General features: G+C 42.4%; 4 protein-coding genes across 6 annotated transcripts in view; 2 read left to right on the forward strand and 2 right to left on the reverse strand.

Moving 5' to 3' along the window:
• Positions 1-668: 668 nt before the first annotated feature.
• Positions 669-25,235, reverse strand: MCM3AP (minichromosome maintenance complex component 3 associated protein). Its single transcript, XM_075283853.1, has 29 exons — positions 25,099-25,235; positions 24,392-24,447; positions 20,970-23,481; positions 20,399-20,601; positions 19,610-19,688; positions 18,202-18,316; positions 17,320-17,510; positions 17,050-17,189; positions 16,652-16,849; positions 15,405-15,673; positions 13,885-14,047; positions 13,613-13,773; positions 13,093-13,325; positions 12,174-12,328; positions 11,989-12,089; positions 10,415-10,549; positions 10,178-10,291; positions 9,237-9,389; positions 8,961-9,152; positions 8,805-8,873; positions 7,485-7,613; positions 7,250-7,397; positions 6,823-7,060; positions 6,639-6,736; positions 5,193-5,583; positions 4,589-4,822; positions 2,430-2,550; positions 2,130-2,303; positions 669-1,373 (listed from the first exon to the last, which is right to left on the reverse strand). Exons 3-29 carry the CDS (start codon positions 23,458-23,460, stop codon positions 1,034-1,036), a joined length of 7,035 nt encoding a protein of 2,344 aa, XP_075139954.1. The 5' UTR covers positions 23,461-23,481; positions 24,392-24,447; positions 25,099-25,235; the 3' UTR covers positions 669-1,033.
• A 115-nt stretch (positions 25,236-25,350) lies between these two features.
• On the forward strand, positions 25,351-35,344 carry YBEY (ybeY metalloendoribonuclease). 2 transcript variants are annotated; one of them, XM_075283841.1, is made up of 5 exons: positions 25,351-25,426; positions 30,468-30,681; positions 30,797-30,928; positions 32,623-32,691; positions 34,534-35,344. In XM_075283841.1, the coding sequence occupies exons 2-5, from the start codon at positions 30,472-30,474 to the stop codon at positions 34,627-34,629; spliced, it is 507 nt and encodes a 168-aa protein (XP_075139942.1). In that variant the 5' UTR covers positions 25,351-25,426; positions 30,468-30,471; the 3' UTR covers positions 34,630-35,344. The 2 variants fall into 2 exon arrangements, with proteins under 2 accessions (XP_075139942.1, XP_075139943.1); XM_075283842.1 differs by lacking the exon at positions 25,351-25,426 and adding an exon at positions 26,931-26,978.
• A 3,353-nt stretch (positions 35,345-38,697) lies between these two features.
• On the forward strand, positions 38,698-54,412 carry LSS (lanosterol synthase). 2 transcript variants are annotated; one of them, XM_075283838.1, is made up of 22 exons: positions 38,698-38,713; positions 39,037-39,196; positions 40,172-40,310; positions 40,388-40,496; positions 42,370-42,491; positions 42,630-42,726; positions 43,238-43,373; positions 43,456-43,564; positions 43,818-43,936; positions 44,024-44,121; positions 45,327-45,354; positions 46,436-46,492; positions 46,623-46,694; positions 46,940-46,990; positions 48,129-48,278; positions 48,356-48,452; positions 48,532-48,637; positions 50,177-50,242; positions 50,338-50,418; positions 50,915-51,079; positions 52,228-52,306; positions 53,886-54,412. In XM_075283838.1, the coding sequence occupies exons 1-22, from the start codon at positions 38,700-38,702 to the stop codon at positions 54,030-54,032; spliced, it is 2,202 nt and encodes a 733-aa protein (XP_075139939.1). In that variant the 5' UTR covers positions 38,698-38,699; the 3' UTR covers positions 54,033-54,412. The 2 variants fall into 2 exon arrangements, with proteins under 2 accessions (XP_075139939.1, XP_075139940.1); XM_075283839.1 differs by lacking the exon at positions 38,698-38,713 and having other exon boundaries at positions 39,122-39,196; positions 40,153-40,310.
• Positions 54,413-60,788: 6,376 nt separating this feature from the next.
• C8H21orf58 (chromosome 8 C21orf58 homolog) overlaps positions 60,789-71,070 on the reverse strand; it is a 14,402-nt gene continuing 4,120 nt past the window's right edge. Inside the window, exons 2-10 of the mRNA XM_075283868.1 lie at positions 69,778-69,847; positions 68,817-68,877; positions 68,478-68,551; positions 68,188-68,379; positions 66,313-66,427; positions 66,045-66,181; positions 65,123-65,364; positions 64,904-64,962; positions 60,789-60,872 (exon numbers count right to left, since the gene is read on the reverse strand). Of these exons, the coding sequence (XP_075139969.1) occupies positions 64,914-64,962; positions 65,123-65,364; positions 66,045-66,181; positions 66,313-66,427; positions 68,188-68,379; positions 68,478-68,551; positions 68,817-68,877; positions 69,778-69,837 (930 nt within the window). The 5' untranslated portion in view covers positions 69,838-69,847 and the 3' untranslated portion in view covers positions 60,789-60,872; positions 64,904-64,913. The remainder of the gene's footprint in view (positions 60,873-64,903; positions 64,963-65,122; positions 65,365-66,044; positions 66,182-66,312; positions 66,428-68,187; positions 68,380-68,477; positions 68,552-68,816; positions 68,878-69,777; positions 69,848-71,070) is intronic.

The following is a 71,070-nucleotide window of genomic DNA, read 5'->3' on the forward strand; positions in this document are numbered from 1 at the left end:
CCGTCAGCAATGAGGGATTTGTTGTAAATAAATTAGCACAGTATCACTGGAAGATGCACAACATGAAGCTTATGTAGCAGAGCTGGATTTGATAGATGATGAGAATCCCAAATTTACATGCTACAGAGCCAAGAGTCAGCTTGCAATAAATTCAGCTTTAGGTCTGTGTTACATACAGAGGAAACAGACTCCCTATCTCAGCCCTTATCAACAAAATTCAATTAGCAGACTAATAACTGGGAGATAAACAGCTCAGAAATACAAGCTGCTCCTGAGTACCGAGCACTCAGCCCCCCTCCCCTCCTGAGAGCAGGGAACTACGTCACTTGTCCTGGGTGGGAAGATAAGATCATCCCCAGGTCCGTGGTTATGGAAATGCAGTGTAAACAATGAAGTGAATATTCTCAGATAATAGCCAAACAAAGCAGTTTTGCTGAAGCAATGTATTTAGGAAAAGTCTTAAATCCACATAAGCTATCAGTATAGATAGGATCCTTGTTATGAGACAACCCCTTTAACAGGAAGTTCTGCCTTGTATATGTGACTCCCACCGTCAAAGTGGGAACATGGAGATTATTTTCAGATATTGTAACCTCAATAAGCATTGTACAGCCGCATTAACATGAGAAAGTTTAATAAAATATAAATCATTTAACAACACATTCACACTCCATGTACTGAAAACCCAGGACATTTTGCATTTTCCATGTACATGTGGCTGATTTTTTACAAGTCGGTTTAAATATTTCACCTTCTTCCATTTTGCATTTCCCACTCCACAAGACGGTATAAGATATATCAACCACTCTGCAGTTCTCTTCAAGAAATGAGAATATTTGTCTCTTATGAAAAATCCAAACAAGTATATACAACTTATGTGTCTGAAAATAAACACATGTAATGAAACCAAACATATCAACGTTACAAGGTTTAATAATATAGTGCTGTATTATAGCTGTAGATCAATGTCCTCTGACTTCTAGATATTGATCTATAAATTCCAGTATGGTTAGACTCTGTTGTGAGCCGGCACTTATTCCTGTGGAGATCTGCTCCCGCCATCAAGTCTGGCCACATCAAGCAAGGTGTTAAGGTGCAAGCTAAAAGCTATGTCTTCCTGAAGATTCCTTCTTAAGCTCATGGTCAAGTCCTTCATTCTGTCTTTCACGGATGGCCTTAGTGAGAAAGAGGGCACAGAATAGTCTGGCTTGGTTGGATAATACATAGAACTGTATGTAGATGGCTTCTGAGTTGGTACGATAACACTACTTTCCAGAGAATCTGACAAGGAAGCGATGGGCAGGTATAAGGGCAGGCACAGAGAAGCATTAAGAGGCTCTTCCCCAACTAGCTTCTGCAGTTTTTCATTGAATCTGGAATGATAAATTCACATATTAATACAAGTGATAGTTGTAATCGAGAAATACATGTGACTAATACATTGAAGAGATTTTCCACCAGGATGAATAATTGATGACCTATTCTTAGGGTAGATCATGGGGTGGGGTGATGCATTGGCAAGCAGTGAGCTTATGAAAGCACACAAACCCCATAGACTAGAATGTGTGCTTTCCGCGCGGTGTCCACAAGGAACATGATGACAGAAAAGTACTTCACAATCTACTTTCCTGTCTGCATGACTCGTGTGGAGACCACACGGAAAGCACACGGACCCCATTCTAGTCTATGGGCTCTGTATGCTCACCACTTGACAATGCGTTCGGTAGTCCCCATGCGGACTCCCTAAATGGATTACCAAAAGCAGATGTGAACCAAGCCTTAGCCTTAAAAGGTGTCTCTTACAAAAACCTTGAGAATTCTTCTCCTAAATTCAGAATGATGCTGTATTCCTGTTACCAGAAAGCAGTGCATTGTGGGTGTTCAGATCAGTTTCATATAAGTGAAGCTCTGGTAACATGAATCTTGAGGCGTCTAGATAAAATGTATCCAGATTCCATAATGAAACTGCAGCAATATTTACTTTGATTTTGATAGTAAACAAAGGAAGATCATGGGTGTAAATGGATTAAAAAAAAAAAAAAAGACGTGGGTTGGAAATGGAAATTTGTACAAGATAAGACGGTGAAGCACTTGTCTTATTTGATAGTATTCGGAATATAACCCATTACCTCTCATTCTCCTCTTTCTCTGCTAAGAGAGAGCGGTTTAGTCTTGATGAAAGAGACTTCAGGTCAGAAAGCTCAGGACTTCTCAAAACTTTTTGTGTATCATTTTGTGTTGGTACAAAGACAGACTGTAGAGTCGGGGAGGTCTGTGAGGAGCGTTTCCGTTCCCTTTGAGGGCTGCAATGTGAGGAGAAAACACAGTAGCTAAGTTATAGCAGAAGACGACTGGACTATACAACACTTCTACTGGGACAAGATGGTCTAGCTCTAAGCAGAACACACATATCAAAGACATTCATTCACCTGTTCGAAATTGCTTGAACATTCTTCTGTGTGGAGAGGCGAGCACTTTCCCAAGTGTCTGGGTATGTAAAATTTTGTAAATCCTCCTCAAAGAAATAGACATAAAGGTCTTCATGGGCAGCTGTGGAAATAAGTAGCAGAAATGGTCTAAAAGGGGTTGTTCAGTGGGTTTAATATAAATGAATAAAAATACATACTGTATATACTTGAGTATAAGCTGAATTTTTCAGCCCAGTTTTTGTGCTGAAAAAGCCCCCCTCGGCTTATACTCGAGTCAGCAAAAAAAAAAAAAAAAAAATTATTATTTTTTTTAGGAGGGAAGGGAAGGGGGGGGGCTATGACAGCCACAATATCAATGTATAGAATCTCCCATAAAACAGTGCAAAGAAAAAAGAGATTTAAAAAAAATAAAAGTTGTAAATCCCTCCTTTCCCTAGAATACATACAAAAGCAGAAAATTCCTGTGAAACACATACACATTAGGTATCCCTGTGTCTGAAAGTGCCCGGTCTACTGAATATAGCGTATCTGCAGTGCTCCTGTTCCATCAGGAGGGGTTAACAGGAGCACTGCAGATACCCTATATTCAGCCAGACTGAATTCCAAGTGGGGGGGGGGGAAACCCAGTCCTCAAGCTCAGGGAAGGGGCAGACAGACAACCAAAACACCCCTTCTCCTTTCTCAGCACCCAGCAACTACTGCACCCAAAAATTCCAACCATTTTAATTTTTGAAATTTTTCAGTAGCTGCTGCATTTCCCCCCCTCGGATTATACTCGAGTCAATAAGTTTTCCCAGTTTTTTTGTGGTAAAATTAGGGGCCTCGGCTTATATTCGGGTCGGCTTATACTCGAGTATATACGGTAATTAATAAGAAAAACTTTAAGAATCAATACTCGCCCCACTGTTCTCTACTCCTTTGTTCCTCTCAAAATCATCATCCACCTCAAGTGGTGAGGCTAACAAGAGACAAACTGGTAACCAGGGCAGCATTACAACGGGCGCTTGCATTCTTTTCTAGGTTTTGTCACATTTTTAAACATTAAGGTAATTTTTAAAGGGGTCCTCCCATCTCAGTGTTTCAGTCAGGCTGCCTGCAGTGTCTGCTTCTCACTTCCTGAATATCTCCTCCCTCCCTCCTTCTGAACAGGACAAACACTTCTGCAGGTCAGATAACTTTATTCTTGTACAGAATGGACTCAGTGTTATCTTTGTGTTTACATAGAGAGATAACAGACTTGGCTTTATCAGCAAAGTGCAATTAGCTGAGCGATTGCCCTGCCAGCACTGAGCAAGTGACATCACTTGCCCCATCTCATGGTTATAGCAATGCAGTGTAAACAAAGGAAAGAATAAGTTCACATAGCAGGCAAACAAAGCATAATTTCTAAAGCAATATATTTAGAAAGAGGATTTAATTTACATAAGCTACCCGTATAGATAGGATCCTTTAGATGGGACAAACCCTTTAAAACAGAATACTTTTTTTCCTCCCAACAACACATTTTGGGCAACAAGCAGGAGGCCCCTAAACACATTAGATTATTGGTACACTTGGCCAACTTCAGTGGAAAACAGACACTAAAAAGACAGTTTATGTACTTTAAATCTGATCTAGGGAAAAGCAGGTGATTTGAACGTTTGTGGGGGTTTTTTGTTTGTTTTTTATACTTTTAAAAACTTTTTTTTCCCCCTTCTTTTACTTTTATGATCAGGCCCCTTGGGACTTTGAAACCTATGGGTCTGATCGCTTATACTATTCACTGCAATACTAATGTATTGCAGTGAATAGCAAAATGTCATCAGTTCTATTAAACGCTGCCTCTGTCAGTGTACAATAGAGCTAATGCAATGACAAGTGAGGGGGCCTTCAATGGCGGCACGCGTAGTGCCTGTGCAATATATATGTCAAGGTCCCATTTGACTATGGCATCTAAAGGGTTAACAGCCGCGATCAGTGCGGGCACCGATCGCTGCTGTTAGCGGCGGGTGCTGGCTGTATTATACGTCTGGCATCTGCCCTGTAGGGAGAGAGAGCTCAGCTCTCTATACATCCCCATGCGATCCTAGACGTACTATTATGCCCTGGGTTGCTAAGGGGCTAAGACCAATGAAGATTTTTTTGTAATACCAGCAATATGCATATGCAGAAAGTTTTACCTTTGGAAATAGAAGTAAGTGGGGGGTCCCAGGCTCTTAGTTTGTGGTTGAAGCAAAGAGCAATAATCTCATCCCAAGGAATATCTTGTACAGATGGTGTAAATCCTTTAATGGCTTCCTTTGTGCGACTCAGGAGATGCTGAACTTCAGAGAACAACAGAGGAAGATCTGTCGGTGACCGTGTGATCTGTGACATGTAGTCTGTAATCATGGAGCAGACGGGACCCCAGGGAGCTGCCAGAAAGACAACATAAGAAGATTTCAGAGAATAAACTGTGCAAAATATTTCAGAAGTGAGAGAGACAAGAAATGTGGTTACTTTAAATCCTACCTTAATGGAATCCATTAAATGGAAAGTGTCACTATGAAAATTCAGCATGTTATAGAGCAGGAGCAGCTGAGTGGTTTTATATAGTTTTTTTCTATGCTTAGGAACAGTAATTGAGCCAGGGGATGTCCAATCGCTGACTGACAACTATCTGTGTATGCCCAGGCATAGAGGAGAGGTTGTCGATCACTGATAGGTCTTCCCCTGAATCAATTACAGTTTCTTGGCATAGAAAGATCAGAGATAGATAAATTCGTATAATATGTACTTGCTCACCTTCTTCTGGAGGCTTGTCCATTTGTGGAAGCTGAAAACCAAGTACAGCTTTCTTTAACCAGGCAAGATGGCCAGGGCTGTTCCAGTCAGTAGGTGGCATTAAAGAGCTGCCATCGGAAGATGAGTACTCTGTTACAGGCCAGGACAGTTCAGTCAGTTGCTCTGAAGAAACAGCCTCAGCCAAGAACGCAACAGTATGGTTGTACAAGTCAATGATGGCGGCAGGATCCTGCGAGGGAAGTCCAGATTTCTTCCGTTCCATCATATCGAGATAAAAGGCATTACTGAATCCGCTACATACGCCGTCCTCTATGTATTGTCGGAAAGGGAGGCTGCGCAGTTTCAAAGGATGTGGGCAATGGGACAGAAGAAACTGTACAGCAGAGGAGACCTTAGGAAAAGAAAATACAAAAACAGCCAACATCAGGATATAATCTAGTAATAAAGTATAATAAACTGGAAATTCTCTTTAAAAAATACATTGAAGTCTACAATATCCAATCTCTAAGGCTTTAGACAAAAATATGTAAAAAGGGGGAGGCAACACTAACCACTTGTTTCTTCTTTCACAGATGGAAACACTCTACTGTACTGCTCCACGTATACACAGCAATATGAATTTTTAGCACTTCACCAGTTCAGAACTTAACTCCTCGAGTCACTTTTACACTAGAACTTCTTACAGAGGGGACGCTTGAAGCTTGGGATCTCCTGTCACTTCATCCTAGGCTGATATATACTCGTGGTCCTTTTCAGACACATGGACACTCACAAGATTTCTGCTATTGTCACTGCACTCTGTTCTGGTGCCCTTTCTATTCTGCTCCAGGGTCCCAGATGCATCAGTAGACCCACAACAAGCAATGCTTAGTATGTTGTCAGCAAATTGCAATACTGTACAGTGGACGATACAGACACTACTGGGGTGCCCTGATCACTTTTTTCGGTTCCACAATGAATACCCCCAGCAAGACATGTGATCAATAGACTGACAAACTGATTCACATAATAGTAGGCCGTGTCTGGATCCTATACAGGTCCATGAGAGTATTACATCCATGCTCTCAGACTGGTGTGTGAATTTGCAGGTCAGTCTAGTGATCACATAACTTTTGTGGATGTCTTCAGGAACTGAAAGAAGTGAATGATGCACCTGGTGAGCGGCTACATTGTTCAACATACATTAGTATACCCTGTACTACAGGACTAGAGGTTATCATATCATGATGGAGTTGGCTTTTAAGACCCATTTGGCCTAGTTATTAAGGGAGTAGATTGGAAACCTATTGCATTGAACTCTATGGGACTGATGAGGAAGACTGATCAGCTATTTACATAAATGCTTCTGGCAAAAATGGAGAGAGCTGTGTGTAGTATAATGGGTGGTACAAGATCCATATTCTGATACCTTTTCCGTAAATGTTTGGAACATACTATAAATCTTACCATATCTGTTCCTTTCAGGTCATTCACTCCATCAGGTATAGAGAACACATTATAATTTGATATTAGTCCACATGACACTAGATCTGAAATATTAAGTTCTGAAATAAAAACAAACATGAAATTATTAACCAATGAATAAACGGCTACTTTATAGTTATCAATATCATGCATGATCTATACTCACCTCTTTCTACAACAGTTTCTACATCTGTGTAAGATGAAGGAGCTAGGACAGCGAGGGTCGGGGGTGGCTTAAAAGGTTTTGCTTGGAGGAGCTGCTTCAGCTGCAGTAAGGCCGCAATCTGACTCTCATCTGTATCTGACTGTGCTGGTAAAAGCAAGACAATCCCACTTGTTCCTAATACCGCTTTTTGAAGCTCTGCTTGCTCCAGTTCATCTTCTGTCAAGGGGCCATGCACAACCTTATAGAAAGAAGAAAAGCAAGAGATGCCCAGAATTCAAAGTGAAGCCATTAAAAAAAATTCTGCAATGAATTTACAATTTTTCATTGAAATTCCATTCACTAACCTAACCTGCATCAGAAGATTTTTTATTCTTTTGACACAGGACTAGATTAGGAAACTATAAGTGACCCCATATAATAGCCTCACCTTTACACACACATTTACTCGGCATGGGCATCCGTCCTGAGACTCTAAAGAGCTGTATTGTGCCAATGTTTGAACCTTCTCCATAGGATCACTCTCTGGCCTGACACCTGCCCAAGAGAACTTGGCCTTTAACCATTCGGCCATAACACTACAATACAGATTAAAATGCACCACATTAGAATATTGTTAAGTCATCTTAAGTATACAATACTCCAAATCCGAAGTCTTCCATTACCTTGTGGGATCATCTAGATCATTAATTTCAGGCAAAGCAAGGACTACTTTCCAAAAGATGCATTGCTTCCACGTGGGAAGGTGCTTCACAATCAGAGATGGCAGCTCCAGAGGTGTCCATGCCGCATCACTGTATTGTAAAAACAGATGCATTTGTGAATTAAAACTTGCACTACATGTCAATAATATTTTAAAAGGGACTTCTGAGCGCCATGAAATATTTTACAGCTAAAGTGATAGAAAATAAAAGGGGTAATAACTGCCTTTCCTGTCCACCAACAATGATGTGGGACATCGACAGCTGCAGCCAATAACTAGAAACATGTGGACACCACTGAGGTCCCTGGGAACAAGTGGCAGATAAAAATAGATACCTGCCTCAGGTGTCTCCTCACAGCGATGATTTGGGGGCATGGACAGGGATTTAATACAATCTGCACGATCATAACGTTTTACTACAATGAAGCTGAGATGGGCAGTGGAGAGTACAGGACTTTCATGTAGAAAAACCTGCACAGAAAAGGTCACATGACCAGAGATCCTCTCCAATCAGTAGAAATCTCCACGTCTTCGTCAAGCACTGGCTTCAAACTTCTAGGCATGCGCAGTCAGCTCTGCCGTCGGGCCTCAGGCAGAGCCGACAGCGCATGCCCGCGGCCACTTTCTAGTGGCCGCTTACCCCAGCTTACTGTGTAAGAGGCCACAAAAAAATGGCTGCGGGCATACACAGCCAGCTCTAACCACAGAGCCAACTGCGCATGCGTAGAAGATTGAACCCAGTGCCGGAAGAAAATGCGGAGAGAGGCTGTTCCAGACGAAGATGGAGGCAGCGCTGGAGATTTCTCTCGCAGCATTGGGGACGCCTCCAGTGCTGTTTGAGCGCTGGGGTCCGCCCCAAGTGCTGCGAGAGAACCCATTTGCATACCAAAGAAAACCAAGATTTCTACCGAACAGCGGCGTGGAGAAAACATCAAAAGGTAGGAGAAGAATAGCCTTTCTTAAGGCTATTCCTACGTGTTATTGAGAAAAAAATGTTGTTTTATTGATAGGATCCCTTTAAGTCCTATTGTGCCTGTCTCTTCTCTTTCGCTCAGTACCTCCTCATCACTTCTCCATTGACTTCTATATAATTTGAAACATCTATGAGTTCAGGCAGATTTAGGAGAGATTTCAAAGTGAAGGAAGAAAAAGAGCCAGTGAAATGGAGAAAGAAGCATTTTTCTCTCACAAAATATTTTAAAATGTTTCTAATATTTGCTTGTACTATTCATTCCTGCTAAATGTTTTGACAAGTTAGTAGGCAAATAAGTTAAAAACAAACCATAGCAGCTCGTGAAAATAGTGCTGTACTTTCATCTGATGAAATATCTGTTCCCTGACCTGTTGACACCTGGAAGGAAAAGTAAATTCAATAGTTATATAAAAGGTGGAAACACCGTGTAATTCTTGTTTTGCACTGAAAAACCAATGAGCCCACCTGGTAAATGTAACACTTAATTTTCCAGCGTGACCCAAGTTAACAATTCCTTTAGACAAATTCTTTACGTCATGGACAGCGCTGGGAATCAAAGCTTTCAGTTTACCATCACGGCCTACAGAGCCAGGTGCTGCTGGGAATGCGCGCATTTGACGCCTTAATTTCTTACGTGCAGCTAAAACTTCCCGCCACCTGAAATAATGCCCGATATTAGTAATGAAAGATTACAAGATATGTTTACAATATAACTTTACAAATGAAAAAGTCCCAACAAACCTCTGGATGTATTTGCTGCAACACTGCATTTCATATAGTGTTTCTTTGGCTATTAAGAATATTTCCTCATCCACAAACTGACCAACATGCTGGTCAGAGACACCCTGGGAGCACCGTAAAATGCGGTTATTATGATCAAGTTGTACTGCTTTCCTGCAACATACAGAAATTGTATAAGATTTATAAGATGTAGAAGACTCTGCATTGTGCCATTCCTCTGTTCGGGCGGGTTCACACTTGCGCCCGGTCTCCACTTTGTAGGTTTCCGTCTTCTGCCCGAGAAACTGGACAGGAGACGGAAAACCTGGAAGTCAGCGTCTGCCTGTGAGCGTCTCCTGGTCTCCACAGCAAAACCATTTTTTTTTTTAACCGGACACAATGTCCTGCATGTCCGACATTGTGTCCAGTTAAAAAAAAAAAAAAAAAAAAAAAAAAAACTTTCGCCGTGGAGAGGCAGAAGACGCTCAAGGGGGGACACTTTGCAAACCCATTCAAATGAATGGGTTTGAAAACTGACTGCCGGTTTCCATCTCCTGTCCGGTTTCTTGGGCAGAAGACGGAAACCTACAAAGTGGAGACCGGGCGCTAGTGTGAACCTACCGTAATCCCCACTATACATTTTTGCATTAATAACTGGGATATTTCCATTTCCTACCACTGGGATCCCAACTTTGTATAAGAACAGAGGCTCTTACTTGAGCAAAGTGATGGTCACATATGTGTATGGTCTCTCCATTCACAGGGGTTGATGAAGATATCTAAGCACTGTACTGTGCGATTTCTGTCAGTCCCAAAAATATGGAACAGAGCTGCCAAATACATGCACAACCATGACTTCATGCAAACAGAAACACCAAACCCCGAGATCTTATGATCAGCCAGGTCCCAGAAAAATTTTGCACATGTTCAAAGCCTTTAAAACTATTTATGAAGGCACTTACTGAAGCTCGTCCTTGGATATCTTGCGGATATTCTCTGTAATAACTTCATTTATCAGATCATCACATTGGGATCGGCTCTCCAGAGAAAGAAGTCGCTCTCTCTCTTGAATCCTCCTATAGCATAAATTCAAAGTCAGATAGGCAAATTTGTTTACAAACTTGAACACTGTCCCGATGTAAAGAAAGTGAAAAAATTAAGTCAGAGAGGTTCTCATTGGGCACCAAGTTCTACATTACCTGGCTTCTTCTGCCTTTCTTCGTTTTTCTTCCATCACTCTTTCAGTTTCTGCCTTTATTTCTTCCTCTGCGATTCTCCTACAAAGTTTCAGTATGAGTTCTTCAAGCAGCTGATCGGCGACTACAGAAGACGCTCTGAAGCAACATGGAAACAAAAAATTATTTAGGTGAGAACGATAATCTCTGAATCATTTAAAGGAAAATAGAAATGCGCTTAAAAAAGAATGACAAAAAATTTCAAGACTGTCAAGAATTGCTTTTCATGTAGAATCCATTATTAGGACACACTCTTTTACAATGAAAGCATCTACACAGACCAGTCATATTAATGTGGCCACCACCTACTTTTGTCGTCGGCGATAAATAACCAATTGCAGAAGGCACGTGTCATCAGCCATCTAGGTGCACTCATCATTGTGGAAGGCACGATGGATCTACACAAGTATGCATCTATCCTTGCGGACCATGTTCACCCCTAGATGCGAATTGTTTTTCCTCAGGATGATGGCATCTACCAGCAGGACAATGCGACGTGTCATAAAGCTCGCAGTGTACGTGCGTGGTTGGAAGAGCACCAGGATGAGTTTATCGTACTCCCTTGGCCAGCAAATTCCCCGGACTTGAACCCAATCGAGAATCTGTGGGACCACCTCGATTGAATTTTTAGCACTATGGATGCTGAACCGTGTAACCTAGTGCAGCTGGCAACGGCACTGGAGTTAGCATGGCTCAACATCCCAGTGATCATCATCACAACATCCCCTCTCTTTTGATAGGTGGTCACATTAATGTGACTGGACAGTGTACATTATACTACTGGCCATGCTGAGTCAATATAGATGCTTTGACACCTACCATATGTTTCTGACTACCTCTGTAATTTAAAGAGTTATTCGTATCTTGGCAAATCACTGCTGAGTTGGGAATAATGGCTCTCAAGTCCTGACCCCTTATGGTGGACTTGCCATAATGCCTGAGCATGGCTGCCCTCTTGGTGTTTCTGTAACTTTCATAGAGAAGAAGGGACGTTATAAAAACAGTATAGCACATCTAAAGCTACGGAATCAGGATAGCTAAGCTGTGCTATGGTGTTTCAGTTGCTCCTATTCTACTCTATGGGAGTTACAGAACCACAGAGAAGAATTCCTGCTTTGGCCGTCAGGACAGGTAGCAGCTACTCCCATCTCTGCAGCAATTTGTCAAGATGGGAATAACCTTTCATCTTACCACCTTGCAATGTTATTGAATGGATCAGTGATTCCCAACGGGGGTGGGGTCTCGCGACACCCCTGTATGTCCCCTTTTAACTACATCAGCATCCTTAGGATGTCAATGCAATTGAACAGTACGGTGCAGCTTTAGCTTCCTGCTCTAGCACTCAGGCATCTGCTAGTGATGCCTGTGGAAGACCTGCTGCATTGATCTGCAGAGAAGAAGCAGGAGAACCTCAGAGTTTTGTGGGAACAAGGATGGGTAAAGTGTTATTTGTTTCTTATTTATATAGATAGACCAACAATAGTGTGATTTTTTTTTAGGTACTGTTTAAAGAAAAGACATAAGAAAGCATGTTATACCCAAGTGCAGATGTGATGTATTCTGCCACACTTTGGATGACAGGCGCGCTTAATTGTTTCACAGCATCGTCCAAAATCTCTTCCAGAACATAAGCCACGTCCTGCATAAAAGATCCCAAAAAGTTAATGGTAGGAGAGTGAAAGTATTTTGCACCAATATAAGACAACATCGATCTTGTAATTACCTCATCACTGAATTTTGGTTTGGGAGGAGATGGTGGTGGTTCAGGAGGCATGATTGGTTGAAACATTGCCTGAGTGGGCACAGAACTGGGTTCCTTAATATCAGGCAGAAGTACAATAGAGCGCTTTACGGATCCTTCTTCAGGTTCAGGTTTTTCTGTTGACATACAAAGAAAGAAAACTATAGTTACAATCCAGACGTCAGGCAGTGTTGACTATTCCATTTAGTGTGGTGGCACAGTACCCAGTTTCTCCAAAAATAAGCCCTAGCTCGATTTCGTCAGGTTTTTGGAGCATACTTGAAATATAAGCCCTACTCCAAAAATTAGCCCTAGTTACAGTCAGTGCCTCCGACGCTAGGTTGTTACAGGACATCACAGACGGAGAATAGTCTCACAGTAGCTCCCAACTGTCCTGGACAAGTGGCCACTACCTCACGCAATGGCAATGCAAAATCAGCTCACCCGTGCCCAATCCCGGCCCCAGAGTCCTGTTTCCTGTCTCTTGTGTCCGCCTCCTGAATCCACCTCCTGGTCGCTACTATGCTGTGGACTTCGCTACCTACGTGACCAGATGTCAGGTGCCATGCCTGCTCGCTCAAACAAACGCAGCCACTCTACTACAACAACCTCCCCCTTGGCGTAAAGGAGAGGAGGGAGTGCCAGCAAATCCGTTTAAGACCCACTGACCATGCATCATCAATTGTCAAAAATAAAAGTCCCTGCAAAATAAGACCTACCCCATAATTAAGCCCAAGCCCTTTTTCGGAGAAAAAAATAATATAAGACCCAGTCTTGTTTTCGGGGAAACATGGGTAGCAGTCCTCTCAATACAAGTGGCAGAACTATTAATATACAACTACAGTACTGACTTGGAACTATGTCACAGCTCAATATTCTTGATGGTTCTTTCATCACTGACCTGTTGTCTCCGGTAAAGATCTGGATTCTGGTTCATAAGTGCTGCTGTTTCCAGTATATTTATTCTGGGCATCAAAGCTGCAAACTGGCATATGCATAGAGAACTGTGGCAGACGAGCTCCATTCACAACTTCCCCTACAGACCCTTGGCGCTTAAGAGTGATATACGAGGACCTCTTTGGCTGTAATGGAGCCTCTGGTTCTGCAAAGGCAGTACGATTCATCTCTACAAAACTTAAAGAATAAAAAAAAAAAAAAAAAAAAAAAAAAAAATCACAAGTAAAAAAATTCTGAAATTAAAAAAAAAAAAAAAAAAAAAAGTTGAGGCCACTGTGGCAACTGAAGAGCTGCTTTTTTTGTTACAGCTTTTTTTTTTTTGAGCCAAAGACAGGAGTGTAAGTAGTAGAAGAGAAGAGTATAAAGGATTTACTCTGTCTTTTCTACTCCTTTACAAGCTTTGGCTCAAAAAAACACTCAACAAAATCTGCAACGTGTGGTCTCAATGCCTAATGCACACTTACCCGTCACTCACGTTCAAGCCATAAGCAGTAAGGAAGTCGGTCGCTTGTTCTGCATCTTGGAAAAACAAGAGACTAACAATGTTTTCTAAGGGGAATAAGGTAGGTCTCTGATAACTGATGGTGTAGGCCACATTCATGACACGTAAGGCATCTCTTCGTATCTGAGATAAACAAAAGGACAGGGCATGAAGTGGAGCCCAGAAACAAAGTAAAAAAAAATTAAAAAAAAAAACCTTCAAAAGCCTTGACTAAATCCAGAATAAATCTATTACCTGGGGAAAGTAACAGTGTAATATGCAGCTGTTAAGGTACGACGCCGAGCGAACGAGTCTGAAGAATCGGACATAGTTTGTGCTATTTAATGCAGCAAAGACTTTGACAGCAAATTTCACTTCTGCAGAGTTGCGAACGGAGTCGGGAAACTGCTGCACTTCTCTGAAAAGAAAAGTTTGGACATTTTCATAATATTAATGAATGAGAAATGTAGCTAATAAAAGGCCTCAAACTATTCGCTAGGTAAATATTTGGAGCAATCCCAATTCTGCAATTTGCTATTGGAAACATTTGGTAAGCATGCTGACAGGCACAACCCAAGAAACTAACCCTTCTGAATAAAAGCAAGCAAGCTCTGTAGTAACCCTGATCCAGTAGGAGAGCGTAGCTCTGGTGCCTGCAGAAAGTAAATGCAGCTCCAGCATAGAATACAGACTGTGATCAGTATAAGCAAGCTCTAACAGTCACATTAAAATTGCAAAATCCCTCCTGTAATTGTCACTTTTTTATTGCAGATTTTGATTTATGGCTGAAATAAAAGATCACTGACATTTAGCCTTAAACTGGTAACATTTTATCCTTCTCTGTATCCCAGCTTTCGAAGCGTTTCACATTTTACTTCAAGGTACATAAGATTTTTGATCCATTTGACATTGAAATTATGCCAAGTCCTATTCCAGCTACCTACACTGTTTAAAGGGATCCTATCATTTGGATACCCTTTTTTTCTCCCTAATACATAGGAATAGCCTTAAGAAAGGCTATTCTTCTCCTACCTTCAGATGTCTTCTCCGCACCACCATTCCATAGAAATCTGGGTTCTCTTCAATATGCAAATGAGTTCTCTCGCAGCACTGGGGGCGGTCCTCAGCGCTCAAACTTGCACTGGGAGAGTCCCCAATGCTGCGAGAGAACTCTCCAGCGACGCCTCAATCTTCTTCAACACCCTCTCCCTGTGTCGTCTTCCGTCCTGGGTTTCAATCTTCTAGCCCTCGGGCAGAGCTAACTGCGCATGCCCGGGCCACAAGAAAATGGCCTTTTTCTTGTGGCCGCTTACACAGTAAGCTGGCCTAGAAGATTGAAACCCAGGACGGAAAACGACATAGGGAGAGGGTGTTCCAGAAGAAGATGGAGGCGTCACTGGAGATTTCTTTCTCAGCATTGGGGATGCCCCCAGTGCTGTTTGAGCGCTGGGGACTGCCCCCAGTGCTGTGAGAGAACTAATTTGCATACTGAAGAAAACCCGGATTTCCACCCAACAGCGTCACGGAGAAGACATCTAAAGGTAGGAGAAGAATAGTCTTTCTTAAGGCTATTCCTACATGTTAGGGAGAAAAAAAAAAGGGTATCCAATGATAGGATCCCTTTAATGTCTTCCTCCAGTTGCCCCCTGCTTAATGTTTCCCCTCCAAATTGCCTCCAGTTTAAAACACTCTGGTTTGGGGCTAGGCATAGTTCTATGACATCCTTTCTTTTCACTGTAAAGTAAAATATAGCAAAACAGAGAGGAAGATTTTACCTGAGAATATCTCCCTTGTTGAGGTTGAGTAATACACTATAGCCCCTAAACTCCGGTTCACAAGGACAGGTCTCTCCTCGGTTTCTTAAGTCCTGGTACATCTCCTTTAGGCTCTGCAAACACTTTGTCAAATTCTCGTTGTTGATTTTTGGATCAAATGAGGACATTGGCTCCTCACAAAGCTGGTAGGCACAGTGGATGTGAAAGCGCATACACTTTTCTATTAAAGACACAGTGAGAGGATCGCACAAGTGCTGCTGTGTAATATCCTAGAAAAGGAAATAATGGTTAACTAATTCCACTAGTCCGGGCCATTTCACCACAAATCAGTTCAGTGTAATTATTTATATGTTTTTATGCAATTAACTCCGAAAGGACTCCATACACATGGGTTGGCCTCCTGGTTCCCCTTGACAGATGACGCCAGTGGAAAGATTGTTTAAGTCCAATTATTTATTTATTTAAAATCACGCCTGATCCTTTGTTCCAAGAGTGCCTGACAGCAGTTATTCTCTTCTCCAAATAAAGAGTCAGGGGGAATCGCTGTTAGTCAATTTTTGAAGGTGTATGGGCACCTTAAACTATTTAATATGTACTTACATAGTGTCTGCAGCCACCACCCTCTCCTACTTCTCTGCTGCTCATAGCCACCAGCTACTGCCTCCTGTCTGTTAGCATGGTGCTTTAAGGGCACCCGCATTCTTGACCTCTTTAAGGGCCAGCAGTTGCATACATTTAATCTTCCCTGGCCTATATCCTGCAGTTCCAGGATATATTGAAAACCTTCCACCTATGAGGGGTGTCTGAGCAAAGGTTCCAGCTTATTAGTGTCCACAAAGGTGCTTGAACTGTTACCATATAGATTACCTGTGTTCCTGACCAGTTTCCCATTACAGATTATGTGCTGTCTGTGCTGACCCAGACTCTGAAGCCATACTGTCTGCCTTGACCTTCTGCTTAAAAACCATGCTGAACTAACTCCACCTGTCCTGACCTCAGCTTCTCTACTAATCATGTCTCTTGCCTGTACCACACAGGTGTCTCCTGAACTGTCTGAGTCATCTGTCACTGTAATGGAGACTAATCCTGTGGTGGTGAAGACCAACTCCCTGTATAGGGATCAAAGGGTGAGAACTAGGAGACTACTTAGGTCAACTCCTCAAGCCATTCCCCAAGTGTAATACGTTCAGTGACACAGTGGGTCAACACATCTCCGTTCAGTGGACTACATCTCAAACAGCTCTCACCTTCCGAATTCCCCGTGTTCGGTTCCAGACAAAGTCATACCAATCTCGATAATTTTCCTCTCCTTGATCCATGATATGGGTCACCAGGTAATCCATAGTCATGCACAGCACGGGTACAGGGCGCAACTCATAAGGCAGGGGCTCCTCTTGATCTGCTGAAGATCGACTATATTCTTTAATTGCAGCAGCATGGTCCAGCTTTGGAGGCAGAAATTGTGCAAGAAACATGTTAAAAAGATTTTTATATCATAGATGCTTGACAAAAAAAAAAAAATAATGCAAAAATAAATAAATGTGCATTTGGGGACAAAAGAACCCATGAGCAAATATTCTGACAATCCATTTAAAAGAATATACATGACAGGCACAAAACATTTTTAATAAAGAAGGAAAGTTACCTTGTCGGTTCCTGGAAGGAACTCATAGATGCTAAGTTGGTTGCGAGTGTCCCTCATGTATCTCTCTTTTTCAGGGCACATGTCAGGGCAAGTTCCTACAAAAACTTTGGCCTGATCCAATCCTGTTCGTTTAACTCGAGCTACGAATAAAAATGGAAAGTGAAAAGAAAATGCAGATGTATGAGCCTGTACATTTACGTTTCTGGGTTTAAAGAAGACTATGTTTCAAGCTGCCAAATATTTCAAAGCTTCGGCAGATCCTCTAAATACCTTGTCTTAATATTTTGTCCCTCTGATCCAGTAGACGATATTTCTCTTCTGAAGTTTCAGCCACTGTTCCCACGAGATGAGAAAGTGAAGGGGGCAAAGACATTGTGGTGTCAGAGGAAGGAGCTGAGGTATCTGTACTGTCAACAACAAACTGAAGGGTCTTGGCAAATGTAGGCTTCTTAAGAGGAGATCTAAACAATAAACCCAAAGCAAAGAAAGTATTAAAAGGGGTCTCCCAGCCTTTCAGCCAGGCTGCATGCAGTGTCTGCTTCTCACTTCCTGTATTTCTCCTTCCTGCTGAACGGGACAAACAACATTCTGCAGGTCAGATAATATGCAGATGCTTGTACAGAATGGACTCCATGTTATCTGTGTGTTTACTTAGAGCGATAACAGACTCGGCTTTATCAGCAAAGTGCAATTACCTGAACAGATTGTCCTGCTGACAGTGAGTAAGTGATGTCACTTGCCCCATCTCCCAGGTCTGTGGCTATATCATCGCAGTGTAAACAATGGGGGGAATAAATTCACATAGCAGGCAAACAAAGCAGAATTTCTAAAGCAATATATTTAGAAAAAGGCTTCAATTTACATAAGCTACCAGTATAGATAGGACCCTTCAGATGACAACCCCTTAAAGAATAAGCTAGGTTTTCACATGACATTAGAGTTGTAATACTGTACCACTTTGCTGAGAACCATGCAACAAAGCTAAATTAAAGTGTGAATCGGTACACGTGAAGCACATTTTTTGTGTTTTCCCTGTACTTACCATGGACTCACAATTATTTTGCACATGGATTTGCCAAGTGGAAAATGGCCTTCAGCTTCACAAAAAAAAAAAAAAACCTATCAGAACAGCTGTTTACATCATACACTTACGCTTTCAGGCCACGAAGAAGTGGTTTGCGAACAGGCGAGACACTTGAAGCGCTTTCCTGCTCAGTCAGTCTTTCTTCTCTTTGCGGTGTCGGAGTCTCTTTCTTCTTTGTCGGAGCTGAAAAGTATGAGCATTACAAAACAGTTTTACAGATATTGGGGGAGATTTACTAAGGTAAATGTGACAAAATTGCAGCCTACATGCTGTGCACAACATTTATGGTGGGTTTCTTGCCTGGTCTTGAAAGGGGTTGTGTCTTGCTGGGAAAGGGGGACAAGCTTAGGATTCAGCAGCATGCACCAGAATTACTTGGCTCTCAGTCAGTATCCATTCAAATGGACGTAGTGGCGCAACCAGGCACTCTGGTCATAACTGGGGAGCACAACACACTGTTCTCGAAATCCTTTTGGATAGGGGGAAACTACTTGTAACTGGAACACCCCTCTAGGGAAGAACAAGATTGCCTTTAAGTTTATACCTCCAATTCATTTACATGTACTAGGATTTTGTTGGGACGCCCACCGATCAGCAAGTTACCCCTTAGGCTGAGTTCACACGGGGTATTTCGGTCAGAATTTGAAGGCCATTTCCGCTTCAAAATCCTGACCAAAAAGACGACTCCTGGAAAAAAGAATGGACGTGCTCATTCTTCAGGCGGATTGTGCCTTGCAACTCTGCCTGAAGACACTCCTGACTAGGTCCATTCATTTGGGCCTAATCTGTATCGCAGTGCCGCAACTGGATGCTGGTGCACTGCAGTTGTGGCTGCCCAATATTTTGGACCGGAATCTGAGGCGGAACCACATCAAATTCTGATCCGAAATACTCCGTCTAAACTCGGCTTTATTCTTTAGATTTTCCTTCTGCTGCCAGATGCCCAGAGCCTTGTGACACCAGCACCAAGCAAGGAAAGCGATTGTTTGAGCTCTCTGGGCGATTAAGAAGTTGCACCAAAAAAATATTCACCAGCAGCGGAGGGAACACGCACAGGGTATCAAGACCCTCATTTGCAGATTTTTAAAATACACTTTTTCAGCAAAAGGAGAGAATCAGCAGCAGCAACAAAAGTACATCTGTAAAACAGTGAACAATGCTATACAAGCCACTGTATAGACTCCCTTTAATACAGTCTGGTGCATTTTTAGACTGACTAAACTAAGTTTGCCACATATAAATTTTAGGGTGAGTACACCAGCACGCATTAGGGTATATTTACTGATCTACGAGCAGTATGGAGCTGTAATATGACCCCCATATAAATAGGCTTAATATCATAAAATTGTGTAAAGTTTAATTAGACACAATTTTATGAGGGGGGAGGGATTCTCTAAAGGCATAGAGGAGAACATCTTCATAAAGAGAATCAGTTGGTGTGCACAAAACACACCAATAAAACATTACACCACTTACTTGGTTTTTTCCGCTGCCAAAATACGACGACATCCTTGCTCATTTTTTTCGATGCTTTTTTCGCAGCAGCTGCAGAGTTCTGTTGAAACAAAATCAATATCACAAATGTAATTAAAAGGCTTATTTTACCTGTGTATTATACAAAGACAACGTGCGCAGGTCCCTTGTCAAACTACAATTTTTCTGGAAGAAAAAAAGTTTCCTTAACAGACTCTGTGACATGAGGGGCATACTGGGTATTCTATCAGATTTTCTATAACTTATAGGGTAGACGGATCTCCCAGCAGTTTGTATATCATACTACACCGTGTTATGTAATGTATGATACAACTGTCACAACCATTGGTCCTTTCACCCATAATACACATTTTAACTGCTGCAAAAGAGACAAATTAAATTGCATCAAGACAGGATGAAAACGCTTGGCGTTTTTAGTTTACGGTTTTAACATGAACACAAGAAATCTGCAACAGAAAAGCAGCAGTTCTGCAGACGTAAGTAACATGCTGCTTTTGTGAATAACACATCACGGCGCATTTTCTGCAGCATTTTTTTTCCTGCAAAGTGTGGATCAGAATGAAGAAAATCTCATGCAATTAATGGGACAGTAAAAACAGCCATTCATGTTTCCACAGCGGCCAAAAATACTGCATTTCTGCAATATGTGATCTATGCCTTATTCATCGATCCTCCTACATAAACAATGCAAGGCACAAACATATTGAGGCTAAGGCAGTTTCAGGAATGTAGCGAAATATTTCCCATTCATTTTTTTTAAAAAAAACTTACATGGTTAGTGAATTGAATAGAGGCCATCCTTTGTGCCGTCCTGCAAGTTATACGCTGAATTTTCCCAAACTTCTTAAAGTAATCGTGCAGGACTGCTTTTTTATTCAGGTTATTAGGCAGATCTTTAATACAAAATGCTGTTAGGTCACCGGGCAAGACTGGTACTGGGTGTTCAGTGGTATCTGCAGTCCTGGAGGAGGTAGCTGCACAAACATAAGTAAAGGGAAAAAAAACATTGAAAGTGAGTTAAAACATTCCTGCCTAAACAGTGCAGGCTATAGTGGTAAAAAAAAAAAAAAACAGATCAGTAGAACATTTTTCTGTAATTATTGTTTTTGACAACCATACAGGACAGAAAATAAAGGTTGGGGGCAACACGGTGGCTCAGTGGTTAGAACTGGAGTCCCAGGTTCTAATCCTGCCAGGAACAACATCAGCAAGGAGTTTGTATGTTCTCCCCGTGTTTGCGTGGATTTCCTCCCATTCTACAAAGACATACTGATAGGGAAAAAAATGGGGCTCACAATTTACATTATATAAATAAATAAAGGTTGGACAAGTATTTTGGTACCTTCAATTTGACGAGGGAGCTCTCCTTCCTCAAGCAAGGGTCGAATTCTTCCTGACATGAGTTCACTAGGTCTAGCTGAGCTATGGTCTCTTCCAGATGTTTGCTGGTTAAGTCCTGCAAATGAAACCTTTCTGGTAGATGTTGTTTGACTTGTAGCTGCCACCTGGGACTTACTAAAAGTTACTTGACTGGGTAGAGGTGCGGACATAGTTTTGACAGATTCCGTTTGGTTTGGCCCAATGGAAGAACTATTTCTACCAAATGACTGATTTGGAGACGGAGACTCGGTATCTGTCACCTTAGGCTGTAGAGCAGCACTCTCTTGTTTTTTTATCTCTTTCCCATGCTGAGTCTTCATTTGACTCTTCACAACATCAAACAAGCTCCTTACGTACAGGTTAGCGCCTCCTGATAAATCTCGATTCAAGCGACCAGACCTCTTAACGGGCGGATGCTCACCACCAAGATCTGAGGAAGGTTCAGCATCACTCCTGTGTGGAGAACGATCAAGTTCCTCTTTTCGCTTCATTCCTTTCAGTCCTTCATCTCTTCTAGGTTCTTCAGAAAAGCTACTAAAACTGCTATTAGCACTTGCAAATGAAGGTCTGGATGATACAGTGTCACCTTTGTTTTTTTTGTCTGAAGACAAAGAAAAGAAGTTCACATTTCCCGATGTAGAAGATGTTGAGGAAGAAACAAAGATGGGTTGATCTGTTGCCTCACTTTTAGGAGGCATGCCAAATGCGGACGTGGAAGTTTCATCTGACTTACTGGTTAATATTGGCTTGAAGGTTGTATGAGCGGGAGGTTTGAAGTTGTGCTCAGAACTGGATGGTACCTGTGCAAAAGGCGATGCTGCCATGCTTGTGGCAAACTTCGAGTCAGAGACACTAGAACTGGTGCTTAGTTGTGTGTTCGTGCCAAAGGCAGTTTGCCCAGTGGGAATATTTGACTGTTGACCAAAGATTGAGGTTTTCTCTGCGGCATCTGTTTTGTTTATCTGTGAAGACTGTGCAACCCCAAATGCAGAAGTATTTGTTTGTGCAGACTGAGATTGCCCAAATTCAGAGACAGAACCAGATTCCTGTTTACTGAATGCAGGCTGGAAACCAGATGGCTGGCCAAAAATATTACTCTGTCCACTGCTGACCTTCCCAAACCCAGAAATCTGGCTTTTTCCATCTTGCCCAGATTGGGTGGAGCCTGTCTGACCAAAACTTTGGCCAGTTGTACTCTGCCCAAACAAAGGTGCTTGGCTTGAGGTTGTCTGGCCAAACAAAAACCTACTAGGGGAAGATTGCTGTCCGAACTGTGAAGCCTGATTTGACCCATTGTCAGACTGTTTGGATGCTGAAGATGTCCCAGACGCTACCTGTCCAAAAACGGATGTACTGCTTCCAAAGGGGGAGGCCGACTGGCTAGTTGTTGGCTGCGGGAAAAAAGATCCAGATTGGTTAGTAGTTGCCTGGGCAAAAAGGGATGAAGACTGGCTAGATGGCACTTGAGCAAAAGGTGATGCAGAGTTACTGGTGCTAGTTTGTCCAAATATAGATGACTGACTAGTACTGGCTTGACCAAATGTGGGACCAGTCTGCCCAGTGGATGTTTGTCCAAATGCAGGTGCTGTTTGAGTATTAGTTTTCTGACCGAAGGGGGAAGAGGACTGTCCAGTAGTTGCCAGCCCAAACACTGAACCAGATTGTTGTGCAAATGGATTCGCTGGTTGATTATTAGTCTGTCCAAATGTAAAGCCAGATTGCCCTGCATTGGCCTGTCCAAATGCTGGAGCAGGCAGTCCAGAAGAAGCCTGACCAAATGTAGGCGCAGATGAACCAGATGTGGCAGGTCCAAACACAGATGCAGACTGACCAGCAATGCTCTGTCCAAATACAGAGGTAGACTGTGCAGAAGAGTTCTGTCCAAAAGCAGGTGTTGCCTGACCAGAGGACTGCCCAAATGAAGGAACAGACTGCCCTGAACTGGCCTGTCCAAACAATGGCGCAGTCTGTCCAGATGTTGCTACTCCAAAAACTGAAGTAGAAGTTGTCTGTCCAAATGTAGGAGCAGACTGAACAGCAGCAGCTTGACCAAACACAGAGTTAGACTGCCCAGCAGTGGCTTGCCCAAATATGGAACCAGACTGGCCAGAAGCAGTTTGTCCAAACACTGGTGCAGAAGAACTCTGTCCAAATGTTGGAGCGGACAGTCCAGCACTTGCCTGGCCAAATGCTGAAGTGGTTTGTACTGAACTAGTCTGTCCAAAGATTGAAGAAGATTGGCTGGAAGTATTCTGCCCAAAAACAGACTGGTTGCTACCAAGTTGTCCAAATATGGGAGCGGGCTGACCCATAGACTGCTGTCCAAATGGAGGGGCAGTCTGTGCAGGTGCATTCTGGCCAAATAATGATGCCTGCCCAAACATGAAGGAGCTTTGATTTTGTGTGTTGGAGCTCGATGATTGCTGTGCACCAAATATGTTATTAGTGTTCATTGTCACGTGGGGAAGAAAAACCTAAGAGACACATAGAAAAGGAAGATTAATTATATGGAATAAAAAACAATCACAAAAAGAAACTTATCTACAAAATATTGTACAGTTCAAGATTTTAACTCTGCGATATGACATATCATGCAGCTAACTACGTGAAACTATAATTCAGCTATAATGCTCAAGCAATGAGAACTGTAAATAAATATTTAATGACCCTAATCTAAGCACTGTTCACTAGAGATGAGCGAGTACTATTCGAAACGGCCGTTTCGAACAGCACGCACGCATAGGAATAAATGGAAGCAGCTGGCACGCAAGGGGTTAAGCGTCCGGCCGCCGGCAAAGTCTGTGTGCTGGCCGCTTCCATTCATTCCTATGGCTGTGTGCTGTTCGAAACTGGAGTTTTGAATAGTACTTGCTCATCTCTACTGTTCACATTCCCATAGCAGCTTTGGTTTTGTAAGCCACGATGATTTGTCAGATCATTCATGAACTTACAATGTGGGTTCTACTGAGGTGTCCCTCAATCTGATGAGACAAACAACAATCTAAAGCAAATGTGGCCAAGGCCATAAAGGACTGTTCCAATAGTTACACATTGACTGACCTTATCTGGAATCACCCATCACAGATCAGCGGATTCAGGTGAACATTGAAGCCTCTTCCCTTATTACCAGGCACACCATCATACACTCCATAGCGGCTGTGCTTGGCATTACCGTTCAGCTCAGTTCTCTAGAATAGGACTGAGCAGTAAAGAGGGCATGTAATAAATGAACATGACATCACTGGACTGTGAAGTGGAAGCAATGTTCAGCCGAGCACCACTGTCGCTCCAAGCCGCTGATGATCATCATTAATATGTAATGCATACAAAACCTCTTTATACACTAACTATAAAGAACAAAAAAAAGACAAAGCAAATCCTTACATTTAAAAGTCAGGACGTGCTGTTGGATGATGAATCAACTTTATAAGAAGAGCGATCTGTTCAGAGAAGAAAAAGAGGCATAATAGCAAATTAAATGGACACAGGTTTTTTGTTTCATTACTTTCACAGCAAAATGTGGTCAAAATCTGATCCTTTATTTCCCTGGGAGGCAGTAACTGAATTGGGGAGGAAGAGATTCTATACAGTATCTGAATCAAAGAAGTGTTTGCAAGATTTAGATCAATTTGTCCGTTTAGATATCCATTGTCATTATTTGCCAGAACACCCATTGAAGTGAATGAGAGTGCGGCTACGTCCCATCCAGCATGGTCACACCTACACTCTGCCCAGTTACATTCACAATAAGGAAACAACACCCGATGCTCAGGATTGGTGGGGGGCCTCAGCGGTCAGACTCCCACCAATCACTTATGGGCTTCATGGCATCACCCATTAATATCAAACCTTACATGAGATATATTCTGTCCCTCTATGTTATCAGATCTGACTTGTTCAGGCTCCACAGCGCCCCCATTAGTGACAGGTAACAGCAGAACATGGACGAATATAGGATGATCGGCTGGGTACACTACATGTACTAACCCATGAGAAGGGCACATTGTATGCAGGGATATAGATACTATACTCTATATATATTGGGGTGCCCGCCTTACTATCCCCGCACATGACATACATCTGCCCGGTACCTTGCTGGTGAGTGTCCCGGAGTCCCCCGTACTGTCGTTATCCTGCTCTCAGTCCCGGGACCGGCCTGTGGCCACGCTAACGTAAACCGGCAACAACAACTCCCGTATTCTAATTAGTGAAGAACTAGCGGGAGAAAAAAAAACTCGATCAAAACACAAAATCTAATCTACTTCCGGTTAAGTACATTACTTCCGTTGCAGCTACGCTTGCGGTGCATCCGACATAAGGTTTCCCCTTATCCCGCAATGAAGGTTCCGCTGTAGTCACGCTGTTCCGGCTCAGCCTCCGATCGCTCAGGGAGTCATAGCAGACTGTTTGTGGACTGAAGTACGTGCTGGACTCTCGGCTCTTCTTGGCTCTCTTCACTTATTCTTTGGTTTCAGGTTTCTGCTTTTTCTTAAGATTCTATCGAAGTAGACTGCCTTGTAGTGGATACTGATGCACTGATCTATAGGAGCTGCTTATATAGTGTAGGAGCTGTGCACATCTGCCCTGGTTATTGTGGTTTATAAATATCTCTTACGTGACACATATCAGGGGCACCTCACCTGACAGACCCCAGTGATTCTCACCCTGTGACTATTTCATTCATATTGGTGAATGGAGTGATGTTACATCCCTGAGGATGCAACAAACGCGGCTTCTTGTCACAAAAAAAGTCAAACATTGCTCAATGGTTTTGCAACTATCACAATGCAGTGATCTTTGGTCACGTAACAGGAGTCGTGTAACCCTAGCCTAAAATGTTATGTGTTTGGTTGACATCATGGGGTTTGTTATATTAAGGTTAAAGGGGTTGTCCCATCACAAGGATCCTATCTATACTGCTTGATAATGTGGATGTAAGACTTTTCCTAAATACATTGCTTCAGCAAAACTGCTTTGTTTGTCCACTATCTTACTTTATTCAATTCATTGTTGACACAGCCCTTGGGCTTATCTGCTCAAAAGTCAAGTGATGTATCTGCTGCTCTCAGGGGGGAGGGAGGAGGAGGGGCTAAGTGCAGGGAGCGAGCCTGTGTATCTAGCTATTCCTGTGTCTGCACCACGTGACCTAGCTTGGGGGGTGGTATATGCATATATATATATATATATATTTTTTTTATATAGATATATATATATATATATAGATAGATAGATAGATAGATAGATAGATAGATAGAGATATATATATATATATATATATATATATATACCACCCCCACCCCCATACAGCGGTCGGCAACTAACAGGAAGATGAGACCCCACGGACTGTCATACTTTATATACATAACGTCTGAGATTTATATTTGGGAAGTATGTGAACGCTAGGGGACTGGTCTCACCATTCAAAGCGCTGTATGTCTGATGCCTAGCTGCATCAGGACCACGCACGCAGGGCCAGCGGCATAGAAGCAACGTCATCTCGCTGCTGGCTTTGCATATGTAACCCCGCCCACCAATGATGCAAGAAACCAGGAAGAAAGGAGATTTTACAGCAGCGAAGACTGGTGAGTATGCGACGTGGGAATACCCCCTTTAAGGCACCATGCAGTGAATTGCTGCAAAAAAAAAAAAAACGTAGTGGAAAAGACCATTTTGCATCTTTCGCAGAAAGTCTGCCGAGTTTCCCTCTGTGCACTCCCTGCTTCTATTATACCCATATGGAAAACACCAGCATTTCTGTAGGTATAATTGACATGGTATGGGCGCTACATCGATGACATCCTCATCATTTGGAGGGGCGATGTAGCGCCCATACCAATGTTTTTGGATTATGTTAATTTAAATGAGTTTAATTTGTCGTTCACTCTTAATTCTCATCTTAACAAAATTTGTTTTCTTGATTTAGAACTTTTTGGTAATGCCGCCACCGCCAAAATTCAAACTTCGTTATACCGTAAGTCCACCTCCGGTAACACCACATTATTGGCTTCTAGTTGCCACCCACCGCATACTATTAAATCTGTACCGGTAGGGGAATTGACTCGTACCAAACGAGCTTGTTCAGATAATGCGATTTTCAAAGAACAATCGCAGATCACATTAAGCAGGCTGAGGGATCGCCAATATCCTATATGGACCCTTAAAAGGGCTGAACAGATAGTTTCTACCAAGGATCGTAATTCTCTTTTAGAGGGTAAGTCTTCTGCAATGAGGAATAGTGATAATAAATCTCTTTTACATTTCTCAACACCATATAGCCCTCAATATAATCAAGTCATTCAAATTATAAAAAGGAACTTACCTATTTTAGAAACCGATCCTATTGTTAAACATATTCTGCAGACAGGCGTTAGATTTGTCCCAAGTAGGGGTAGGTCACTAGCGGATCATTTATCACCTAGTCTGTATAGCTCGCAGAATAAACAGGAACCCACGTGGTTGGGAACCGTGGGTTTCTACAAATGTGCATCTATTAGATGTGCGGTTTGTAAATTTTGTAAGAAGACTACGACATTTGGACCTTCAGCTAATAAATATTTATTTAGTATTAGGACCTTCTTAAACTGCAATAGTACCTATGTGATTTATGTGATTGAGTGCACCATTTGTGATCTTATTTATGTCGGGTGCACAATCCGCCAAGTTAAAACTAGAATATCTGAACATCTGGCGGATTGTTCAAAATCACAATCTGACAATATGTCAAATGTATCACGTCATTTCATTTCTCACCATAAGGGGGACACCTCATCTTTTGCTTTCTATGCAATTCAACATATTTCAGCGCCGAAGAGAGGTGGTGATCGAAGAAGGCTTCTACTTAAACAGGAAGCCTTCTGGATCTGGAAGCTGAATACCAGGGTACCTGTAGGTTTAAACATTAAACAGGATTTGGCTTTAATTTATTAACATATATCTCATGTTGCATTGGATCTGGCTCGAATCCATTTGGGTCTACATGGGAGTCCGTGCCGAGACACATCACATGATTTGTCATGTGATTTGCCATCACGTGATCTTCAGTACGCACCACATGACGTAGGCACGTAGTTATACTGAATGTGCATCTTTATATCCGAATGTCTAGTTTCATGCTGCACACATTTTTTTGTATAGTTCGGGTAAGTCTAATATATTCCCTTTTTATGGATCATTGCTTGTTCATTATTAATCAATGCCTTGTTTAAAATGCTTTACTTGTGGTATGGCAACACTTGGGTTCCTGTATCCTTTTAGTATATGTTGGTTGGAATTCAGCCAACATGTGGGTGGAGCTATCTAACTATTTAAGATGCTTTCATTCTTTGAGTAGTATGCTATGAGTAAGGGGCATGTTTCGTAGCCCCGAAACGCGTAAGCTACTCCTATTTGTATTTCATATGGATCCATTGTATTTACAATTTTAGTTGTATGAAGTAAAAGTCAAGTTTTATTTAATTTTTTGGCGCTGGAAAGTTTTTTATTTACCATTGCTACATAATTGACATGCACAGATTCACAAAAACGCTCGCATGTTTGAAATCGTGGCATTTCCGCTGCAGAATTTTTTCTGCAATATTTGAAGGGATTAGCAGATGCTGTAAAATGCAACATTTTTACAACGCAGGGCCCTGGTCTAAAAGACAAAATAGTACAACGTGTTGTACATTTTTGATGGAATGTGCTACAGATGCTTGGAAAGGAGTTTCCCTGTTCATATGGGGCACTGCGGCTAGCCCTGGAACCTCCATTCAAATAAATTCTATGCCTGGCCACCGCTCCATTCAGAATTGGAGACAAATGTCCTCCGTCCTTCATGACCAATGGGGGACAAGAGGTCGGACACCAGTTTCTGCACTGGTTCCAATGCTGAAGCGCAGAAAAGTAGTGCGAGGTTTTTCTTAATTTTGTTATGGCACCAAAAATAGTGGGATTTAAGTGTGGGCATTTTCAGGACTGAAAACGTGATAAAATCAGCAGAACAAAAACTTTGCCGGAATTTACCGTAGCCTTAAAGGGGTTGTCCAGGGAAAACTGGGCATTAAATGTATTCTTTAATTAGGCCAGGGGCAGAGAAAAAAATAAAATCATACTCCCCTTTCCCTGGAGCACTGTGCAGTTTTCTCGATCCAGTGTTGACATGTGGCAGAAGACTTAGCCCCGCGTGTCTGCTGACGCCGTTGAATGGTACCTATACCTGTGACTTGGGTCTCTTCGTGAGGCCGCTGATGGGATCTGTGACGCCACGGACGGCAAGTAGTTTCACTTTGAGAAGACGCTGGAGCAGCAAGACCAGACCACGCTGGGAGGACACCAGAACACCGTAGAGTGGTGATTATGATTTTTAGGTTTTTTTTCACTTCCCTGGCCTATATAAAAATTAATTATTTGCCTGGACAACCTCTTTAAATCCACTTTGCTTCAACTTTCGGAGCACTCAGCTCACCATGTAAGACTACCCATGGTTATTTGCACCTAAAAATACGCTTCTTTGTCCATTTTTCTGTCCTGCTCACCACTTTTGAAAAAAGTAGACGGAGCTGGGAGGGGAAGCCAAACTTAGGCTGGTCTTACACGACCGTATTGGTTTTACAGTCCACAAGTTGCTGATCAGCAACACTACTAGATATAGACATCGCAGACGCCCGTGTCCTGCCGCATGCCCCCATAGAGTTCTATGGGCGAGTCCGTGCAGTGCCGTGAATTCACGCTGACCTGCTGTATTCAGTGCGGACCTCGGTCACGGCCCAGCACACCAAGGATAAAATATCCGGTGGTGTAAGAGGCCGCACTGAATATAATGTGTCCGCAATTGAAAACCCGAAATTGCGGACCAATTGCGGACCTAAATTACAGTTGTGTAAGACCAGCCTTACTATAAATTGCGCCAGGAAACTGCTGTAAGTTGCACCTATTCCTGTCCCATACTGATGTAGATTTCAACACTAGTACACAGGGTCTCCAGTGGTGTGCAAGGAATAATAAGAGACTGGAACATCTTAAAAATGTTGTCACATTTGCTACCAGAGCTCACAATATGATTCGCTGGTCTTGATAACAACACCCCGCCTTTCCCAAGGCTGGGCCATTAAAGGGATTCTATCATTAGAATGCTATATTTTACTACTAACTTGTAGGAATAGCTTTAAGAAAGGCTATTCTTCTCCTACCTTTAGAAGGCTTCTTTGTGCCGCCGTTTCGGTGATATTCCCAATTTTCTGCGTATGCAAATGAGTCTCCAGACAGCACAGGGGGTGTTTCCTGTGCTGCCTGAAGACTCTCCAGCGACGCCCTACTTCATTTGAAGCTGCGTGCGTCCTCCTGCGTCTTCTTCCGGTGACTGCCTTCACTCGTGTAGCGGCCACAGAAAAATGGACAAGACATGCTCATGGTCAGGTATCAGCTGCATAAGGACATGTTAATGTTTACCTGTGTCTCAGTGTGATTTTTTTTGTCTCCTCAGGGTTATGTCTCTTCTTATAAAGAACTTACAACGTGTGATCCCTCTTCGCAGAGCCCTTTTACGTAAGAATCTACAGATTGCCAGAAACTGTCTCGGTGTGGAGAGGTTTGATGTCGGGGTAATATGTATAAATGATACAAAGATCCTACAATTAAACAAAATCTACAGACAGCAAGACAAAGCTACAGATGTCTTATCATTTCCATTTCATGAGGTACACATATGGCAGTGCAGGTTTCTTTCAAGTAATTGCAGTTAATGTTATACATTGGCTATAAGACATGACAGTGTGTTCTGTTTGTATGATTTTTCTACTTGTATTCTTCCAGAATTTATGTCCTGGATCATTGCCTGATCCCCAGTTCACAGATGAATACAATTTAGGAGACATTTACCTTGGTGTTGAGTTTATTTATCAACAGTGCCAAGAAACAAAAGAGGATTTTAACAATGTCCTGACTGTAAGTGATGCTGTATGGAAAAACCAATGGTGTTTGTATCATTGATGTGTATGGGACGTGAATGGTAGTTGGCCTGGTGCAATTCCACAGAAAAATTACTGCAACACATGATGCTGAAAAAGTTGCTAGCTCTGACTGAAATATGTCAGAACAGCATAGGGTTTTATAGTTGGCTGCATGAGGATCTTAATAGTCACTGACTGGTCAAAAAGCCCAGGCTGACCCCTGCCCAAAGTTCCTACACTGCAAATGTGGGCATCATAACTGAGAAGTGGAGCAATGAGGGAAGGTAGTTTGGTCACATTTTCTCTTACATATGGTTGACAAGCAGGTGTATGAGTCCATTACCTAGGGAAAAGAGGGCACCAGGATGCACTATTAGAAGAAGTCAAACTGGGCAATGTTATGTTGGGAAACCTTGTATCCTGGCATTCATGTGGGTGTTACTTTTGCTGCCACCTAACCAAACTCTCTTGCAGACTAAGGGTGCATTCAGACTACGTAACGCCGGGCGTGTATGAGAGCCGTACACGCCGGCATTACGGCAGACTGCCGAACACTTCCCATTCACTTCAATGGGAGCGCTCGTAAACGCCGCTGTTACGAGCGCTCCCATTGAAGTGAATGGGAAGTGTTCGGCAGTCTGCCGTAATGCCGGCGTGTACGGCTCTCATACACGCCCGGCGTTACGTAGTCTGAATGCACCCTAAGGGCTCGTTCACACGGGCACAGAAGTGGCAGATTATGGCGCGTAATCCATGTCATAAGCTGCCCCCTCACAATGGTGGTCTATGGAGACCGCTATGGAGAAGCGAGTTGCCCTTTCTTCAGGCGGACTCCACGGCTCGTCGAGCCACGGTGTCCGCCTGGCGGTAGCAACCTCTGGAGTTGGCCCATTCATTTGAGCTGACTCCAGAGGAGGAAGCTGCGACCGCGCCAGTCGGGTTTGGACTGAGTGATGCGGCTCCCCACGTCACTCTCGTGCCAAAATCCGCCCCCCGTGTGAACTAGCCCTAAGGTTGAGTTCAGATGGGGTTTTTTGGTCTGGAATTTGACGCGGAGGACCCCTCAGATACCGGACCAAAAACAGCTAGCTGCGCCTGGATGCCAGTGCAGTGCATCGGCATCCAGTTGCAGCATTCCGCTCCAGATTAGGCCCAAATGAATGGGCCTAGTAGGGAGGGAGGTGTCGCTTGGTGGATGTCCTCGGCTCAATCAGCCGCAGAGTCCGCCTGAAAAAGGGGCATGTCGCTTCTTTTTTTTCAATGGGACGCGTTTTTTTTTAGCTGGATTCTGCGTCAAAATCCGTCCCAAAAAACCCAGTGTGAACCTGGCCTAAGTATTATACCTAAGATGTGGCCACAGCCCGGCTGCACTGCACAACCCATTTATATACAGATTCAAAAGTTTATTTTCTTGATCACAAAATTGCAGTTTGACACAAAAAAATTATGTTCACTATGTCACTTCACCCCTACAACAGCATAGAAGGGGTTTAGAAGAGATTTTGGTGGTGGTAGGCTCACTATAATATAGACCTGACCTGTGTATGTGCTTCAGATCTTCCCTATGTCTGATTTGTCATACATAAAATTAATGTTACATTTTAGGGTCTTTTTCCTGTTCTTTCAGTGAATCATTTTAAAATAATTCTATTGCTATGAAACTGAAACATCAATGATTTGTTCTCACAGGTGACGGCAGTGCATGGCTTGTGTCACCTGCTTGGCTATACACACCATGATCCAGAAGACTGGAGAAAGGTTAGTCTCATTTTTGCAGGGAAATAAAAATATACTTAAAGGGGTATTTCCATAACGCTTGTTCTGCAGGCTCTGTGCTGTGTTCACTTCCTGGATTTCTCTGCACATTGGTGGGCGGGGTTTCACGTGCTCTGCTATCTGCTATGTTTGCAGTTAGTAATGAGGGATTGGTTGTAAATGCATTACCACAGTATGAAGCTGATGTAGAAGCTGATGTAGCAGAGCTGGATTTGAGTTAGGTTGCTTTACATACAGAGGTAAAGGACTCCTTATCTCAGCCCTTATCAGCCAAATTCAATTAAACCGGCTGATAAGTGGAAAAGCTGAAGATAGACAGCACAGTAGTCTCGGAGCTCTCACCACCCCCATCTAAGGAGCTCTGTTGCTTGTCAGACACACACAGCTCAGAGCTGCTGCCAGCACTCAGCCCCTTCCTCCCCCCTGAGAGCAGGGAGCTAGTCACTTGGGAACTGAGTAGATAAGCCCAGTGGTCATAGAAACGCAGTGTCAACAATGAAGTGAATAAATTAAAATAGCGGCCAAACAAAGCAGTTTTGATAAAGCAATGTATTTAGGAAAACTCTTAAATCCACATAAACTAGCAGTATAGATAGGATGCTTTTCATGGGACAACCCCTTTAAAAATCTTCATGTACAATGCCATCCATCATTTCATTCCCACTGCGCTCCTTTAAAATTCATTCACCCATCAAAAGTTATATGTATGTAATTCCCTGTTCACATCTGCGTTCGGGGAGTCTGCTTGGGGACCCCCCGAATGGAAACCTATCCGCATAAAAAAAGCAGATACCTTAGGAAACCAACAGACCCCATAGACTATAATAGGATCCGTGTGGGACCTTTCTCTCTGTATATTTCATGCGGAACGGAATGGCCCAAATGCAGATGTGAATCGGGCCTTACCTCAGCAAGTGGGCAGGAATCTTTTTAATTGGACTCAAGTGACAGGGGAACAGGGAGTGGTAAGAGGGCATTCACACTACCGTTGGATGTTAGAAATGCCTATCTGATGTCATTTAATGGAACATTTAAAAAACAGACACATTAGCATCATTTAGTGTCTGTTAATGTCTGGTTTCATTTGTTCTGGTTTCTAAGCATGCGCAAAAAAAAACAAAAAACGGAAAGTAATATTGGACGACCGTCCATTAAAGTCCGTTAGCCATAGACATTAATTGTGAAAATTATGGATTCTTAGCATACATTGTAAGTCCATTATTTTGAACGGACGCAAAATTCCTGCATCCTGTGTTATGTCCGCCAAAATAACAGACCTGTGACAGATTTGGTGAAAACAGACATTAATGGACAACAGATTAAAACCCATTGAAGTCAATGGGATTTTTAATGGATTTTGGACAGATCTGTTAGTGTTTGGTGTTAACATTTTCTGATGGATGCTAACAACGGAAGTGTGAATGGTCCCGAAATTGGCGAAGAGAAAAAGTCCTTCTTTTAGGATTTTTCTTTCCACATATATTAAGCCTGAGTTCAGACTGAGTTTTTTGGACAGGAATCCGCCTCAAAATCAGCCTCCAAAAAAAGCCTCCCAATAGAGTTCTATAGGGAGGCTGATTTTGAGGCGGATTCCTAACCAAAAAACTTTGTGTGAACATAGCCTGAGAGTAAGTTCACACAGGCTTTTTTGTTCAGGCGGATATGGCCTCAAAATCCTGACCAAAAAGACGGCTCCCATTGAAATCAATGGGTGCCGGTCAGTTCTTTTTTTCCGGGAGCTGTTTTTTTCTTTTTTTTTTAATATTATATCCCTAATAATTGATAGATATTAATTCATTTCTTATATGCTGTTCACTTCCACAGATGTTTGAGAAGGAAAGTGAAGTTCTAATGGAGATAAACAGAGCCACAGGATCAGCACTTAAACCCCTGTCTTCAGATCATTTTGAGCATCCATAATACAGTTTATTTTATACCATAGAATGGAAAACTTCTGTTCTGTCTTACCAACATTCCTAAATTCATGGATGTACTGTATACTGGGGAAAAAATTATACAATTGGGGTAATGGAAGTTTAATTATTTGAGTGGTTTTATGTATAATAATCTGTGGGTTGTGCCCTATACTGTGATTTCTTAGTACAACCTTCAGTAATGCTACAGTCAACTAAGTCATTTCAGATTCCAAGCACAGATGAACTGAATTCTATGCTTCACAACACAGATTCATAAACTTGTTTTATTTTTCTATATTTGTTTTTCATATTTAGCTTTGACAGAGATACTCCTCGTTCACATCTGCATTAGTATTCTGTCTGGAGGAGTCTGCATTGGTCCTCCCAAACGGAGTACCAAACGCAATTACAGGCACTGTGCAGTAAAATCACACAGATCCCATAAACTATAATGGGGTCCGTGTGTTTGCCGCTAGATCTCTGCACAGAACATGCAGACAGGAAAGTACTACACAATCTGCTTTCCTGTCCATGTGATTGGGCAAGCACACCGACCCTATTAAAGTCTGACCTCAACCCCATCAAACATCTTTGGCATGATCTATGACAGAGGTACAAGCCAGACCCTTTTCTGTAACATCAATGTCCCACCTACCAAATGTTCTTCTGGATGAATGGGCAAAAATTCTGAGAATAGTTGAAGCTGTTTTAGTTGCAAAGGGGGGCCAACTCTACGTTAATTTTATAACTCTATATGATTTGGCTTATATATACTGACCCTTTTTCATGGAAATGTTTTTTGAGCCCGTTTTGTAAATAAAATCCTATTACAAGGGATATAGAGGAACGAGCCATCTTTTAGTTCATAGAGACATGCATGTAATACACTTCAGAGAACGTTCTTTCACATATGTGCATATGGATTAATATAAGTGCATACTTACCGTAGGTTTTTATGGAGATCTTTAGTGATGGACGTAAATGGAGATCATGTATGATGGTAAATGGATTTAATCCTGGAACGGCTCTTAGTCCATATCTAAAATATTTTGTCTTATATCTACATTCCATTTGTGTGTGGGTCTAGTCACAATAAAGATAACATCTGTACAGCAACGGTTTGGATCCTGGCACACTTGCGCATGCGTGGGATATTTAACACGCATACCAACACTTTACTATAAGAAGGGGGTTGGCAGCTAGGTCCTGTTATGAGTTTTTTCATGTATACGCATGCGCAAGTGGCTTGGTACGCATGCGCAAAATTGGTGGTTTACGAACATAGGTATATCATTTCATCTTTCTGAATCGGCCAAATTTAACGTGGGCTTGGTACGCATGCGCAAAATTCTTGGGTTACGTATACAGGTACATCGCTCCATTTTTCTGAATGGGCCATAATCGACATGAGCAGTAGTCATCTTTGTTAAACATCTTCCGAAACTCTTATAGTGTTTCCATGGAGCGGATTTTAGCGAGACACAGGTGTTTTAAGTCCCTCAACGTAGACATCTTTTCTAAAGGTTCAGCATTCATCTGTATATTTGTTTTGTTTTTTGTTTTTTTGTTTTTTTCATTTATTTATTATTAATCTCATTTTTGTTTTTTTGTTTGGTGATGTTTACTGTGCTTGAATATAGTCTTCTTGCATTATTTGTATATTATTTCTGTTTGTTACATTGTTTTTAAATGTGTATGTCTATGAAAAGGTTAATTTGTTCTTAGGTAGGTTGTTCCTTTGTGGATACAACAGGTGTTTTTAATTTGAGGGAAACATATATATATCTTATTAGGAGGTAGAGAACTAGGCTACGACTAAGAGGAACAATCCTCGAAACGCGTCAGTTGCGTCTTCTGTAACAATGGAAACACCATAATGGTGCTTATGTTTCTTCAATTTTGATTGGATTTTATTCAGTGTATCAATAAATGCTAAGTTTTATTTGAAAAGACCTTGGAGTGGAGCTGGATCTTGTTCACCGATTTTTTGAAAATTAACTAAGCCTGCCTTCACACCATGTGTTTATTTCTGTTACAACCCATTTGGACACAAAAACATAAAAATGTATCCCTTTGTGGCTAGCCATGCGTAATGTTCACACGGAATGCAAATTCCGCCGTGTGAACATACCCTAAGGCAACATCTTGAGACAAGAGACCACAACGATCATCAGAATGCCGAAGTGTAACCTCCTCAAATAGCTGATGGGTGGGACTTCTAAACCCGAAGGCACCATCCTGACATGAGAGACCTGTCCATCGCTCAGTTACTGGGTTGCATTACTTAAAGGGATTCTACCATGAAAACCTTTTTTTTGTGGATAAGATGTCGGAATAGCCTTTAGAAAGGCTATTCGTCTCTTACCTTTAGACGTGATCTCCGCTGTGCTGTTCCTTAGAAATACCGTTTTTACCGGTATGCAAATGAGTTCTATCGCAGCGATGGGGTGGGCCCCAGCGCTCAAGCAACGATGGAGGCGTCCCCACCGCTGCCAGAGAAGTGTCTCCGAGCGCCGTCTCCTTCTTCGTCCGCCGCGTCAACTTCAAGGTCTTCCGGCGCAGGCTCTTAACTTCTAGGCCTTGGGCAGAGCAGACTGCGCAGGTGGACAGGTCACAGGAAAATGGCCTTTTGCACAGTATTGTTGGTGGCCATTTTCCCATGGTCTGTGCGCCTGCGCAGTCTGATCTGCTCTGCTAGAAGTTACGAGCCTGCGCCGGAAGACCTTGAAGTTGACGCAGCGGACAAAGAAGGAGACGGCGCTTGGAGACACTTCTCTGGCAGAGGTGGGGATGCCTCCATCGCTGTTCGACCGCTGGGGCCCGCCCCCATCGCTGCGGGAGAACTCATTTGCATACCGGTAAAAACCGGTATTTCTAAGGAACGGCGCAGCGGAGATTACGTCTAAAGGTAAGAGACAAATAAAGGCTATTCCAACGTCTTATCCACAAAAAATGTTTTAATGGTAGAATCCCTTTAAAGGGATTTTCCGTTATTGTAATAAAGATGGGTGTGTGTGATGCCCCTACCGATCAGCTTTTTAAGGAGACTGCAGCATTCGGGGGAGCACTGCAGCCTCTTCACTGAATATCCTTATGTTCCATTGCTTAGGAGTAAGCTTGGTATTGCAGCTCAGACCCATTCACTTCAATATGACTGAGCTATAAACAGGTCATGTGATGGATGAAAGTGTCATCGCTGACCTTTGAGCAGCTGATCTGTAGGGGTCCTAGGTACTGGACCACAACCAATACTTTAATGATGACCTATTTACAGGATAGGGGATAAATACATAATGACTGGTGGCCCAACTGCAGGGTTCCTCAGCGATCAAAGAATGGAGGACAGAAAGTCCTAAAGCTTTTTCGTGCATGGGTGCCAGTGCACTTGAGTGACCGCTGCTCCAAGGTTACTGAGACTATAACCTCTGTGAGCACCTGCAGCCCCATAGAAGTGCATGCAGTGCTAGTCATACAACAACGAGGCTTTAGGGGGGACTCAGTAAAGGGGCCTACAGCGATCAGACACAACTTGCCCACACACAGTATAATGCACCATTTACTGACCCTCACATTGTATTACCTCCCGTGTTAACCCCCACATAGTATAATGGCCCCTTTACTGACCCCCCACACAGTATTTTGTCCCATTTTAGGACCCCACATAAGACTCTGGCACTACAACCGTAGCTCAGCTGTGTCTGGCGCGGAGCCCCCGTGTGGCGGTGTTAGTGACTACCAACTCCTCCCCACAAGCTTCTCCTGATACACTCCAGCGCTAGCACACGCTATTCTGTATTTGTCTCTCCTCATTGGCTGACAGTTCGTGGCCACGCCTCCATGTAGAACTCTATGGATGCTCTGATTGGCTTATGCTACCTCTGCTCATGTCAGGATAGTGTGATGCGGCATCGGGCGGCGCGGTGTAGTGTGGGAAATGTAGTCCCGTGCTATATCACGGTCTATGCAAAGGGGAGGCTCAAGAACCACAAGCCCCAGAACCCTCTGCGCGTTCCTACATTACTTCTTATCACTTAAGGGATGGAGCGGTATAGACCGTGATCAGAGGACAGAGAAATGAGTGTGGGAACGTAAGTATTGTGGAGGCGTGTGGATACTAATAATGTGTATGTAGAAATATGGAATACAATCGTGTATAGAACTCTATATAGTCCGTTATCTGAGAGTCATGTATAGCTCAACCATTTATAGTATGGAATAATACAATATTTCCTTTAATAAATGTTTCCTTATCTAGGATTATACCATTCATATCACATTCCATATCAGGAACTGCTCTGTATAATATTTCCCATCATTTCAGTAATAATTTATGTTAAATCTAGACGGTCTGCCCATCACATGTGCTAACTGCGCCATATATAACAACTTTTTTGTCGCACTTTCTTGCCAGGTGTCTACGCAGAAGAGGGGGTCCTTACAAGACTGATCCGGCCACAGATCTGACATGCTGGCGCCTCTCCTGTACAGTAGGGAGACAAACCTGGCGCTATGTGGAGGGAGAAGATCGGCCACAGACTGCCCTGGAGGCACACTCTCTGGGGTTGGATACGGTATCTAAGAATTAAAGTGAAATTATGTCTTGTACTAATTTACAAAGGATAGTATAAAAATAGCCCAGCTTGAAGTAAATTCATATAGGGGTATGTTCGCACACACATGGAGGACATGGATGGTAAATGATGCACATGTTTGAATGCTTGTACCCTAATTTAGGGAGAGGAATTTGAGGTCTTCCACTTAAAGGAGTTGTCCGGGAATTATAGTACTTGGGCAGGAGGCTGGGGAAGGTGAAACATAAAAAATCCCAAAACATACCTGTCCCCGGCTCTCCGGTGTCCCCTGCCATTGTTGGTCCAGTGCTTGTGCCAGCGGAAACTCTTGCTGCCCATGACCACTGAGGCCAAACAGTAACTTCAGCGGTCATAGGAATTGTACTAGTGACAGCTGTGAGTAATATCACTGGATCCTTTACTGATTGGACTCAGTGGTCACGTGTGGTGAGGACTTCCACCAGCACAAGCCCTGGTGTGCCCTGGACAGGTGAGTATGACTTGTTTTTTTTATGTTTGACCCTCCTCTGTCTCCTGCCCAAGTACTGTTACTCCTTTAAATCCTCTCCAAATACCATTGCGAATCATTGTTACAATAGAAAGACCTTCCTCAAATTCCTCTCTGAATTACAGCATGTGAACATCTGCCACGTTCAGTGGCAATAAATTGGGCAGCTGTTATTTATGCACTAATATATATTCAAGTTAATTAAAAAAAAAAATGGAATCTGTAACTGAACCCTTTATCTGCACCCTGGTGTCTATTGTTCTGATCGTCAGACAATCGGAACAACTAACAAACGGACCAGGGTTTCATTATTTTCTATACTTCCTTTCTCAGAAGGGAGGTTTACCAAATTTTATCATCATTATATTGTCTTGATTTACTTGGATTGTGTCTGTCATGTAATATCTGTAAATACAGTAGTATATAGGAGATATTCAGTAACATGGAGTTTTTACTCTTCTATGCAGAGCGAATTTTTAAAGGACTTACCAAAGGCTCATAATGCCCACGATGGAGCTGAAAATGGAATGTCATTTTATTCTGCTTTACAAGCGGAGGATGGGCATTGGGCTGGGGATTATGGCGGACCACTGTTCTTGATGCCAGGTGAGATATATAGCTCCTATGGTTTGATTTGTCAGACATATGAAATACTCTCTGTTCATTTGTGACACTTTTTTTAGGTCTTCTGATTGCTTGCCATGTGACTCAGACTCCCCTCCCTGACGCCACCAAGAAGGAGATGATACGCTACTTACGATCGGTGCAGCTTGCCGATGGAGGATGGGGCTTGTAAGTACATGACTGTTGTTTCACTGCTTCGCAACACACATAGCATGTACATAAACACTATAGTCTGTGAATACAGTGAAGCAGATAAACTAAAAGTGTCTCATTTTTAGTTAGTGCAACATTAGACTAGACCGTCTTAGGGTGAGTTCACACGGAGTAAAGTGCCGCGTGATGTGGCACGTATATGCCGCGTGAGCTTTTGCGGGCCGTATACGATCCCATTGATTTCAATGGGAGCCGGGATCGTATACGCGGCGCTATTTTGCAAAATCACAGCCACAAAATCACGTGGCACTTTACTCCGTGTGAACTCACCCTTAAACTGCACCAGATTTTCCAAAGTATCTGATGCTGTGTGATAATCTGCTGCACTTTTAGACTACCTGTTCTAACTTTACGCCACTTATTAATTGGATTCGTTTCTGACAAAATTGTGGTTCACAAATGTGACACAGTGGCTGAAATTGTGGCGCAACTTCCAAAATTGTGGCACAATGTCTGGCTCACAGTTTAGCTTATTAAACCACACCTCCTTTCCAATAACATGTCATACGAGGCACAGAAACTGTTTTGTCTAAAACCCATAAAAAACGATATGTAAAACATGTACACCATTTTTGGAGGGGAATTCTGGTGCACAGTTATTAGTTTATCTGCTCCATTGTGTGTTCAGTGTTTAGATATGAACATGTGTAAGACATTTCAGGACTCCTTTAAGGCTTTACTTACCATAGAGGCCTATCTAGACAGACTATAGTTCACTAGGCAAGGGTCACTTGATAAGAGTCTAATGCAAGGTTCTCTTCACTTTTGCAGTTACAATTGATTTACATTTATTGCTACTTTTTGCTGAGTAAATGGTGGTAGATGGAGAGAATTTATTACAATTTTCATGTCAGTTTGAACCCGAAATGTGTCACTTTGTCCATTTTTTCCACACACTTGCCAATTTAAAGGGATCCTATCTTTTAAATACAATTTTTTCTCCCTAATATTAAGAAAGGCTATTCTTCTCCTACCTTTCCTTTTCGTCTCCTTGCCGCCGTTCGCCTACAATCCCGGTTTTTCTCGGTATGTAAATGAGCTCGCAGCACTTGGGGCGGGCCCCAGCGCTCAAACAGCACTGGGGGCATCCCCAATGCTGCCAGAGAACTCTCCAGCACCACCTCCATCTTCTTCTGCGACAAGGTCTTCACTGAGTCTTCTTTCAACGGCGTTTTCTTACTTCTAGGCCTCGTGCCTAGGGCAAGCCGACTGCGCATGCCCGCCGGCCACGAGAAAATGGCCGCTTACAATACTGTGGAAGCGACCATTTTTCATGTAGCCCTGGGCATGCGCAGTTGGCTTGCCCGATGGCCTAGAAGTAGGAAGACGCCGCTGGAAGAAGACGCGGTGAAGACCTTGTTACAGAAGAAGATGGAGGCGGCGCTGGAGAGCTCTCTGACAGCATTGGGGATGCTCCCAGTGCTGTTTGAGCTCTGGGGCCCGCCCCCAGTGCTGCGAGAGAGCTCCTTTACATACCAAGAAAAACCAGGATTGCAGGCGAACGGCAGCGCAGAGAAGAAAAGTAAAGGTAGGAGAAGAATAGTCTTTCTTAAGGCTATTCCGACATGTTAAGGAGAGAAAATTGTGTTTAAAAGATAGGATCCCTTCAAAAAACAGTGGGTAGAGTGCAGTGGGGCTCAAAACAGTATGGGGGCACCTTACCTGCTAGATTTACTATACCTTATGCCAGAAAACAGACTTGAGTCAGACCTGAAACCCCTTTAATCACTTTTTTAGTATTTACCAACTCACTAAATTAAATTTGTCTTTAAGGTAAAAGTTGGATGTTGCCTTGTTTCCTAGTGGTAATAATCTGTCTTAACTGTAGGCATATTGAAGATAAGAGTACTGTATTCGGCACGGCTCTCAGTTATACCTCCTTGCGCCTTCTCGGTGTGTCGCAGGATGACCCAGATATGACACGGGCCCGCAACAATCTTCATAGTAAGGGTAAGTTGTGTACATGACCTTCTAGCTTTACTCAATCAGTTGTGATATACATACATATATATATATATATATATATATATATATATATATATATATATCTTCTTCCTCTTGGTCTGACGTATCCAACTTTTCTTTCAGGAGGTGCCATTGGTATTCCTTCTTGGGGGAAGTTCTGGTTAGCTGTGCTCAATGTGTACAGTTGGGAAGGAATGAACACGCTGTTCCCAGAGATGTGGTGAGTTTTTTCTCCTTTACATTTTTGGTGTATAAGGGGGTTGACCTGCGAGTGACACATTTGCTCCCTAGCAATATTGCACTGCTATATAAAGCACAGATGAATATATTTACTTTGTGTTGTTGGCACTTCTGGTGAGTGAGGACACAGTAGCAGAGATCTTTGCCTTCAGGGTGATATCAGTCTTTGGCCACATTTTATCATGTCTTAGTGAGAGTCCACATTCAGAATAATAGATATTTGGTGTACTTGTACAGTTTTAGCAGGACCCTTATTTTTTCTGCATCCTGCCTCCCATTGACAACAATGAAAGGCAGAATCTGCTGCGGATTTGGGGACAGAATCCACCACCAAATATGCGGCAAATTCCTCCGTGTGAGCGTATCCTTATTGTTCTTATGCATTGTTTTTCAAGGGTGCAGCCCAGTATATGACTGTAATCTTTGGTATACTTAGATAGAATTTCATTAAATAGAGATTTTGTTCTCTAATTCCTAATGTTCTCTTTTAGGCTTCTTCCCCAATGGTTTCCTGCTCACCCTAGCACCCTTTGGTGTCATTGCCGACAGGTTTACTTGCCAATGAGTTACTGTTATGCAACACGTTTGAGTGCCCATGAGGATGACTTGATCCGCAGCTTAAGACAAGTGAGGAACAGGCAATGCATTTAGATGTATATGTATATTTTTATTCTTTGGTGTATAGTATTAATGTTTGCTTGTTGTGCAGGAGCTGTACGTGCAGGAATATAGCAGTATCAATTGGCCTGCACAGAGGAACAATGTTGCAGCTTGTGACCTGTACACACCACACAGTACACTACTTAACGTTGCTTATGGTAAGAGCCAGTGTTTCCGTCAGGGTATTTGCATTTCTATATCTGCAGATTTTTATGTGGATAGCACTACAATGAACAACGTTGTCAGATAGAGATGAGCTATATTTCTCTTAAAATTCTGTTTAAGTATTTTCTTAAATTAGACTCCCTGACTCCTGAATCTTTCACAAATAACCTGATGTTTCATCATTCCCATTCAGTTTCCATTCTCATTGTCTTTCCATGTATAAGTGGTTTTTCACTTTGGTTGCAGCCGTGTTGAATATATATGAGACATACCACATTCCTGCTCTGCGTCGACGTGCCGTGCATGAATTGTATGACCATATAACAGCAGATGACCGCTTTACGAAGTGTATCAGCATTGGTCCAGTAAGTGACATTAAATGCAGTGGACACATCAATGGTTTGTGCTACAAGCGTGATTTCATAAATAACCTTCTTTTTTTTTTTTTTTAGATCTCCAAGGTGATTAATATGGTGGTTCGTTGGCACGTTGATGGACCAGAATCTCCTTCATTCCAAGAACATGTAGATCGCATCCCTGATTACCTTTGGTAAGTAGATCTCCATCTGGTGCATAAAGACATTTTTCACATGTTCTAAATTAATTTATTAATCTGATTTTTGCAATGCAATATTGTGGACACAATACGCTCTTACGTATCACCATACTGAAGCCTAAATTAGTATAATTGGTATATGAGCCGGCTCAGAGAAATACACAAAGTCACATAATATGGGATTATGTGACCAATATGGATTCTGGTCTTTAATCTTTTACACATTGCATAGAAAAAGAAAAGGTGTGATTAGTATAATTAACATAACATGGTTGGGTATAAAGTTGTAACATAAGTTTTGGAACATAACTATTGAATAAGGGCCAGAAGAAGTTTCATTCCATTATAGAGAACAGTTTTCTGCAAAGGAAGAGGATGAGCTGTAAGGAATGTAAGATGGAGAACAGGCACAAGTTGGAATCCCTCACAAAGTTGTAAAGATGACCCTTCACCACCTCTGATAAGTCCAGCTCTCTGCATCATTTAATAGACGCTGCCCCGCTGATTCCAGGCCCCACCGTTCTGAGCAATAAGTGCTGTTAGTTTCAACTAGGCTGGAATCAATGGAGCAGCACCTATTAACAGATATTAAGAACTGAGTTGGTGATGTTATAGTAGAATTTCATTATGATCCCAAACAGGGATCTCATCTTAATATCTGGGAATTTTCAATTCATAGATGGTGAAAGGTCTCCTTTAAAGTGTACCCCTAGTGAGTCGCTTAGATAGGTTTTCACATCACAGATATTTATGGCTTATCCACAGGATATATCCTAATGTCCAATAAATATGGGTCCCACTTCTTTGACAAATATCTGTATAGGAGTGGAACTCCTATAGAAGTGAAAGGAGAGGGTCATGCATGGATAGCCACCTCTTCATTTATAGTGGTCTCAACAAGGGGGGGGGGTCAGGGGACCCTTGTTCTCTAGCTAGGTTCTAGTCATAGAATGCCATGTTACATTACTCTGAGACCAGCACCTATCTAATTCTGAGGTTATATGACAAATTAGTGTTGCCCTTTACTTCGTCCTTGCTGATGTGAGCTACAGATCCGATAGAGGGAAAAACAGAGCTCTAAAATAAATTAAGTCTTAAATATAACAGGGAGTATCTGTTTTGTCTGTGTCTGTAAGAGGTGGCCATGTCTGTACACTTTAAATGTAAGGTATAAGAACTCACCATTTTTTTTCTTGCAGGCTGGGTTTGGATGGGATGAAAATGCAGGTAAATATGGGCCTCTCTTCACTTTTTTTTATTTGGGGAAACCTTTGCTTTGGGGATACCTATTGCATGTAAAAAAAATAAAAAATAAAGTAAAATAAAATATCTGTTGCTAAAGTCAGTGGTTAATGTTATCAGATCCCCAAGCTGGTAGTGATGTTGGACTGTAATTTATGGTTTGTTATATTAACATGTAGTAGATTTGTTAGAGAATTTTTTACAACTGTCCCATTAACCAACAGTAAATAGGGATGGCAGGAGTTCATTTACTTAAAGCAACCCTGTTCATATGAATGGAACTGATTTTTTTTTTTTTTTCTTTTACAACAAATCTGCTGTGTGTGAATATCCCCTTACAAAAAAATGTATAGAAATATTTCTGCTGTCTCTATTGTTGCAATTTAGATGTGTATGCAATATGTACCGTATATACTCGAGTATAAGCCGACCCGAATATAAGCCGAGGCCCCTAATTTTACCACAAAAAACTGGGAAAACTTATTGACTCGAGTATAATCCGAGGGGGGAAATGCAGCAGCTACTGGAAAATTTCAAAAATTAAAAGGGTCAGAGTTTTTGGGTGCATTAGGTGCTGGGGAAGGGGAGGGGGTGTTTTGGTTGTCTGTCTGTCCCTTCCCTGAGCTTGAGGACTGGGGTTTTTTCTTCCCCCACTTGGAATTCAGTCTGGCTGACTATAGGGTATCTGCAGTGCTCCTATTAACCCCTTCCCGACGGAACTTTTATTTACTTTATTTTTTATTATTATTTTTTCAAAACTTTTTTTTCACTATTTTATGGGAGATTCTATACATTACTATTGCGGCTGGTCATAGACACCCCCCTCCCAAAAAAAAAAAAAACTTTTTTTTTTTTTTTTGCTTGACTCGAGTATAAGCCGAGGGGGGCTTTTTCAGCACAAAAACTGTGCTGAAAAATTCGGCTTATACTTGAGTATATACGTATGTATGTGTGCAATTTATTTATTTTTTTTTAATTTTAACTTGTCAAGTTTCCTGTTCGGGTTCTAGTTCTAGTTTCTATTTAACTTTTGTATTCAGCATCAACATCTATTCATTTTTTCCAGGGCACAAATGGATCTCAGCTCTGGGATACAGCATTTGCTATACAGGCTTTCTTAGAGGTAAAGAATGTGAATTACAAGCAGTTGTGTTTCATCATGGAAACCTGGTAGAAATTATATAACATATATCTCAGTTTAATCCCTTTTTTCTTTTGTTTATAAGATATATGTTTTTGCATTTTGTCCGCAGGCTGGAGCACACAAGAAAAAACTGTTTCAGACAGCTTTGGAGAAAGCGCATGAATTTCTTCGTATTACACAGGTGCAGTTTGGGGAAAAACCTAGAAAATATTTAAGATGTTCAGTGTTAATTTTTGATATAAAGAATTACCAAAATTAAATCTTAAAAAAAAATTAAACTGAAAAGCAATAGGACATTTATCAAAGATGTCTGACGAAAAAACGGACCATAATAACCAATTAGAACTCGTTTTTTTGTGCAAAGGAGTCGTCAGATAAAAAAATTAATATACCGTAAGCTGAAAATAAGCAATCTTTATGTCACAGGTACCAGATAATCCACCGGAGTACAAGAAGTACTACAGACAAATGAACAAGGTGGGTATATTTTCGAGTCCTAGGGGGTGTTTACTCCTTGCACATATTATCTATAACTCTTTCTGTCTGAGTTATACACATGTTAAAAGTCACTGAAAACCATTTTATTTCCTGACCCACTGATAATCCATTTTGCTACACCGCAGTTTCCTTACAATACAGAGAAAAAGTTGAAGAAAAGAAGTCTTATTTTTTTGGATCCCGTCCTAGTTTTGCCGGAACATCTGATGACTTATTTTTCTTTAGGCATCTGTTATACGGCTCTGTTCGGTGGACAGACTTCCTTTAATAAACCTCTCACATGTTTGGAATACTTTGCATAGCTCTTACTTTAGTTACTTTTTTCCAAATTTAGTTTCTCAAGTGTTTATTAACTAGTTTAAAAAGTTATATTCAGGATAAACTGAGAATTAACCCCTAAACTAAACTCCCTCCCCCCTGCCTAACTTCTAATTTACTTCAATTTTTTTTAAAAAAGCTATAATTACCTATATCCCTGGGAGCGGTCATGTGACCACCCCAGGGACACTTTCAGATAATCCGATGATGTTTCACCGCTTCCAAAATGGAACGCCACCATTACTCTTTGCCCTCCCCTATCCCTTCAATACTTATCAAGCCTTCCTGTGTCCGGGGAACAGCTCCTTCCCTCTGCCCTTCTTCTAGTATTTGGCGGAATAGGTTAACTAGGGCGATAGGGAAGGGGCTAGTAATAGGCAGGATCGCTATGCTTAATGAGACAGGGAGGGAGGGGCTAGTAATGGGCATGATCACTAGGCTTAGTGAGGGTGGGAGGGGCTATAAATGGGCAGGATCGCTAGGCTTAGTGAGACAGGGAGGGGCTGAGTGAGAGGGAATTAGTGTAGCAGCTACACAGGAAGCTGCACAGCAGGAAGTTAACACTAGTAAACAAAGGTAGAAGATGCAGCAGCAACCAGAGACTCTCAGAACTCACTCTGTACTTATTAACCCATTACTAGCACTAACACACCTTTCTAAAATAAAAGTTTCTGCCCTGAAAACCCCTTTAACTGTTGCATTCCTGTGCAGCCCCAATGCTACTGCTCCAGTTCTTATCGCTGACTATAAAAACATGTGGTTTTATGGTCCTTAGAAGTGACTCTTTGTTGTGAAACAGGGAGGATTCCCATTCAGCACCCTTGACTGTGGTTGGATCGTAGCAGACTGTACCGCCGAGGGGCTGAAATCTGCAATGTTGCTCCAAGAAAACTGTCCTTTCTTAACCGAACACATTCCAAAGAACAGACTACAAGATGCTGTCGATGTGGTGAGAAACATGCAAGTGGATGTTTGTGGGATTTTAATGGTTTCTATGGTGTGACTTGACAACTTGATGTATTGCAGCTACTTAGTATGAGGAATTCTGATGGTGGATTTGCTACCTATGAAACCAAACGCGGTGGCCGTTTGCTGGAGCTGCTTAATCCCTCAGAAGTGTTTGGTAAGAATATGATAATGTACATGATAAATATATTGTATGCAAATTGCAACACAGTACTGAATGCATTTACCTATTGCAGGGGATATTATGATTGACTATACATATGTGGAGTGCACATCTGCTGTAATGCAAGCTTTGAAACATTACCATGCATGGGACCCGGACTACAAAGCAGATGAGATCAGGTGATTTGTCACTCATTCAAAGTAATAGGGAGCTTTGCTTGTTCCAGAGTCCTGATATTCGTAAAATTATGTTGTATATGTATGTTTTGAGTTGTCTGCCATCTTGATTACTTCTTGCCCTCCAGTATAGTTCCCAAAATGCAAACTACATTTCCCATGGTGCTTTACAGAGACAATAGGGGGCAGGGTCTCATCACACTGCACTTGTTGAATTTCTGCCCCCTAACTTACAAAGCAGAGGTATGGTATATCATGAGTGTTGCAGCTTCAGCTTGTCTTCTATGTCTCCTGCTTGTGATAGGTTTCTCCCTATCAGCTCTTACAAGCAGAAGACATGGGGAGACATATTAAGAAACAAAGATGGGGGAACTGGGTGGGAAGAGAAGAGCTGCCAGGAGACTTTTGATAGGTGATGAAAGGGTTGAAAATGTATGGAGGTATCTGAGTTGGGATGAAACAAATAATAATGCTAAGAGTATTGCTGGGAAGTTAATGTGATATGGCAAAAATTCTTGGAGTGCTTCTTTAGATATAACATAAAGAGGACCTTTCACCATGTCCACCAACTCCAGTTCTGATTCTGACTCTGGCACAGTTGGAATTTTTTCTCTAGCTCCGGCTGTTCTTGAGCAATCAGTGCTGTTAGTTTTGTTTCCTGGTAGACCCTGTACTGTCAGGTGGGTGGTGTCAAGCAGGAGGTGTAATTCAGAGCTCCAATCAGAGGTGGACAGTTTCAGGGCACAGGATGACACCCCTGTTGCCTGTTCCTGCCTAACACCACCCACTTGACAGTACAAAGTCTAAATAGTATATCAGAGACCAACGTAACAACATTGATTGCTCAGGAACGGTGGGAGCTAGAGAAAAATTCAATCTGTACCAGAGTCAGTGGAGAAGTAGCTATTAAATGATGCAAAGAGCTGGATTTGCTGGAGGTGTGAAAAGGTCCCTTTTAAGGCACCTTCTAGTTATATATTATACATACCTGTACATGTCAGCTTTCCATTTCTCTAATGCTTGGTTCCCATCTGCCGTGGTATTCCGTCCGGGGGAGTCCGCAATTGCAAGCACTGTGCAGTGAAAGTACACAAACCCCATAGACTATATTGGGGTCCGTGTGCTTGCTGAATCATGGAGATAGGAAAGTAGATTGTGAACTACTTTCCTGTCCGCATGTTCCCTGCGAAGATCTGGCAGCAAGCGCATGGACCCCATCATAGTCTATGGGGTCTGTGTGCTTTCACTGCACACCGCTTGCAGTTGCATTCAGTATTCCATTCGTGGGGGGTCCTCATGTGAACTCCCCCGGATGGAATACCAACACAGATGTGAACGAGAACTAACTTCAATGTTATCAGTGGACTTCCAGTCACAGAATTGTGGCATTGCTTTCACATTGCTGTATTTGATGGCCATGTTCCTGTGATTTAATATCACTACATAGCAATTGACCTTGGCAGTGGCAGGAGACTTTCTCAAGACAGAAACTATGCACCTACAGCAATGTTCTGATAAGGAGTTTTGCTTTTCTTCACTTAGGGAAACCCTTCAGCAAGGACTGGATTACTGCCGTAGAATTCAGAGAAAAGATGGATCCTGGGAAGGGCAAGTATAAATACAAATGATATTAATATATGTAACTGTTAGATTGTGTTTTGTTTATTTGATTATATATTTTCATAATCTTCTATGTTATCCAGGTCTTGGGGTGTATGCTTTACATATGGCATATGGTTTGGATTAGAGGCCTTTGCTTGTATGGGATATAAATACTCAGATGGGTGAGTGTCTTCAAGAATTTCTATAGAAAGCTAACCTCTACGTAGAGGCATGTTACAGTCTCTTGGTCATATAGACTGGCTTTGCACCAGTGTTATTTTCTTTGGTCTACTGTGTTGTAGGTGGTTGTTTGACTCTCCGTCCCCTATTAGTTGTTTGAAGGGTTTCAGGCACAAATGCTATGACCTCTTCATTTGCTTACCTCGGACTACATGCAAAGCTGCACACTTAATAGAGAAGTGTATGATATTGCAGCTTTGTCCCATTCGGATGAACAGGACAAAGCCACAATACCATGCGCCGCCATGTGCCATGGTAAAAATTAAAGAGGTGACCGTGTTTGCAGAAATCCCTGTGGTCCCTTCAAACAGCTGATCGTTGATGGTGCCAAGAGTTGAACACCGAGCTTTCATTGATGGCCTATCCTACAGTCTAGTAATATGCTGGTCTCGGGAAACCCTTAATTGCTTTACACCTTTCTCTTTCCATACTACTCAGTTGTTCAGAGATCACCCGAGCCTGTGACTTTCTTCTGTCTCACCAAATGGAAGATGGAGGTTGGGGTGAAGATTTTGAATCATGTGAAGAGAGAAGATATGTTCAGAGCGCCAACTCTCAAATACATAACACATGCTGGGCATTGCTGGCTCTAATGGCTGTCAGGTAGGTTATAGAATATTGTATAGTTACATAGTAGATGAGGTTGGATAAAGACATTAGTCCATCAAGTCCAACCTATAACCCTACAATCCCTACAGTGTTGATCCAGGGGAAGGCAAAAAAACCCATGAGGCTCATGCCAATTGCCCTATTTCAGGGGAAAAAATTCCTTCCCGACTCCAAATCTGGCAGTCAGTATAAAACCTGATAATTTACACTATGAGATGTATACATCCATGCGTACAAGGGAACTTAGCAAGGCCTCTGAAGGTTGAATGTGCTTGTAATTGGAAACAAAGGTATAGATTTACTAATCCTCTATAAGACAATGTAAACCTAGGCCAGGCAATGTGTCTCATGCTGGATAATACATTTTGGGTATCTCTAGATACTTTAGTCTAACTGTATATCACCTATTGGTTGGCTTATTCTGCACTAAAAATTTGCCACACGTTGGTGCATGTTAACCCTTTGTTGAGTGAGGCATAGAATGTGATTGAAACACATAATAAAAGCAGAGCAAATCAAGTACACCTATTTGGCGATAATTAAAGGGGCTTTCCAGCCTAAGAATACTCCTGAGCTATTCTAAGGAAAGGTCAAGAATATCAGCTTGGCGAGGGTCCAACACCAAGCACCCACACAGATCAGCTGTTCTCAGCAGCTCATACACAGATTATGGAGGAGGAAGCAGGCAGCTCTGTCCTCTGTCTAGTGGCTGAACTCATTACAGCTTAGTTCCCATTCAAGTAAATGGGTGCTGATCTGCAGTAACCTGGTCTGGCCACTACACAGAGAACAGAGCTGTCTGCTTCCTGTTCCATTTTCTGTGTATCGGCCCCTGAAAACAACTGATAAGTGGGGGTGCTGGGTGTCAGATCCTCATTGATCTCCTATTGCTGACCTAAACCTTTAAGCCAGAATTCTGGAACATTTAGCTTAATAAATCCCCCCCCTCCCCATAGTGTTTCACTGTTAAGACACAGTGAATTGGAGGTGAAGGAGTTGTGTTAGCAGCACATTAGTTGGCCATATCTTTTAATTGCCATCCTAATGTTCTTTAATAAAGTAGTTTCATATGTGTTGCATTATAGGATCAGGGCTTTGTGTGTTATATAGAGCATTCTGTTGAGTTTACAGATGTTTTGCAGGTTTCCCAATATTGCTGTCTTGGAAAGAGGAGTTAAACTGCTACTAGAGAAGCAACTAGACAATGGAGACTGGCCTCAGGTATGCAACATGTAGGCTGTGAACTTTAATGCTGACTACAGGCTTACTAAAGAGATGCTTTAATGCTGTATATTTAATATCACACACTGGTTGGGTAACCTTTAGGGTCCATTCACACGGAGTAAATGCACACTCATTTTGGCACAAATCACATGTAAAAAATGTCATTGAAGTCAATGGGAGTCTTATTTTTACACGTGTATTTTTTAAACATGTATTGTGCCAAAATGAGCATGCGTTTACTCCGTGTGAATGGACCCTCAGATTATCTTTTTATACAATTAAACATTCCAGCACGCCTCTTATTGAAACCAAATATATGGAACTAACAGCACTCAAAATACATACAAGAGAAAAGCCTTCCATACAGATAGATTTTAGGCAGGTTTTTCCAACGATATTATAGGCACCTCCTGACTCTGTCCTGACAGATGATGTCATGGGGAAAGAAGATATCAGGCATGTTATTATATCCAATCCATTGTTACCCCTGGAACTCTCCTCTCCCCATTGACAATACATGCACTCTTGGCTAAGCATCTGTCAGCTGAATGATGGAGGATCTATGGGCTCCATAAGAGAGACAGAAAGTTGTTGATAGCTTAATATAATTGTTTTCAGCAAATATAAGCGAGAGTAATAGTTAACTGAATCACACATATCCTTATTTCAAAACAAAAGTATATTTTATCTCCTTTTAAGGAGGACCTTTCACCGACTCCAACTCTCTTCGCTAATTCTGGTGCAATGGAATCTGTAGCTCCCACTGTTCCTTAGCAATCAAAGCTGTTAGTATCACCACCAAAAATGACAGTTTAAGAGCGGATTCACACCTGCGCCCGGTCTCCGCTTTGTGGGTTTCCGTCTTTTGCCGAGAGGAGACGGCAGAGGAGAGGCGTCTTCTGGTCTCCACGGTGAAACTGTTTTGTTTTTTTTAACCAAACACAAAGTCCTGCATGTCCGACTTTGTGTCCGGTTAAAAAAAAAAAAAACAGTTTCACCGCGGAGACCAGAAGACTCACCGGCGGACACTTTGCAAACCCATTCAAATGAATGGGTTTGAAGACTGACTGCTGGTTTCTGTCTCCTGTCCAATTTCTCGGGCAGAAGATGGAAACCTGAAAGTGGAGACCAGGACACAGATGTGAACCCACCCATATTCTCTACCGTCCGGGTTGGCAGTGCTATACTAGTTGGTGGGGATGAGGAAAGATCTTGTAAAGAATACGATCAGTGGATAGCTTTGTCATAGTAGGACAGTCCCTTTAAAGTTCAACCCTCTTATTTTGATCCACTGTCACATATAAAGAGAGTTATACACCTACATGACTAATATGTCTTTGCAGTTTGCACTATGTAGAGGCTGTAACTTTTTTTGTAACTGTTCTATAATAATCTATACCTGCTGCACACATATACTATATTATTTATCTACATTCAACCAGTGTATGTGCTAGTTCACATTTAGAATGTACCCCCAACTATAACACACATTTTACTTTATCAGAGTTGTGGTTCTTTACACGCATTTCAGCTCACCCCATTTACTTATTAACCCATTGTTATCTTTGCTATGCAGGAGAATATATCAGGTGTCTTTAACAAGAGCTGTGCCATCAGCTACACTTCTTATCGTAACGTATTCCCAATATGGACTCTTGGACGTTTTTCGCGTCTTCACCCAGAGAATCCCCTGGCTGGAGTTCACAAAAACAGGCACGGCTAAACAATATTCAAGATAATGGGACTGGATCAGCAGCCGTATACAGAGAGAGCCTACCTCCTACCCTATATACATTAATTTTTTTAACTCTTTACTTTCCAGAATTGCCTTTACTCAGTTCTTAATTCACGGACATATACAGTGGGCCATTTCCAATAACATGGAGGTTATTTTAATTTTGGACATTTCAGTAATTTATATTAAATTTTCATAAGGATCTGTTTCACGTAAACCAGGACTTGAAAACTGACCAGTGTAGATATATAATGTACCGTAATTGTTTTTAACAGGAAAAGCAATGATACAAGTGAATGTATCTGTAAAAAATAAACATTTTACAATACTTTTCGTGTTATGTTTAATAATGGGGTCCATTAAGTGTTTGTGTTTCCCCAAATCTCCAGATGAAAAAGTTCTGACACAGAGGTGAATGTAGTGTAACACTGCCATTATGTTCTGATGCCTTGTACAGATTGTAAATAAATGGATTAATACCTAAACCCCATTTTTCTAAATGTTTCACATCTCATGAGTAAGGGGGTTGTACAGCATAGAAAAATTGTTGCAAAAAGCTCAGAATAGGTTTAAATAAATAAAAGAAGCTGTACTCGCCAATTCCAATGCTTCTAAGGTTGTGTTCAAACGGAGGAATTTGCCGTGGATTTGGGGGCAGATTTCACCCCCAAATCCGGGGATCAGATTCCTCCTGGATTCCACCTCCCATTGTTTTCAATGGGAGGCAGAGATCACAGCAGGACGGTGATAAACCGTAAATCACATGACCATGATTAGAGTTTTATCCACTAGAAGTAACAGAATGAATGACAGCAAGCTGAGATCTAGAAAACCGCGAGGAATTGATACAGAAAGTATATTGGAAAATTATATATCTTTTTATTGTACATTTGTTTGTCACTATTGGTCTGAAAGTGGCCAACCCCTTTAAGTATTACTTTATTTTAATTGTGACCCTTTGTCAAAATTTTTTCCCAACTAGATAACTCTTAATGTCTCCATTACTAGCAGTAGTAAAGATAGACTGGAACTCACTTTTAGATACTAAAAACATCTTTAGGTTATAGATTCCTCATATAGTAGAAGCTTGTGACTTGCTGCGGCTCAATAATCTTCTTTTCCCAAACATTACTACAATGAACTGGTATAACTTGAAAGGAGTATCCAGTCAAAACAATCTTCAGATATGTCACAGCTGTTTACAATGGAAGATGTTATTGTTAATGAAGTTCTTTTGAAAAAAAAAAAAATACAGCACCCAGCTGGATGAAAAAGAACGACATTCACCATAAATACCATTCGTCTATCTCAGTTAGTCCCATAGACAGTGTATGGATTGATGGTTATGCATGCACACTACTGCTCCATTCATACATGGGACTTAGGATCCATTGTTCTTGCGATTGGTGCAGGTCCCAGTGATCTTGAAGAGATCGTATACCGTATTTTTCGCTATAAGACGCACTGGACTATAAGACGCACCTAGGTTTTAGAGGAGGAAAATAGGGGAAAAAAAATTTGAAGCAAAAAATGGTAAAATATTTAATATATGGGAGTTGTAGTTTTGCAACAGCTGCAAGGCCACATTGACAGGTGACCCTGCAGCTGTACGGGGATGCATAGAGTGGGTTTTTTTGCGGGGCCAGAAGTACTTTTTATTTATACCATTTTGGGGAATATCTATTGCTTAGATCACCTTGTATTGAAAAAAAAACCCAGTGGTTTATGACATATGATTTTCTACTTTTATATATATATTCTAGGGACAGGAGGTGATTTAGAACTTTTATTTTTCATATTTTTATTATATATTTTTAAAGGTGTTTTTTTTTTTTTTTTACCATTTTATTCCCCCCCCGGGGGCTTGAACCTGCGGTCACTTGATCGCAAGTCCCATAGACGGCAATACAAGTGTATTGCCGTCTATGGGACATTCTGTCTATTAGTATTACGGCTGGTCATAGAGACCAGCCGCAATACTAATATAGCCGTGACAGGCCGGGGAGCCTCATTAGGCTCCCGGCTGTCACCCGAACAGGTCGGCTCCTGCGATATCGCCGCGCAGGAGCCGGCCTGCAACTCTACAGGTACGGGGCCGGTGGGGACCGGCCCCGGGGGAGAAGAGGCCGCTGACAGACTGCAGACCCGGCATCCGCTGTACTAGAGAGGCGGATGCCGGGGAGGGATAGACGCCGGGGCCTGAGACATCGCTCCTCTGCCCTGCATGAAGCCAGCGGCAGGGGGACGGAGGAGCGGAATAGCATCACTCCTCCCGCTGCTGGCTACATTCAGGGCAGAGGATCGCAGCGATGTCTCAGGCCCCGGCGTCTATCACTTGCCGGCATTCGCCTCTCTATTACGGCGGGTGCCAGGCCAGACACATTCAGACTATAAGACGCACCCTTCTTTTCCCCCAAAATTTTGGGGAAAAAAAGTGCGTCTTATAGTCTGAAAAATACGGTATTTGTTAGCTACAGTCCATGCACAAAAACCACCAACCCTTTCACAAACTTCAGAAATGCTCTGGTCTTGTTTGTATTTTTTTTATTCTTCAATGTTTTGTTTTTTGTAATTCTGAAATCTCTGCTTTTTACAATTCATTACACTACAGTACGTCATACAGATAAAACAGTTACTAGTATCCTTATTAGAGATGAGCGAACAGTGTTCTATCGAACACATGTTCGATCGGATATCAGGGTGTTCGCCATGTTCGAATCGAATCGAACACCACGTGGTAAAGTGCGCCAAAATTCGATTCCCCTCCCACCTTCCCTGGCGCCTTTTTTGCACCAATAACAGCGCAGGGGAGGTGGGACAGGAACTACGACACTGGGGGCATTGAAAAAAATTGGAAAAAGTCATTGGCTGCCGAAATCAGGTGACCTCCATTTTAGACGAATAGTGGATTTCAAATCCGGGTCATATGAGAATGTGAACTTTGTGACTATGAGACAGGGATAGCTGTACAGGCAGGGATAGCTAGGGATAACCTTTATTTAGGGGGGAATGTTATTAAAAATAACTTTTTGGGGCTCTATCGGGTGTGTAATTGTGATTTTTGTGAGATAAACTTTTTCCCATAGGGATGCATTGGCCAGCGCTGATTGGCCGAATTCCGTACTCTGGCCAATCAGTGCTGGCCAATGCATTCTATTAGCTTGATGAAGCAGAGTGTGCACAAGGGTTCAAGCGCACCCTCGGCTCTGATGTAGCAGAGCCGAGGCTGCACAAGGGTTCAAGCGCACCCTCGGCTCTGATGTAGGAGAGCCGAGGGTGCACTTGAACCCTTGTGCACCCTCAGCTCTGCTACATCAGAGCCGAGGGTGCGCTTGAACCCTTGTGCACACTCTGCTTCATCAAGCTAATAGAATGCATTGGCCAGCGCTGATTGGCCAATGTATTCTATTAGCCTGATGAAGTAGAGCTGAATGTGTGTGCTAAGCACACACATTCAGCTCTACTTCATCGGGCTAATAGAATGCATTGGCCAGCGCTGATTGGCCAGAGTACGGAACTCGACCAATCAGCGCTGGCTCTGCTGGAGGAGGCGGAGTCTAAGATCGCTCCACACCAGTCTCCATTCAGGTCCGACCTTAGACTCCGCCTCCTCCGGCAGAGCCAGCGCTGATTGGCCGAAGGCTGGCCAATGCATTCCTATGCGAATGCAGAGACTTAGCAGTGCTGAGTCAGTTTTGCTCAACTACACATCTGATGCACACTCGGCACTGCTACATCAGATGTAGCAATCTGATGTAGCAGAGCCGAGGGTGCACTAGAACCCCTGTGCAAACTCAGTTCACGCTAATAGAATGCATTGGCCAGCGCTGATTGGCCAATGCATTCTATTAGCCCGATGAAGTAGAGCTGAATGTGTGTGCTAAGCACACACATTCAGCACTGCTTCATCACGCCAATACAATGCATTAGCCAGTGCTGATTGGCCAGAGTACGGAATTCGGCCAATCAGCGCTGGCTCTGCTGGAGGAGGCGGAGTCTAAGGTCGGACCTGAATGGAGACTGGTGTGGAGCGATCTTAGACTCCGCCTCCTCCAGCAGAGCCAGCGCTGATTGGTCGAGTTCCGTACTCTGGCCAATCAGCGCTGGCCAATGCATTCTATTAGCCCGATGAAGTAGAGCTGAATGTGTGTGCTTAGCACACACATTCAGCTCTACTTCATCAGGCTAATAGAATACATTGGCCAATCAGCGCTGGCCAATGCATTCTATTAGCTTGATGAAGCAGAGTGTGCACAAGGGTTCAAGCGCACCCTCGGCTCTGATGTAGCAGAGCCGAGGCTGCACAAGGGTTCAAGTGCACCCTCGGCTCTCCTACATCAGAGCCGAGGGTGCGCTTGAACCCTTGTGCAGCCTCGGCTCTGCTACATCAGAGCCGAGGGTGCGCTTGAACCCTTGTGCACACTCTGCTTCATCAAGCTAATAGAATGCATTGGCCAGCACTGATTGGCCAGAGTACGGAATTCGGCCAATCAGCGCTGGCCAATGCATTCTATTAGCCCGATGAAGTAGAGCTGAATGTGTGTGCTTAGCACACACATTCAGCTCTACTTCATCAGGCTAATAGAATACATTGGCCAATCAGCGCTGGCCAATGCATTCTATTAGCTTGATGAAGCAGAGTGTGCACAAGGGTTCAAGCGCACCCTCGGCTCTGATGTAGCAGAGCCGAGGCTGCACAAGGGTTCAAGTGCACCCTCGGCTCTCCTACATCAGAGCCGAGGGTGCGCTTGAACCCTTGTGCAGCCTCGGCTCTGCTACATCAGAGCCGAGGGTGCGCTTGAACCCTTGTGCACACTCTGCTTCATCAAGCTAATAGAATGCATTGGCCAGCACTGATTGGCCAGAGTACGGAATTCGGCCAATCAGCGCTGGCCAATGCATTCTATTAGCCCGATGAAGTAGAGATGAATGTGTGTGCTAAGCACACACATTCAGCACTGCTTCATCACGCCAATACAATGCATTAGCCAGTGCTGATTGGCCAGAGTACGGAATTCGGCCAATCAGCGCTGGCTCTGCTGGAGGAGGCGGAGTCTAAGATCGCTCCACACCAGTCTCCATTCAGGTCCGACCTTAGACTCCGCCTCCTCCAGCAGAGCCAGCGCTGATTGGCCGAATTCCGTACTCTGGCCAATCAGCACTGGCTAATGCATTGTATTGGCTTGATGAAGCAGTGCTGAATGTGTGTGCTTAGCACACACATTCAGCTCTACTTCATCGGGCTAATAGAATGCATTGGCCAGCGCTGATTGGCCGAATTCCGTACTCTGGCCAATCAGCACTGGCTAATGCATTGTATTGGCTTGATGAAGCAGTGCTGAATGTGTGTGCTTAGCACACACATTCAGCTCTACTTCATCGGGCTAATAGAATGCATTGGCCAATCAGCGCTGGCCAATGCATTCTATTAGCGTGAACTGAGTTTGCACAGGGGTTCTAGTGCACCCTCGGCTCTGCTACATCAGATTGCTACATCTGATGTAGCAGTGCCGAGTGTGCATCAGATGTGTAGTTGAGCAAAACTGACTCAGCACTGCTAAGTCTGCATTCGCATAGGAATGCATTGGCCAGCCTTCGGCCAATCAGCGCTGGCTCTGCCGGAGGAGGCGGAGTCTAAGGTCGGACCTGAATGGAGACTGGTGTGGAGCGATCTTAGACTCCGCCTCCTCCAGCAGAGCCAGCGCTGATTGGCCGAATTCCGTACTCTGGCCAATCAGCACTGGCTAATGCATTGTATTGGCTTGATGAAGCAGTGCTGAATGTGTGTGCTTAGCACACACATTCAGCTCTACTTCATCGGGCTAATAGAATGCATTGGCCAGCGCTGATTGGCCGAATTCCGTACTCTGGCCAATCAGCACTGGCTAATGCATTGTATTGGCTTGATGAAGCAGTGCTGAATGTGTGTGCTTAGCACACACATTCAGCTCTACTTCATCGGGCTAATAGAATGCATTGGCCAATCAGCGCTGGCCAATGCATTCTATTAGCGTGAACTGAGTTTGCACAGGGGTTCTAGTGCACCCTCGGCTCTGCTACATCAGATTGCTACATCTGATGTAGCAGTGCCGAGTGTGCATCAGATGTGTAGTTGAGCAAAACTGACTCAGCACTGCTAAGTCTGCATTCGCATAGGAATGCATTGGCCAGCCTTCGGCCAATCAGCGCTGGCTCTGCCGGAGGAGGCGGAGTCTAAGGTCGGACCTGAATGGAGACTGGTGTGGAGCTATCTTAGACTCCGCCTCCTCCAGCAGAGCCAGCGCTGATTGGTCGAGTTCCGTACTCTGGCCAATCAGCACTGGCCAATGCATTTCTATGGGGAAAAGTTAGCTTGCGAAAATCGCAAACTGACAGGGATTTCCATGAAATAAAGTGACTTTTATGCCCCCAGACATGCTTCCCCTGCTGTCCCAGTGTCATTCCAGGGTGTTGGTATCATTTCCTGGGGTGTCATAGTGGACTTGGTGACCCTCCAGACACGGATTTGGGTTTCCCCCTTAACGAGTTTATGTTCCCCATAGACTATAATGGGGTTCGAAACCCATTCGAACACTCGAACAGTGAGCGGCTGTTCGAATCGAATTTCGAACCTCGAACATTTTAGTGTTCGCTCATCTCTAATCCTTATACATGTGTTTGGCTTTTATTAAATCTGAGTACATTGTTGGAGGTATGTCGTATGTATGGCGACCAGCAAGTCTCACTACCTTCGGCTATAAATATGGCTGTGTGGTCAACAGATTTTCCAAAGGAATTGCTCTGCGCCAAATCAAACATGGCTGAACAAGTGACTTTCTGTAAGAAACACTAAGAAGGAAAGAAAAACATTTTATCTTCAGATTTTTCAATAGGTCAAATATTTACATACTGTATTACAAACTATGTCATAATATACAATTACAGTATATCATATATACTTTTATATTCAGTGTTTATGTTCCACACCATTATAAAATCTCAGATTGCTGTCGATGGATGAAAAAATGTTCATTCTAATGTAAATGCTAAAAATCTGTATAATCCCCTGCAGTCCTGCTCACAATTGTGAGATCTACGTGATAATATACTGTCAGGGTCTGGGGTTGCTAGGTGGGGCGGCATAGACACGCAATTCCAGTTTCTTTAGTCCAAAACAAAGGTAGAGTTTTATTTTCACTCAAAAAAGACAGTGCAGCAACAAAAGGAAACAATACAAAAATAAATCCCTGCCCGGCTAGGCTCTAACTAAACATAGAATAGGTTACCTCACCTAGAATCACAGAAATCCAAAAGCCAGTAGAATCACTCAGGACACAGCTCCGAAAATATGACCTCTCTGTTGGCTCTCCAGCCAAGCTCTGCTCCCAGTCTGCTACTGGAGCTGACTTCTTAAGCTCCCTTAATGAGCAGACTCTCTGCAGTTGAGTCACTGCCGAAACATCCCCAAAGTATGGACTGGAGGGGGGTGGAATGACAGGTCCCACTACCAACCTACCTGCCATTCCTAAAAATCCAGCCCAATACTGAGCATTTACCAAAATGCTCAGCAGACGAAAGTTATCTGCTGAGAACAAACATTGATTCTGAAGTTTTCTCATCTCACCCACCTTAGTAGTCTGGGAGAGATATACACCCCCTCCATTACCTGACAAGCCATTGGCTTACAATATATTATAAGGCCTGGTTCACATCTGCATTCAGTTTTCCATCCAGTAAGTTCGCTTGGGGACCCCCCGAATGGAATACCGAATGCAATGGCAAGCAGTGAACAATTAAAGCACACGGACCCATAGACTATAATAGGGTCAATGTGTTTTCCGCGCGGTGTCTGCATGAGTTATGCAGAGAGGAAAGTAGTTTATGAAGTACTTTTCTCACCGCATTTTCTGTGTGGACACCGTGCAGAAAACAGACAGACCCCATTACAGTCTATGGGGTCCGTGTGCTTTAATTGCTCACCGCTTGCCATTGCATTCGGTATTCTTTTCAGGGGGGTCCCCAAGTGGACTCCACGAATGGAATACTGAACGCAGATGTGAACCAGGCCTAAGTAGTTCTCTGTGACATAGCAGTAGTTTCACATGCAACAATGTCTCAAGTCACTGACCATCAGTGGTCAGAAAAATTGTTGGTAAAGATCTAATAGACATTTCCATTGGCGCGATTCACCCCTCTCATAGACTATGCACTATGCAGCAAGGTCTATTGTAAATGTTATAATTATTTTATGATCTGTGAGAGTCTGAGAATGAAGGTGAAATATTTCTGGTATGGTGCTGTGTCACCTCCGCTTCCTGCATAGTGGAGCCTTACCCACTTACTTACTTAGAACTGTAGTGTAGCCCCATATAAGTCAATGGAGTCAACTGAAGTCATAATTATGTATATTCAGGTAGATGCTGTGCATGGAAGACCTAAAAAGTCGACGTAGCGCTACACTAGGTCTACTTACTATATGGCAGTCATTCACAAGGGCTCTGCTAAAACCACTAGTTCCACACTGTCGAATCAAAGATGGTGATTAATGCTTAATAGATAGTAGTAACTAGAAGTATTCATAGAGGAAAAAAATCCACAGCACCCCCAGTAGGAATCATTGCAGAGAAACACACATGGACCATTTCGCACACACTAAGGCCATGGAAAAATATTAGTGGATGCAGCACGGCCCTAGGCCGATACATGTGTCTCATTAAATTGTCTTTGAAGTACTGGAAATACTTCAATGATTCCTTCTAGCATCCTACCTGTTCATCATTGAACGTTCTATCAATATGTATTTATTTTATATATTGAAAAAAAAAATTATATTATATATATATATATATATATATATATATATATACTGTATATACTCAAGTATAAGCCGACCCGAATATAAGCCGAGGCCCCTAATTTTACCACAAAAAACTGGAAAAACTTATTGACTCGAGTATAAGCCGAGGGGGGAAAAAGGCAGCTACTGGAAAATTTCAAAAATTAAAATGGTCGGACATACCCAAATATCTGCCATGTTTTACCTTTCCCCTTGATCATATGGTAGTAGTAAAATGCCTGAACAAAAAGATGCGTGAACTAATCCTATGGGGTTTTTTTGTCTGTGTGATCGTTTCTAGAATCTAACACATCAGTTTTGATATTGGACAGAAAAATTGTATGTCCAGCTGTGGATGCCAAAGTACATGACGCCCACAACAATGTCATCAGTCGTGTCCAGCTTAGGCATAAAATAACTGGCCGACAGAACTGATATTCTGTTTGTGAGCACAGCTTAAAACTGGTAGAGTATATAATGTGTGCAATGTAACCATATATGCAATAATCCTATTAATATTATAAATGTGAAAGTTTGTGAGTTTGGATGTTTGTGGGTTTGTGTGTTCGGATGTTTGTTAGTCAATCACGCAAAACCCGCTCGACCGATTTGGCTGAAATTTTCCACAAACATAGTTAATACACCCCATTGCGCAATAGGCTACTTTTTGTCACAATAGCGCACATACGTTTTTCCCAGGACCCCCACAAACCCCAAACTCACATCACCATCTCTGCAATCTCACACACTTTGGACCATAGCAAGCCACAAAATTCATATTACCCTCTTCAGCCTCACCCCTAACCCCACACATACACATATACTTTACCACTTTGCCCCTCACCTTAACGATACTCCAGGAGGCGCTCTTTAACGCTCCGGAGCAGCCATGTTTGCCAACCCCCACCGCTCTGACAATCAGCGACACCGCCCACCCATGCCAATACCCCTAGGCGGTCTAATAAATGCAAAAAAAAAAGTTTAAAAAAGTAAAAAAAAATATTAAAAAAAAAAAAAAAGGATTAAAAATTCAAATCACCCCCCTTTCCCTAGAACACATATAAAAGTAGTTAAAAACTGTGAAACACATACATGTTAGGTATCCCCGCGTCCAAAATCGCCCGCTCTACAAAGCTATACAAATATTTTTCCTGTTCGGTAAACGCTGTAGCGGGAAAAATGGTCAAAAGTGCCAAACCGCCGTTTTTTCACTGTTTTGATTCTGATAAAAAATTTGAACAAAAAGTGATCAAAGCAATAACATTTCCTGAAGATGGTAGAACTACAAAGTACATCCGGTCCTGCAAAAAAAGACGCCCTATACATCCCCGTACATGCACGTATAAAAAAAGTTACGGCTGTCGGAATATGGCGACTTTTCAAAAAAAACATTTTTTAACAGTTTTGGATTTGTTTTTAAGGGGTCAAAATGTAACTAAAACCATATAAATTTGGTATCCCCGGAATCGTAACGAAACACAGAATACAGGGGACATGTCATTTTGGTTGCACAGTGAACGCCGTAAAACCAAAGCCCGTAAGAAAGTCGCAGAAATGCATTTTTTTCTTGAAATCCACCCCATTCTGAATTTTTTCCCTGCTTCCCAGTACATTATATAGAATAATTAATGGTGGCATCATGAAGAAAAATTTGTCCCGCAAAAATTAAGACCTCATATGGCTCTGGGAGCGGAGAAATAAAAAAGTTATGGGGTTTAGAAGGAGGGGAGTCAAAAACAAAAATCAAAAAATGCCATCGGCGGGAAAGGGTTAACTACAAATACCTCTGTCCCAAAGTCACTATGTAAAGTTTCTCACAACACCGTATAGCGGCTCAAATACAAAGTAACTTCAACACAAAAGTCTCACGTATTCTCTGAATTACAGCAAAAACAAGATACAAAGTTACATTTCATATCCCATCCCTTATACACAGTACGAAAACCTTACCCACACCTGTATATACACACTTCTACAATCACCGCAGACGAAGTCACAGGTACCAGCTAGTGTTAAATAAAGCTTAAGAATCCATGACTCTCACCTTGGCCAGCTCATGGTCTTATAGTGCGCTCGGGACTCTGGGGGAGATTCCATTCGTTGCTGCGCTTGAAAAACGAAATATAATGAAAGGATAGATAAAAAAAAAAATCAGAAATATTGTACTGTATTGAGAAGCCATGCAATTGATGATTCATATATTAAGCTGGTGATATATACTGGGTTTGGCACCAAGAAATATTCTGTTCCGTAGATGACTTACAAGTGCATTGCCGGAAGTGTTGTAGTTGGACCAGTCACATGATGCACGGCATGAGGGAGTCCTCCCATTTGCCCCATGGTGTTTGACGGCATCATTTGAGGCCACATTGGATACCCCATTGGTGGCTGCATTGTAGGAGGCGCAGCTGGAAGGCCTGGTGGTGTATAGTGGTGGTGATGGTGTACTGATGATGGACGGATCTTATCGGCTTTCAGAAGTACAGGGTTGGCAACCTGTAGGTCCTGAAAAGATGTAGAACTTTTAAAAATGCACCAAATGGAACAAGTGTCATAGTTATTTGATATTTCATTGGAAATTAAAGGGGTTACTTCGTAAAGATAACCCTTGACCACTTGTCTTATTAGGACATATGAACATCATAGTGCGGAGTCCAATGCTTGGGATCGACCTATGTTAGCGTGAATAAAGATCCAATCTGTACACTCCTTTCCAATGTGAGTTGTATTACAAGAATCAATGTATTAGGCTACGTTCGCATCTGCGCCAGAGTCATTCCATTGGTTTTCCTCCTCCGACGAGCAATGGAGAGGCAGTGCTAGTGTGAATTTAGTGTTACTTAAATACCAGGCAGCTATATGTGGCATACTCTGGTAAATTCAACTGACCACCCAATAGTCTGTGTTCTGAAAGGGGTTGACTGATATGTCTACAAATTAACTAATACGTTAGTCATATTTTATTGGTTTCAATGAACAATATTCCTAAATTTGTTATTATAATTCTGATTTTTAAGGTTATACCATCTGAATAACCCCTTTTTATATGTGTAATATAAGTGTCGTAAAGTGGTGCCCCCCTTCCCATCCCATACTGAAAATCAGCGGTATCAGTGGTGGCAAGCTCAATGTGACCATGTTTTACAGGATTCTATAATAATACAACACAGTATGGAAATACATACTTGAGATTGAGGTAGTGCGGGTGGTGCATTTCCGGCAGCTTGTGAGAAGGCCATAGGGGGCAGTGCTTTCAGCATCATGTTCTGCATAATGATCTGGTGCATTTGGGCATTCTGCATAAGCATCATCTCCACCATATCTGTAAGAAAGAAGAGCTTAAGACTATCAGGGTAAACTAGTTAAGGTTGACTAATAAGTATGGCTTATCAATAATCCCAATGAGGAACAAATCTCTTCCTAAAATGATGATCCCTATTGTAAACTTCTTACCTTCTTTAATGCTCCCTGAACGTGGCGGCTGAAAGGCTTGTGGAGGAGGAATCTGAGTGATCAATGGCTGCTGTGGGGGTAACTGCTGAATTATAGTTGCTGGCTGCTGGGGTAACTGTGAATAAAATAAAACTATACAGTGATATCCATGTATTGTACAATCACAGTCCAAATATACTCTCATAGGACAATAACTGAAAATGTACTGAATGGCGGTTCAGTACATTTTTCTATCTCCTTGGAATCCTTCTTTGTTCATCTTTTTCCATTCTCAATTCTTATCAAGTCTCTGTTCACAACAGAAATATGGCTTTCAAATGTATTTTTCACCACATAATAGGGCATAGGAACGTCCCCTGATCTGGACTCCTCTTTGAGACAGAATGGAGCTACTTGCAAACGCCAGCTCTTATTTCAATAGTTGCATGTAATACCCAAAAGGATATATCATGGTAACATTGCTCATTCTCTGCCCACATAATAAGTCTGATCCTAGGGTCCAACTGTTGGGACCCTTGGTGATCTCAAGAACAATGGAGCAGATTTATTACACCTTGTACTCCAGTTTTCTGGTGTACAAGACATAAAAAGTCACCATTTTTTGCACAAAGCTTAAAGGGATTCTACCATTAAACTACTTTTTTTTCTAATGAACACGCCGGAATAGCCTTAAGAAAGGCTATTCGTCTCCTACCTTTAGACGTGGTCTCCACCGCGCCGTTCCGTAAAAATACCGGTTTAAACCGGTATGCAAATGAGCTCTGCGCAGCAATGAGGGCGGGCTCCAGCGCCGAAAGGCCGATGAGCGCATCCCCATTGCTGCCCGAGAGCTCTTTCCTGCGCCGCCTCCTTCTTTTGCAGCAACTCCGCCTCTTCTGGCTTCTCTTGCTCTTGTAGTTCGATACAGGAGCATAGAGAGGCCACCCAAAAATGGCTGCCGGCCGGCTCCTGTATTGAACTGCAAGAGCAGCTACCCAAAAATGGTAAAGCGGCTACCCAAAAAAAAAAATTGCACCTTTTTGTTTTTACTTCTGAGTCAACTTTGACATCTCCTTGAAAAGGGGGTGTGATGAAAGCAGGCAGAGGACAGGCCATTGGCATAATCTGGTGTAAATGATGGGGGATGAGATGGTGTAATCGTAATGGAGGATTCTCTGGAGACTGGCATGAGTTACACAAATCTTCATAAATTTGCCAAGGCCGCTTTTACCATAGGGCCAACTGAGCAGCTCACCAAGTCCTATGATTCCAGCTGCCCTGTATAAAGTAGAACAGTCCCACATTTCGGGTGCTGTCCCGCAATTCCGGGCAGCAGGTAGTGATGTTCAGATTGTTGAAAATGAAGAATTCCTCTTCATTTTCCACCACCATATATTCGGGCGCTGTCTAGCAGCAAAGGGATGGCAATGCAGGGCATCAGCATTTTGTTGTGGCTTTCCACTGCTGATTAGGCAGATGAATGGGTTTCATCAGCAGAGTCTTGAGTCGCGGAATCCACAACAAGATCAAGTACGTTTATTTTTAAGACATCCTACTGCGATCTTTGCCTCCCATTGAAAACAATTGGAGGCAGAATCTACTGTGATTCCATGTTCGGAATCCGCCCCCAAATCTGCAGTAAATTCTGCTTAGTGAACATACCCTAATACCCCTCAGTGTATCTTATCTAGATATATTTTGTGTTAAGTTTATATTTGATTGTTGGGTACTGCGTCATCTTTCCATTCCATTTTATATTGTATTAAACTTGAAAACTTTAATAAAACCGAATGTAAAAAAAATTTTTGTTATATGAAAGTGTTCTAAAGCAGTGGAGCAATGAGACTTCGGTGCTATATTTCATTGCATATACATTGCAAAAACTTTTGTGCATACCTGTTGCTGGATGATCCTTGGTGGTTCTGGTGGAGGAGGGGGAGGTGGTGGAGGATAGAAGCGTATAGGAGGTTCGGGAGGGGGTGCGGTGTGATAGATATGTACAGGGGGAACTGGATCAACATTAATCTTTTTCCTGCGTGTTCCTTCCCAGGTATGAGGCCTGTTTATCTCGTCTAGGAGTTGTTGCTCCTATGGTCAAAGTCAGAATAAAGAAAATGATTTCAATAGTAGGTCAATAGATTTACTGTCTTAGATTTTGATACAGTCCAGAATTATGATTTACTTACCCGTAATTTGTGCAGCAAATCCTTTCTCCTGCGCAGTGCAGATTGTAAAGCATCTTCCTGACCATCATAGCTCCCTAATAAAACAGAACATGGTCATACCACATCAGAACCTCCCCAAATTGTACTCCGCACCCCCCTCATAGTAAGTGATAGTGGCAGCCAAAAATAACGTCACCAAAGGTCCATTTTAACCATTGATTGGTTTCTTTTTCAAGTAGAATATTGCAGTTACTGATGTGGAGGTTTCAAGCTGTCACCAATAGCCCAAATCCATATCATGCAACCACCAAACCTAAGCTCTGTGAAAAAGTGCAGAGCCATTTAGCCCTGATTTCTTACTTGCTGTCGCCGGCTCTGTATCAGAGGAATCATCCGCAAAGTCTCGCTCATTTTCTAATCTCTACAATGACAAGATTTTTTTATTTTTTTTTAATTCAAGAATAACAACAGACTGCAAGAAAACCTAACAGGTGCTGTATGTATACTGTAAACGGCTCCCCCTTTTCCCGCAACGGTTGTTGTATTGGATAACATCTGCAAATGGCGTAATTTGAACCAAAGTTCATTGTCTGGGTCAGGATCCTTTGCATGTAGCAGTATTCATTAAATGCATGCATGCCAGGTACGTCTATTCTGATTGGAAGCAAGGTCCTAAAGGCATCATTCCATGTCATGAAAGCTAGTTTTAGATTTCAAGGTCTGTTATTATAAAATAAACAGATTGCAGTGAGTTCATTGAGAAGGCTTCACTCATTCCAAAGAGCCTTTTGTACTGTCTTTTAGGTTCTTCCCCCACAGAGTACTCAAAAGTTGGAATCTTGCAGACGATAGAACAAGATCCCTAATTTGGGGATCATAACCAATTTCTACCACAACATTCACATAATGTTGAATACCATGGTGATGGGAAGTGTGAATTTTGAGCAACCTGTGTACACAATGACATTTTGTATTCCAATCTACTGTATATACAGGTACAGATATGCAGACAAATCTATGGTGAAAGGTATCTGCATGTATCATATAAAAATTACTGAACGCTACCATTCCCTTTCTCAATATGGTGACACTGTCACCACTGACTGGACAATGTCAGACTATATAGGGACATACCCTATTGCCAACAGTTGTCAATGTGTTTAGACATTTCAAAGAAGAATAACAGAGGAATAACACAAAGCAAAGTTCAAAGGAAAAGCACTCCAGAAATTTTTATCTCTATGGGAAAATGTATCTTTTCACTGGTGATGAAGGGGAAGGAGATATAGACACTATATTATGTATCTATGCATTACCTTACCTTTTCCAAAAGTTTCAGTTTTAGCCGAGTCATATGATCCATCAAAGAGGGGTCTGTCATGTTTGGGTATCTATGAAAATACTGTAAAGAATTTGCATTAAGAGAGACAAACATCGGATATGTTCACTGAAATATTTGTATATACTGTATATGTGCATTGGATATCAATATCTGAATTGTGTACCTGCCCTGTCCCCTGCAGCCAACAAGAAGAGTATATAACAGAATTAACAACAAATATGACACTGTTGGATAAAGAGTGCTTCCTTGGTTTTTGAGATGTCGTCACCATTTTGCAGAGGTAAAATTCTCTAACATAGCCAGTGTCACAAATGGTGACAAGCGACAAATCTGCTCTAAAGAAAACCAAAAACCAAAAATGATGATAGCAATCCCAAGAGTTTTCTGTCTTTGTCCAGTTTTGGTTTCCTGTTACTAGAAAAGCAAACTAATAACCTATTCAGGAGGTCACCAAATATTCCAGAAGATCGCCAAAATGCTATGAGCTGCTCTAATTTAGTAAGGTCAAGAAACAGTGGCTTCTTGGAAGAGCAGCAAATGGAAACCATTGCTGTCTTACATTGACACTAACATCACCTCTGCATAAAAAAAGTTGTTTGGGTCAATATGTGACCAAAAAAGATAAGATAAGATAATACTTTAATAGTCCCACAGTGGGGAAATTTCAATATGTTACAGCAGCATAGTAATACAGATACAGGATAATAAAACAGTAATATATTACAGAAGTAGACACACGTATGCTGGGAAAAGAAGATATACTAGGAGTCCGTAGCAGCTAAGGGAAAGAAGAAAGAAGGAAGACTTCAGGGTCACTTAGTTCTCTGTGCAGAGTGATCTTCGCTTGGTCTGATGTAGATTATGTAGCCTGATCGCGGTTGGGAGGAAGGATCTCCGATAGCGCTCCTTCTCACACTTGGGGTGAAGCAGTCGGTCATTTACAGTGCTGCCAAATGCCGTCAAGGTCTCATACATGGGATGGGAGTTATTCTCCAGCATGGAGCTCACAATGGACAGTATCCTTCTGTCACCCACCACCTGTACTGGGTCCAGGGGGCTGCCCAGGACAGAGTCCACATAATGAGGCTCTGAGGACAGCATAGGTCCTAATGCTGTTTATCTTGGCCATCAATAAAACAGAACTGGACAACCCCTTTAACAGCTTAGCTAAGGTTTGCTTATCCGACATCATATTACTACTTTGTCTTGTGTAAAAACGATAATTTACAGAAAGCAAATCACCAAATCAAGCTCTGGAGAGATTTAAAGTCA

Source organism: Leptodactylus fuscus, chromosome 8, assembly GCF_031893055.1.
Source record: "Leptodactylus fuscus isolate aLepFus1 chromosome 8, aLepFus1.hap2, whole genome shotgun sequence".
Taxonomy (NCBI): Eukaryota; Metazoa; Chordata; class Amphibia; order Anura; family Leptodactylidae; genus Leptodactylus; species Leptodactylus fuscus.

Excerpts from the sequence above, each read along its gene's own strand:
- MCM3AP (XM_075283853.1), bottom strand. The coding sequence starts at position 23,460 with ATGAACACTAATAACATATTTGGTGCACAGCAATCATCGAGCTCCAAC. Across the intron at positions 8,874-8,960 it reads TTAAGTGTTACATTTACCAG|GTGTCAACAGGTCAGGGAAC; the intron begins GTGGGCTCATTG and ends TTTTCCTTCCAG. Across the intron at positions 7,614-8,804 it reads TATTTTCACGAGCTGCTATG|TGATGCGGCATGGACACCTC; the intron begins GTTTGTTTTTAA and ends TTTACAATACAG.
- YBEY (XM_075283841.1), top strand. The coding sequence starts at position 30,472 with ATGTCTCTTCTTATAAAGAACTTACAACGTGTGATCCCTCTTCGCAGA. Across the intron at positions 30,929-32,622 it reads ATTTTAACAATGTCCTGACT|GTGACGGCAGTGCATGGCTT; the intron begins GTAAGTGATGCT and ends TTGTTCTCACAG. Across the intron at positions 32,692-34,533 it reads ATCCAGAAGACTGGAGAAAG|ATGTTTGAGAAGGAAAGTGA; the intron begins GTTAGTCTCATT and ends TCACTTCCACAG.
- LSS (XM_075283838.1), top strand. Across the intron at positions 40,497-42,369 it reads GCCGATGGAGGATGGGGCTT|GCATATTGAAGATAAGAGTA; the intron begins GTAAGTACATGA and ends TCTTAACTGTAG. Across the intron at positions 43,937-44,023 it reads AGTGTATCAGCATTGGTCCA|ATCTCCAAGGTGATTAATAT; the intron begins GTAAGTGACATT and ends TTTTTTTTTTAG.